We start from the raw sequence: 56,977 nt of genomic DNA, 5'->3' as shown, positions 1-56,977 counted from the left end.
TAATAAGGGAGCAGGTCAATACAATGCACACATATAAAATCTATCGACTGAGTGCTCTACGATAACGATGGCTGGTCGACAAATCACCCTCAGATGATTCGTTGAGAGCCCCGAGACAAAAATACATAGGTCTTTTATAGCCAAGATACACCCCTTTCAACCTACATGACGAACAACAGATGTATAGAATGGGTCACAAGGTTAAGATTTGTATGAAAAATAGGTTGAGATTTGTATGGTTGAGATTTCTGCTGTAAAAACAGTACTCTTTGTGTAGAGACCAAGGTCTGGCCCTGGGGTAATCTCTTCCTGGTACCATATAGAACTTAAACATTAAATCATGCTTTGGAATGCGGTCTCTTCAGGTTTTATCACCCAAAAGAAATCGTAAATCTCCTGTCATTGTTATCTCCCAGAGGCCCATCCTCAGTAGAACACACACACAGATGAGCGTTCTAACAACCCCTTATTCTGTTGCATAAAACAACCATTTGTGGAACTAATAGTATTATAACATAATCTAGTAATTTCCACCATAACCTGCAGGAACATCAGCACAGGTTGCAGAATTGGTGGCTTTGACAGAAGCATGCAAACAGGCTGAAGGAAAAACAGCTAATATCTACACAGACTCAAGGTATGCTTTCGGTGTTACCCATGATGGTAAACAAAATATGTACCAGACACATTAGGACCAAAATGGGAAGGTCCTTATCAAATTTAGCTCATAACGAGGTCAGCAGTAAAAGTCCAGGGAAAATCACGATGATAAATGTCACTCTTTGCAAGGTTGTCCATGTTGATGACAAAGCGGAGCCTGGAGAATAGAGAACTTATTGATTAGCAATCGGGGGCTAATCTCGGGTGAAGGAGCATAGTAAGAGGTTCTGATAAGCTTCTATGTTGTACACCTCAGTCATCATATTAGGGATATCCAGGTGAAATGTCAAACATTTTCCTGAAAATCGGGACATGCTTACTTAGAATACAACCTTACAGTGAAATGCTTACTTATGAGCCCCTAACCAATAGGGCAGTTAAAAAAAATAAGAATAAGAGATAAAAGTAACAAGTAATTAAAGAGCAGCAGTAAAAAATAGCAGTATATACAGGGGGGTGCAACTCAGACCCACTACTCAGCGTCTCACAAATACACATCGGTTGGAAACAAAAATCTCTCATTTGGATTCATCAGACCAAAGGACAGATTTACACTGGTCTAATGTCCCTTGCTCTTGTTTCTTGGCCCAATCAAGTCTCTTCTTATTATTTGGTGTCCTTTTGTAGTGGTTTCGTTGCAGCAATTCGACCATGATGGCCTGATTCACACAGTCTCCTCTCAACAGTTGATGTTGAGATGTGTCCGTTACTTGAACTCTGTGAAGCATTTATTTGGGCTGCAATCTGAGGTGCAGTTAACTCTAATGAACATATCCTCTGCAGCAGAGGTAACTCTGGGTCTTCCTTTCCTGTGCTGGTTCTCATGGGAGCCAGTTTCACCATAGCGCTTGATGTTTTTTGCGACTGCTCTTGAAGAAACTCTCAAAGTTCTTGAAATGTTCCTGGATTGCCTGACTATTTCATAGTGTTGATGTCTTCACTATTATTCTACAATGTTGAAAATAGTAAAAATAAAGAAACTCTGGAATGAACGGGCATGTTCAAACATTTAACTGTAAATGCATCTGTTGGTCAAAGATACCTTTTTTTTTTTTTTAAAATCGGCCTCACAATGGGCCTCAGGATCTCGTCGCGGTATTTCAAATTGCCATCGATAAAATGCAATTGCGTTTGTTGTAGCTTATGCCTGGCACATACCATAACCCCACCACCACCATGGGGCACTCTGTTAACAACATTGACATCAGCAAACCGCTTGCCCACACGACGCCATACACGTGATCTACGGTTGTGAGATAGGTTGGACATACTGACAAATTCTCTAAAATGATGTTGAAAGGCTGCTTATGGTAGAGAAATTAAAATGAAATTCTCTGGCAACAGCTCTGGTGAACATCCTGCAGTCAGCATGCCAATTGCATGCTCCCCCAACACTTGAGACATCTGTGGCATTGTGTTGTGTGACAAAACAGCACATTTTAGAGTGGCCTTTTATTGTCCCCAGCACAAGCTGCACCTGTGTAATATTAATGCTGTTTAATCAGCTTCTTGATATGCCACACCTGTCAGGTGGATGGATTATCTTGGCAAAGGAGAAATGCTGACCAACAGGGATATAAACACATTTGTGCCAATAATTTGAGAGAAATAAGCTTTTTGTGCATATGGAAACATTCTGTGATCTTTTATTTCAGCTCGTGGATTTTTTTTAAACATGTTTTATTTATTTAACTTTTATTTAACTAGGAAAGTCAGTTAAGAACAAATTCTTATTTACAATGACAGCCTACTGGGGGACAGTGGGTTAACTGCCTTGTTCAGGGGCAGAATGACATATTTTTACCTTGTCACCTGGGGGATTCGATCTAGCAATCTTTCGGTTACTGGCCCAACGCTCTAACTATTAGGCTACCTGCCGCCCCAAAACATGGGACCAACCCTTTACAAGTTGTGTTTATATCTTTGTTCAATGTAGATACCCTACTCTGTCTCTTTCCTCTCTCTCCCTCTGTTTGGCTGCAGCCTAAAGGCCTCAGTTAATTGCATAGGAACGGGATCACTCTACGCCTGCACCCTCAGCCTCTACTGTATATCGTTCCTCTTGACTGGCAGCCTAACTGAAACAATCTCCATCGCTTCCACTGAAGCAATCTCAATTTCATCCTGGTCATGCCCCCGGCTACAGAATTTAATTGCTCATGTGTATCATCTTTCTCTCTAGCGCATTTCCAACGCCAGGCCTCTTGTCTCTTGCTCCTCCTCAGTCTTTGCCTTCATTCAAGTCAAGCTTTCCCTGCCTCATTAGTAACCCTTCAATCTTCCATGATGAAGGCACATGCGTTGACTCTTGATGTGGCTGGAGTTATTGAGGTGTCGAGTCTAGCAGGTAAACCAGGCTTAAGGTCTTTCTGACAGGGAAACAAAGGACGGGGGTGTTTGATTCACATGTGAACTGCAGCGACTGTTATTCAACTCCTGTTAAACTATTTATGAAGACTTTAGCGCCAAGGGGAGGTCGCATGTGCCCACGAATGTGTGTGTGTCTGCATGTGTATGTGTAGAGAAGCATTTTGTGGGGTGCTCATTTTTCCTCTGATCGTGACAGGATGGGAGGATGAAGAGATTTGTAATAGAGGACTCAGGACTGTGTTATGTAAGAAAAAGCAATAAGATAACTTAAGAGGGGAGCTCAAAGGGAGCGATACATGAGGGCGCTTGACGGTGGGGGTGGTTCATGTTTAAAGGGGTGCAGACAGGTAGGGAAAGGTTCTGTGAAACAACAGGGAGATCGATAAAACTGTCATTTCTTCCTCCATGTGAAAGACAAGCAAGGACGGTGAGTTTTAAATCATGAGCACGGTTTGAAATACTCATACAGTAGTGGACAAGGTGTACGTAATAATCAATGTTTTATGTTATTCAGATTCATAGGGAGTTATGCTCTTTCATTTGAATTTAATTGGGAGATTGTATTTGTTTTATCAAAAGTATGTGGACACCTCATTCCAAAATCATGGGCATTAATATGGAGTTGGTCCCCACTTTGCTGCTATAACAGCCTCCACTCTTTTGAGAAGGCTTTCCACTAGATGAACACTGCTGCGGGGACTTGCTTTCATTCAGCCAGCCACAAGAGCACTAGTGAGGTCGGGCATTGATACGGGTGATTAGGCCTGGGTCGCAGTTGGCATTCCAATTCACTCGCTTTGTGCATGGGGTCATTGTCATGCTGAAATAGGAAAGTGTCTTCCCTAAACTATTGCCACAAAGTTAGGACAGAATCATCTAGAATGTCATTGCATGCTGTAGCGTTAAGATTTCCATTAACGCTAATCAACTGAAACTAAGGGGCTTAGCCCGAACCATGAAAAACAGCCCCAGACCATTACTCTCATCCACCAAACTTTACAGTTGGCACTATGCATTGGGGCAGGTAGCGTTCTCCTGGCATCCACCAAACCCAGATTTGTCCAATGGTGAAGCATGATTCATAATTCCAGAGAATGTGTTTACACTGTTCCAGAGTCTAATGGTGGCAAGTTTACACCACTCCAGCTGACGCTTGGCATTGAACATGGTGATCTTGGGCTTGTGTGCGGCTGCTCGGCCATGGAAACCCATTTCATGAAGCTCCCGACAGTTATTGCAGTTCTGGTGCTAACATTGCTTCCAGAGGCAGTTTGTAACTCGATAGAGAGTGTTGCAACCGAGGACAGACGATTTTGACTTTTATGCACTTCAACACTTGGCGGTTCCGTTCTGTGAGCTTGTGTGGCCTACCACTTCGCGACTGAGCCATTGTTGCTCCTAGTCGTTTCTACTCAAGCAGGGCCGAAATTAGACGAACAGACGAACAGACAAACTGTTGGAAAGGTGGCATCCTATGACGGTGCCACATGGAAAGTCACTGAACTCTTCAGTAAGGCCATTCTACTGCCAATGTTTGTTTACAGAGATTGCATGACTGTGCTCGATTTTATAAACCTCCCAGCAGCGGGTGTGGCTGAAATAGCCGCATCCACTAATTTGAAGGGGTGTCCACATACTTTTGTATATATAGTGTATGTGCGTAGCTTAGTCTGTTGTTTAATTGAGTCCATTCGAGTGCTCTTTTGTCACAGTTAGAGGTTTTCATATGTGTGCATTTTTATTCTAAGACTACTGCTAAGTACTTTTACTGTTTTGTGTAAATCAGTGCTTGACATGGGTAAGAGCTCACTGGAGCTGAGTACCGTCACCTCAAATGTTCTACTGCTTGAGCTCCTGTTCCTCTCATAGAACAGTAGTTCCCAAACTGTGGGGTGCACCTCCCCCCCACCATTTTTTATATTTTGTATTTTTAAAAATGAAGGAACTTGGTCCGGATTAGGTAGTGCATCATCAGTTCCTCTTGTCATGTTAGTCATTGCATATCTTTAGAGAGTTATTTATAACTCCAGATCATATAGCCCATGTCAGTTAACGTTTATTTATATCGTTTTTTTAGCCGTAGATAGTTGTAATGTTTTTATCACTCAAATATCACATGAATATATTAGACATGAAAAAAATGTATAGAATTACAAAAAAATATGCTTTAAAACTGCAAAATGCAGGATGTTCTCATATGCTGGAAGGGTCCCGAGTGAAAAAGTTTGGGAACCCCTGTTAAAGAATATTAGCTAAGTATTGTGGAGCTCCTACACCTAAATATAAACAGTACCGACACCTATTTCGGTCCATGTCAAGCACTGATGAAAACACAAACTAAACGTATTAACAGCTATGAACTTTCATATGAAATGTAGTCAAATTGTGTGATGTATAACCCACAAATATGCTCAAATAAACAATACTTGTCTTAAACGTGTATGCAAAATATTGAAAAGAGAAACACATTTAAGCATTATTAGGATTTTGGGAATACCTAGGGGTGCTCGTAAATACAAAGTGCTGTACTGGCCAGTTTTCTTTTTTTTGTTGTCTATTTCTTCTCCGTCAGAGCAACATTTTTGTATGAGTGTATGTATGTCTTCTTTGTTTATTCTCTGAGCAATACGTTAACAAGGGTACATGTACACCTCAGAGCCAGGGAGTGTGTTTGGTTAATTTTAGGCTGATAATGATATTTCCTCTCTCACAGGAGGACACGCTGGGCTGGGGCCCAATGTGGCGTTCACTTATGCTGCAAGTGACTCACTTTACAAGACTTAACTTGGATCTTTAATGAGATATCATATGATTTACATTGCAATTTCATGACAAGACATTATCTACCTGAGAAGACTTGAACTTACCTGGCAACTGATCTCGTAGATTGGAAGAAAAGTCATAGGAAAAGCAACTAAGTCTCTGTTGTCTTCATTTATCCTGTTCATCCAGGATCTGCAACACAAGCTTATGAGCATCTCTCAAGCTACTACTGAGCCTTACCTTGATCAGCCACATGGACCAGCACCAGCCAGCTCCTTCTCTGTCCATGCTGGAGGTGGACGTGGACCTGGGCTTTGCTCTCTTCTTTCTTGCCCTCCTCTGCTTCTTCCTGCTGCTGACAGTGGTGCGCTGCGCTCAGACCGTGGTGGACCCTTATGGTGCCATCTCAACCTCCACCTATCAAGAGGAACAGATCACCAATTAAGACGAGAGTACCACGCAAAAAAAGAGGCACTCACAAACCATGTGCTGGAGAGAGTTAACATTCTGCTACTCACCATGCTGAAGATATACAGCAGGGATCCCTAAGCTTTATGAAAAGATAGCCTAAATGAGGGATGTCATTTGACTTAGCAACAAACTTTGGTTTATTTGGGAGATGCAGCAGAAATAGCTTATACCGTAGGCTAAGCCTACGCAGGCCAATGTATAATTATCACCGGGGAAAGAATGCAAATCATTTCCACAATGGCAGCTGAGTTGCACTGTTCCTTTCTATCCTTTTGCAAATAAAGTTTTTGCATGACTTGTACTGTATCTATTTCTCTAGTCTGTACATTCCTTGATAAGTGATGAATGTTTAATGCATTTGTCACATTCTGACCTTAGTTCTTTTGTTATGTCTTTGTTTTAGTATGGTCAGGGCGTGAGTTGGGTGGGTTGTCTATGTTAGTTTTCCTATGATTTGCTATTTCTGTGTTTGGCCTGGTATGGTTCTCAATCAGAGGCAGCTGTCAATCGTTGTCCCTGATTGAGAACCATATTTAGGGAGCCTGTTTTCTATTGTGTTTCGTGGGTGATTATTTTCTGTCTTTGTGTATGTCACAAGACACAAAATTTTGTTTCGTATCATTCTCGTTGATATTTTTGTTTTAGTGTTCTGAGTTGAATAAATATCGTCATGAACACGTACCACGCTGCGCTTTGGTCCGATCCTTGCTACTCCTCGTCAGAAGAAGAGGACAAGCATGACAGAATCACCCACCACCAAAGGACCAAGCAGTGTGGTAAACGGGCAGCAGCAGCAGCAGCAGGCGATCTCAGGACTCCTGGACATGGGAGGAGATCCTGGACGCCAAACGACCCTGGGTACAGGCTGGGGAATATCGCCGCCCCAAGGCAGACCTGGAGGCAACGAAAGCTGAGAGGCTGTGGTATGAGGAGGCAGCATGGCAGCGCGGCTGGAAGCCCGAGAGGCAGCTCAAAATTGTATTGGGGGTGGCACACGGGGAGTGTGGCGAAGTCAGGTAGGAGACCTGCGCCAACTCCCCGTGCTTACCGTGGAGAGAGAGGGACCGGGCAGGCACTGTGTTATGCCGTGAGGTGCACGGTGTCCCCGGTGCGCAGGCATAGCCCGGTGCGGTACATAGCAGCGACTCGTATCGGCGGGGCTAGGTTGGGCATCGAGCCAGGTACCCATGAAGCCGGCTCAGCGCATCTGGTCTCCAGTGCCTCTCCTCGGGCCGGGGTACATGGCACCAGCCCTACGCATGGTGTCCCCGGTTCGCCAGCACAGCCCAGTGTGGGCTATTCCACCTCACCGCACTGGCATGGCTACGGGGAGCATTCAGCCAGGTAGGGTTTTGCAGGCTCGGTGCTCGAGACCTCCAGTCAGCCTTCACGGTCCGGTCTATCCGGTGCCACCTCCACGCACCAGCCCTCCGGTGGCAGCCCCCCGTAACAGGCTGTCTCTCCAGTCGCCCGTCTGTCAGGAGCCGCCGGAGCCGCTCGTCAGCCAGGAGCCGCCGGAGCCGTCCGTCAGCCAGGAGCTGCCGGAGTCGTCCTTCACTCCGGCACTGCTGGAGTCTCCCGCCTGTCCGGTGCTGCCAGAATCTCCTGTCCATTCGGGACCCATTGATAGGGTCCCCAGTCCGAGGTCGGCGGCGAGTGTCGCCGCTCGAAAGAGGCCACGGAGGCGGTTGAGGAGGCGGACAAAGACTATGGTGGAGTGGGGTCCACGTCCCACGCCAGAGCCGCCACCACGGACAGACACTCACCCAGACCCTCTCCTATAGATTCAGGTTTTGCGGCCGGAGTCCGCACCTTTGGGGGGGGGGGGGTACTGTCACGTTCTGACCTCAGTTATTTTGTTATGTCTTTGTTTTAGTATGGTCAGGGCGTGAGTTGGGTGGGTTGTCTATGTTAGTTTTTCTATGACCTTATTATTTATTTATTTTATGATTTGCTATTTCTGTGTTTGGCCTGGTATGGTTCTCAATCAGAGGCAGCTGTCAATCGTTGTCCCTGATTGAGAACCATATTTAGGGAGCCTGTTTTCAGTGTAAATGTGTAAATGAAGGGGAGGAGACAGGTTCAAGAAGGATTTTTGAAGCCTTTAAACATGGATTGGGTATACGTGCCATTCAAAGGGCAAACAGGCAAGACAAAAGTTTGAAGTGCCTTTGAACGGGGTATGGTAGTAGGTGCCAGGCGTACCGGTTTGAGTGGGTCAAGAACTGCAACGCTGCTGGGTTTTGCACACTCAACCGTTTCCCTGTGTGTATCAATAATGGTCCCCCACCCAAAGGACATCCAGCCAACTTGACACAACTGTGGGAAGCATCAGAGTCAATATTGGCCAACATCCCTGTGGAATGCTTTCTGACACCTTGTAGAGTTGATGCCCTGACGAATTGAAGAGGTTCTGCGGGTGAAATGGGGTGCAACTCAATATTAGGAAGGTGTCCCTAATGTTTTGTACACTCAGTGTAGAAACGTATTGAAAGGGGCATCTCCTCCTCATGGACTGCACCAGATTGTTCCATTCCTGTCTTGCAGGAAATCACGCACAGAACGAGCAGTATGGCTGATGGAATTGTCATGCTGGAGGGTCATGTCAAGATGAGCCTGCAGGAAGGGTACCACATGAGGGAGAAGGATGTCTTCCCTGTGACTCACAGCATGGAGATTGCCTGCAATGACAACAAGCTCAGTTTGATTGATGCTGTGACACACCGCCCCAGACCATGACGGACCCTCCACCTCCAAATCGATCCTGCTCCAGAGTACCTCGGTGAAACGCTCATTCCTTCAACGATAAACATGAATCCGACCATCGCCCCTGGTGAGACAAAACCGCGACTCGTCAGCAAATTGCACTTTTTGCCAGTCCTGTCTAAACCAGCGACGGTGGGTTTGTGCCCATAGGCGACATTGTTGCCGTTGATGTCTGGTGAGGACCTGCGTTACAACAGGCCAACAAGCCCTCAGTCCAACCTCTCTCAGCCTTTTGCGGACAGTCTGAGCACTGATGGAGGGATTGTGTGTTCCTGGTGTAACTCGGGCAGTTGTTGTTGCCATCCTGTACTTGTCCGGCAGGTGTGATTTTCAGATGTACCGATGCTGAGCAGGTGTTGTTACACATGGTCTGCCACTGAGAGGACGATCAGCTGTCCGTGATGTCTCCCTGTAGCTCTGTCTTAGGCATCTCATTAGTACGGACATTGCAATTTATTGCCCTGGCCACATCTGCAGTCCTCATGCCTCATTACAGCATGCCTAAGGCACGTTCACGCAGATGAGCAGGGACCCTGGGCATCTTTATTTTGGTGTTTTTCAGAGTCAGTAGAAAGGCCTCTTTTAGTGCCCTAAGTTTTCATAACTGTGACCTTAATTGCCAACCATCTGTAAGCTGTTAGTGTCTTAATGACCATTCCACAGGTGCATGTTCATGCATTTTTTTAATGGTTCATTGAACAACCATGGAAAACAGTGTTTTTTAAAAACCCTTTACAATGAAGATATGTGAAGTTATTTGGATTTTTACGAATTCTCTTTGAAAGACAGGATCCTGAAAAAGGGACGTTTATTTTTATGCTGAGTTTAGCATGATTATTAGATAGGTGTACCTTCAGCTCGGCCTGGGGACAATAAAATTACACTCTAAAATGTGCCGTTTTGTCACACAACACCATGCCACAGATGTCTCAAGTTTTGAGGGAGTGTGCAATTGTTATTTTTATTTTACCTTTTACTAGGCAAGTCAGTTGAGAACAAATTCTTATTTTCAATGACGGCCTAGGAACAGTGGGTTAACTGCCTTGTTCAGGGGCAGAACAACAATAGATTTTTACCTTGTCAGCTCGGGGATGGACCACAGAGTGAACAAAAAGCAGCCAATAAGTGCTCAGCATATGTGGGAACTCCTTCAAGGCCTGTTTCCATCTCACCTCAAAGATGCTCTTGAGTTTGGTCAGCAACAATGTTCAGATATGCTGCGGCATTCAATCGTTGCTCAATTGGTATCAAGGGACCTAACGTGTGCCAGGAAAACATTCCTCACACCAGTACACTATTGCCACCAGCCTGTACCGTTAACACCAGGCAGGATGGATGCATACTGCAACAGGAATCAGGATTTGTCCGACAAGGCGATGATTTTCCACTCCTCAGATGTCCAGTGTTGATCGTGTGCCCACTGGAGCCGCTTCTTGTTTTAAGCTGATTGGAGTGGAATCTGGTGTGGTCGTCTGCTGGATCGACGCGTTGTGGTTTCCGACACCACAACACCACTGTTGCACTGTTATTTGTCCGTTTGTGGCCGTCCTGTTAGCTTGCATGATACTTGCCATTCTCCTTCGACCTCTCATCAATGAGCAATGGAAGACCAAAAAGATCATCAAGGACAACCACCACCCGAGCCACTGCCTGTTCACATCACCACTGTTCACCCCACTATTATCCAGAAGGCGAGGTCAGTACAGATGCTTCAAAGCTGGGACAGAGAGACTGGAAAAACAGCTTATATCTCAAGACCATCAGACTGTTAAATAGCCATCACTGGCACACTGGCTACTTTAATGTTTACATATTTGCATTACTCATCTCATATGTACAGGTATATACTCTATTCTATTTTACTATATCTTAGTCTATGCGGATCCGACATTGCTCGTCCAAATATTTATATATTCTTAATTCCATTCCTTTACTTTGTATTTGTGTGGATTGTTGTGAAATTGTTAGATACAGTGCCTTGCGAAAGTATTCGGCCCCCTTGAACTTTACGACTTTTTGCCACATTTCAGGCTTCAAACATAAAGATATAAAACTGTATTTTTGTGAAGAATCAACAATAAGTGGGACACAATCATGAAGTGGAACGACATTTATTGGATATTTCAAACTTTTTTAACAAATCAAAAACTGAAAAATTGGGCGTGCAAAATTATTCAGCCCCTTTACTTTCAGTGCAGCAAACTCTCTCCAGAAGTTCAGTGAGGATCTCTGAATGATTCAATGTTGACCTAAATGACTAATGATGATAAATACAATCCACCTGTGTGAAATCAAGTCTCCGTATAAATGCACCTGCACTGTGATAGTCTCAGAGGTCCGTTAAAAGCGCAGAGAGCATCATGAAGAACAAGGAACACACCAGGCAGGTCCGAGATACTGTTGTGAAGAAGTTTAAAGCCGGATTTGGATACAAAAAGATTTCACAAGCTTTAAACATCCCAAGGAGCACTGTGCAAGCGATAATATTGAAATGGAAGGAGTATCAGACCACTGCAAATCTACCAAGACCTGGCCGTCCCGCTAAACATTCAGCTCATACAAGGAGAAGACTGATCAGAGATGCAGCCAAGAGGCCCATGATCACTCTGGATGAACTGCAGAGATCTACAGCTGAGGTGGGAGACTCTGTCCATAGGACAACAATCAGTCATATATTGCCTTTATGGAAGAGTGGCAAGAAGAAAGCCATTTCTTAAAGATATCCATAAAAAGTGTCGTTTAACGTTTGCCACAAGCCACCTGGGAGACACACCAAACATGTGGAAGAAGGTGCTCTGGTCAGATGAAACCAAAATTGAACTTTTTGGCAACAATACAAAACATTATGTTTGGCGTAAAAGTAACACAGCTCATCACCCTGAACACACCATCCCCACTGTCAAACATGGTGGTGGCAGCATCATGGTTTGGGCCTGCTTTTCTTCAGCAGGGACAGGGAAGATGGTTAAAATTGATGGGAAGATGGATGGAGCCAAATACAGGACCATTCTGGAAGAAAACCTGATGGAGTCTGCAAAAGACCTGAGACTGGGACAGAGATTTGTCTTCCAACAAGACAATGATCCAAAACATAAAGCAAAATCTACAATGGAATGGTTCAATGATTCAAAAATAAACATATCCAGGTGTTAGAATGGCCAAGTCAAAGTCCAGACCTGAATCCAATCGAGAATCTGTGGAAAGAACTGAAAACTGCTGTTCACAAATGCTCTCCATCCAACCTCACTGAGCTCGAGCTGTTTTGCACGGAGGAATGGGAAAAAAATTCAGTCTCTCGATGTGCAAAACTGATAGAGACATACCCCAAGCGACTTACAGCTATCATCGCAGCAAAAGGTGGCGCTACAAAGTATTAACTTAAGGGGGCTGAATAATTTTTGCACGCCCAATTTTTCAGTTTTTGATTAGTTCAAAAAGTTTGAAATATCCAATAAATGTCGTTCCACTTCATGATTGTGTCCCACTTGTTGTTGATTCTTCACAAAAAAAATACAGTTTTATATCTTTATGTTTGAAGCCTGAAATGTGGCAAAAGGTCGCAAAGTTCAAGGGGGCCGAATACTTTCGCAAGGCACTGTATTAATGCACTGTGGAGCTAAAAACACAAGCATTTAGCTACACCCGCAATAACATCTGCTAAACACGTATGTGACCAATAAAATTTGATTTGGTAGGCTGTTTTTGCCCCTCAGAACTTCGCTGACTGGATGTTTTTTGTTTGTCGCACCATTCTCTGTAAACCCAAGACACTGTTGTCATGACGTGGCCCACTAGCGAGTACCCTCCCCCGCTCTGTCACCACCTCTCTCTTCCCCCTACACCCAGGTTCTGTTGTCTTAGGTCATAAATTCCATAAGGAGACTCTCCTCAGGGCCAGGCAGTATAGAGAGAGGGTTTCACAGAAGAACAAAGGAACTTCTTCTACATCACACAACTTGAGAACTGAACAATATCCGTATTTTGGAGAATGTGTAAACGGTCGGTGGAGAAACCAGCTATGACCGGTCCGTTTTGTTTTATGATTGTGACCTCAGGAAAGACGATACAGCCACATTACCATAACTCTGTTTATACAGGAGCCTCCATTATGAGGCTTGCATCTAATTATTGTATAAAATGAATGAGTAAATATTAAACTATTTGTGAAATTGTGCCATGTGATTTTAAACCGTTAATGTGAGAGAATTGTATCCCCTATAAATGTTAGTCATTGGCCCTTCCCATGAGCACAGGCATTGATCTGGCGTCATGGGACAGCCCTTTTCTACTGTTACGAATATAAACCCCATCTGAAGGAATTCCCTTTTGACCATGCCTACCTCAGTCAGTTGAAGGAGCTAAGGTTGAGTAGAGACCACACGAATCTCAGTATAAGCTAAGGTTGTAAATGGTTGTTGTTAACTCTGAGACTATCGATTCCGACAGAATAAGAGCAACTCTTCGATACTAATTACTAGTCTGCAGCTAGGAATTATGTACCATTGAATGTGAAGACGGACAACCGCCGAAACATGTATTCTATAAGAACATTTCTGAATGGGACTCTGAATTATCCATTCTAACCACATTAAGACTCCTTGGAAGCAGATGGAGAGACAAGCGGATGAACTTTCCAACAGAAAGACGTACGATTCCAATAGAGCTCACGACGACACACTTAGCGTAAATATATATTGATTGCAATTATTCCCAAATGAGTGAGCGTTCATGTGAAAAGGATTAGCATTTCAATCAATATAATTATAAACTGTGTAGTGACTCTTGTCTTTCGCGCCCTTCTCAGTCCACACCCACTTCCCTTTGTCTACCAAGTCGCCATATCGGCTTAGCCCACTAGGGAACATCCCCTATTATTTCCTTGTAACCATATCTACTGTTTGGTGATGCATTTCTGTGCTTAGTTAGTTAGTAAATAAATGATTAAGATTTTTATTGAAGGCTGGGTTCGTGCAGATAACCAACAATTTACGACGTTTGGAATGAGACTAACGTGAGGTAAAGAATAATTCATTAATTAGAAGACTAATTGATCAGACATTCAAATAATCTGAAGAGTTATATTAGGAAAATTATAACTTTGTCATCTGAAGATTTTCCTTGGGGCCCAGACTTCCAAGTTAACTACATTTACATGATTAGTTTAATCACGTAATTTTAATTACAGGGAATTGATTTGATAAGATAAGTCTTCAAATTTAATGATGCCAAAGACACAACACTATCGTGTGTGAAAAGCCCAGGAGGGTGGCCGTTTCTGATATACTGTATCCGGCGCACCTGGCAACAACAACCATGCCACGCTCAGTAGCTTGGGTCACTCGTTTTGCCCATTCTACTGTTCAATAAATAAGTAACTGAATGCCTGTCTGCCTGCTTTAGATAGTGAGTAACGTGGCTGGCTGTCTGCAGGAGTTGATTTTAGAGCAAAAATATTTGAGCGACAGGCTCTTTTAAAACTCTGCACCTGCAATTTACCTGCAAATGTTTTATCTTTACACAAAAATGAATGTGACCCCCTCCAAAAGCCAGACGGAGATTTGTAAATTAGACACGCATTCGGTCCTTTATATAACTGTAGCAGTGGAGGCTGCCTCTTAATGTCTGGAGTGAATGGAATGGTATCAAACACAAGGAAATGTGTTTGATGTATTTGATACCATTCCACTGATTCTGCTACAGCCACTACCAAGAGCCCGTCCTCTCCAATTAAGGTGCCACCAGCCTCCTGTGAACTACAGCATAGGCTAGCCTATGTAGGCCTACCTGTCACAAGACAAATCTTGCCATGATAAGATGTTGCATGCATTGTGAACTGCACTCCGTACTGAGATGCGCTGTCTGTCCCCACCCTGAGCATTGATGATTGATCATGCAGGTATTTTTTTATTTCTTATTTTACCTTTATTTAACTAGGCAAGTCAGTTAAGAACAAATTCTTATTTTCAATGACGGCCTAGGAAAAATGGGTTAACTGCCTGTTCAGGGGCAGAATGATAGATTTGTACCTTGTCAGCTCGGGGGTTTAACTTGCAACCTTCCGGTTACTAGTCAAACGCTCTAACCACTAGGCTACCCTGCCGCCCGGTAATAGAAAAGTCGTAGAGACGCCAGGTTTAAACATCGCATATCATTTAACAGTTCCATTTCATGTCATGCTGTTCACATAAATAATTGACTCATTACTCAGTTATTTATCCTGGGAAAAGGCAGTGGGTTTGGCCGGTAAACCTCGTTAACCTGGCTCCCACTATTCAACCCTGCAAGGCAGGGTTTCCCAAACTCTATCCTGGGGCCTCCCGAGCACTCGAGCAAAGCTGGCACAGCTTCCCCACCAAAATCACAAGAGCCCAGCAAGAGTGACAAATCTGCTCCCAAACTACAAGAGGCCAGCAAAAGTGGTTCCACTGCCCCATCAAAACCACAAGAGGCCAGAAAAGTTGAGTTATGCTTTGCATTAATGGACTGGCCTTGTTTTACATTGATCTTCTCTAAATTGCTTTCTACCTAATGTCAATGATATCGTTAATGACGATCTTTAGTGCTCATGGTGGTCTTCTCGCTCCCTGATTTAGAAACAGCCACTCTGTTTGTGGTGACCAGCGTGTCGCAAGCTCTGACCCATGCGCCCAACCCTGCGACTCAGCCACCCCCTTGTCCTCATAGAGGAGGAGATCAAGATTGACACGATGGTCCTGGCCAGGAGGAGGACCAAGACCTGGCACCACGGCAGGATTACAGAAATCAAACCAACAGGTAAGAACACACCCAACCACCGGTCAGTCCTGTTCCTGTATACCATTAGATGTCCTTTATAGATTTCTTAGTTTTCTCCATGCTCTCTATATCTCAACCATTGATGCTCCACAGAAAATGGAGGTGGACTTTAGCGAGAAGGGGAGGAGCATACTGTCAGGGACACCACATAGCCTTTGACCACACCGCTCCGCTGGAGCAGCTGTACGTGGGCGTGCGAGTGGTGGCCAAGTTCAAGGATGTCCACCAGTCCTTGTTCTGCTCTGGCATTCTGGCTGAACTCCCCAACCAAAAGAACTGCATGAGGTATGAGCGTAAAGACAGTGTGTGACTGTGTGTGCAGGGCCGCCTGCTCATTAGGCAGGATTAGGCGACCGCCCATTATGGTAGATTGACGAGGGCAGCATTTTCTGAGCTAAACTGACCAAGACGCACCTCTCAACAACACATGATTCTGTCCAAAAACAACAACAATTTCTCTCGGGCTTTTTAGGTGAGCGCTGATGCCGCCCTTTGACAAGCAGTGCCCACTTAGGCAGGGACACAATATCGAACTTGTCCGTTCGCAGCGCGCCTCTCCAGGGTGCTCTTGGAGAAACGCATCGCTACAGTGCTCCACCAACATTCTGTGAAAAAACATATTGTGTATCCGGTTGTAGCATGTGATATATAGCATGTGATAAGAGTATTTGACCTTTTTCTGTAGCCTACGGGCTGGGCTGTCACACATTTGATCTCCAATGTAATGAGACGGAAACTTTTTACATCATGCATGTTTCCCCGATCAAATAGCCTCACCTAAATGACACCAAAGCGAATAGAACATGTGCTGACATGTTAACAAACATATCCTTGAAAACAGGACATGTGAAAGTAAAATGGACAATAAGGTTTCATCCCATGGGCTAAATTGTCATGATCAGTGGTTTCAAGTTTGTATCCATGAGCTGGTCATAGCAAATAATTAAATACTTCTGCATTTCCCGCTGTGTAAACACATTGCAAATAGGCTCAGGATAACTCCTGATCAAGTTGGGTTGCTGATATTTAGAGCTAAAATAGCCAAATTGATTCATCATGGGATTCAGGACTAATTAAAGCCAATACAACGGCCTGTTTTTGTCAAACGCTGAGCCCAGGGTCATTGCCAGGATTTTGGGGCTGTTTGGAAAGGCTGTTCAACCTGTCTCGGCACATGGTAGATCTTAGATCTACAATGTAGAAATTGGCCAGGTCGCAGTTGTAAATGAGAACTTACTCTCAACTAGCCTACCTGGTTAAATAAAGGTCAAACAAAAAAGTTAAAAGTCTTGGTTCTTTAAGTTTCAGTTTACTGAAGGCACGTTCGCCTCCAGCAACTGTTACAGGCATTGTACAGAAGATTTGCAGTGCAATGCACACCTCTCCAAAAACACCCTGTAGCTGCATCTTGTGGGTGGCATTTAGGAACTCTACAGGAGGAAGACCATCTGACTTCTGTTCCTTTGCTATGTCATCTTCGGTCTCATCGGGGAAATGTTTTCTTTTTTTTTCTTTTCTGGCGGCTCCTCTGTTCACTGTGAAACTGAGTATTTACACCCATTTTATTTGCCACCGTGGAGGCGTCTGCCAGAAGAGCGTCACCATTGTTTACGCTGAGCCTGTATTTCTTCCTGTAGCCCCTTAATGTGAGCTGCCTCAGTGTCCGGAGGAATATTTCCTGATGGAAGAATTAGGCTTCTATTCTCAATACACTGCAAAAATTTTACCCAGAAAGTGAGCAGGACGATTGCCTTGAAAGAGCTTTTGCCTCTGATTTGGCTTCGTTTGTCAGGCTGCAGGTAGCAAGAAGCATGTCTAGGGCCTTGATGACAGATGGTAAATGAGTTGCCGCTGGTCGGACCGCAGCAATACGTGCACTCCATCAAAGAGTGTCTGTCTGAAAGGCGGTTAAGACAGCAGCCAGTCTTTTCCTTGAATAGCCCATCGCTCTGGGCTGGCACTGAACAGATGTTTCACACAGCCCCCCAAAAAGTTGATACTTCTGGGCACGGCTGAGCTGCATGTACACCCACAAGATTAGGAGTATGGTAGGCACAAGGTATGTGGCCAGTGGATTCTTTTGCAGTATGTGTGCTTGCACTCAATCATTTTAGAAATGCTCTGGTAGTTTGTCATACAGTCTCCTCCATTTCATTGATGATATCTTACAGCCATCCGTACTATTCAGAGAACTGGGTGATGGTTTACTTTGCTCATGAGAAAAAAGAACACATGGAATGCAATATAATGCCTTTACACTCTTACTATAAATAAGCTAGTCCCTCTGCACCTTTTCTCTTCCGTTTGCGGACTTACTGTACTGTAAATAGTTGGGGAATGGCTTGCCTTCTGAGTCTAGGGGCATGATTTTAGACAGTTCTGTCTCCTTACCACACCTGTTGGCTAGTCTGCGAACAATAGCTTCTTTTTCATGGTCTTGTACTTTCTCTGGCCACAGTGCTGGGTCATCTAAAACCTCATCTTCCTCACTTCAAATCTGTCCATACTCTTCATTCACTCCTTCACTGGCCCTTCTGCTACTCTTTAACTCCTCTTCCTCCTCCCTGCTCTCCTCTGCATCAGTCTGTCTGACAGCTTTCTGCTGAGATTGTGCCAACCTGGGGCTCTCTGGGCACTAGGAGGTGAGTAAACAAAGGGAATGTTAGGGTTAATGTTCGCTCCTACAAAGGTTACCATACAAAAACAAATCTACTACTGAAAGTAAAAATGTTTTCATTATAGTATACATATCAAATAGAATACGTATTTAAGTGTGTCTAAGTCATCATGTGCCTAACTTTACAATTTAAAAAATGGTCTAGTTATGCTGCTGCTGCTACAAAACAACTTCCTCACCTCCAAGGTCCTTTATACGTTATGTATGGTTATATGTTTTAATTTATCCCCCAAAAAAATTTTTGTCTAACATTTTTTAAATGATAAACAAATAATTTTCTAAACATTTAGGGGCCCCTAACAGGATAGGGCCCCATGAATCATGTTTACCCCCCTTAATGGCCTCCCGCATAGATGGACATTCCTAAAATTCAAATTCAGGCGACACTGTAGGATATACCTCAGTAAGGATGGACCGACGCTGATGCCCTTTGGGTGTCTTTTTTTTGATGTTCACGGACAATTCATTTTTTCCGGTTTGGAACAGCCTTGATTTGGACCATACATAGACGTCTCTAAATGACGTCTTTTCAACTTTCATTCAGAACCCGAAAATGATTTCAAAGTCTGGAAAAATAAGTCTTTTAAGTTGTCTTTTTAGCGTCATTTTTTTTTTTTGGTCTCGCTGAGGCCGGCAGAACGGCAAGGACCTGCCCTGTGTTTGTTTGTGTGTGATTTAGCTATTGTGGGTGTGGTTGGATGATGATATATGGAAACATAATTCTAAATATGATTCATCATTGCCTTAGTAAAGCTCTGTTGCGCTTCCCCTTGTGTTTCAGGTTCCTGATCTTTTTTGATGACGGCACACCTTCCTATGTAGGCTTGCCGGATCTTCACATTGTTTTTGCAGACCATGTAAGAACAGCCTCGGACAATTGTTTTCTATCTTTAACGTATACTCAATACTTCTTGGCTCAATTCTGTTTGTTCCTCCAACAAAATGTAAGATGTCTAATTCAGGTCCATGTCACGAACCTTGCCGAAGATGATGCCTCTTCCTGTTCGGGCGGTCGTCGTCGCCGGCCTATTAGCTACCATCGATTCCCTTTCCGTTTGTTTTGGATAATTGGGTACACCTGTTTTGTATTAGGGTTTGTTTGTAGGGTATTTAAGGGCACTAGGCCCGCTGGGTATTTGTGCAGGCTTATTTGTGTTACTCTGTGTTTGGTGGTGTGAGTTATTCGTATATTTATTCTCTGGACTATTTTGTCCTGTTGTTTGGACTGGCAACTTATATACGCCCTGTGTGTTGGCGTGACTGTTTTGTTGCGCTGGGGAATACATTTGAAAGAAAGACTGAACCCTGCTCTCTGCGCCTGATTCCACCCACCACATCTAGTTGATTGTAACAGTCCAACTGTTCTCTTCTAGTTGTTAACTCCACCTGTGTGACAATACATGTATATTCCAATGTAATACTCTTTTGAGTTATATACATTTTTCAATTCGTTGGCTTGTATGGAGCAACAAAACTTATACTGTGGCTGTTGTCATACAACAAGTTTAATCTGCAAATGTAGGTGTTGGTGAGACCCTTGCAGGGAAACACACATACATACCCACACAAACTAAGCCTACTGTTTCTCTCTATCGTCTTAAGTGCCGGAGGTTGTGGGAGGACATAGAGGATGAGGCCAGCAGGGAGTTCATCAAGGATTACATCAAGGTGTACCCCCAACCCGCCCATGGCCCGGTACAGGCCAGCCCATCAACGTGGGGTTTGAGGGGGGTCCGGAGGAGGGTCGAGGTAGAGCAGATCGACTGCAGCTTGTTGTGCATCGTCTACAAGGTGAGAATCTGCAACCGCTTACGCTGTAACCATTTAGTGAACCATTTAGTGAAGTGATAGTGATTGACTTGCAGTATATTGTGCTTGGTATTTTGGTATGCTTACCTAACTAAAGTCTAGTTCTTCACTGACGCACATAATGCCAATCCCTTTTTCCTGTGTGTGTGTGTTCTCAGGATGACGAACATAAGGAATGGTTGTACCGAGGCTCTTTGCGCCTGGAGCATAAGGCCAACATGAAGAAACGTGTTGATGAGTCAAAGGATAAACCAACAGTGACACGGCCCAACGCTGGTAAATATCTATCAGTCTCTCTTTATCCCGCTGTCTCTGTTAGTGTGTTCTGTGGATAAACATGAACACGTCTACAGCCTTGTCTGTCTGACTGGAATGGGCATCGAAGTCAGCCGTCTGTTCCCTTACATGGTGTGCACGGTACTTTCAATCATTCCTATATTTGGATTCGTATAGTGGACAACGTGTTTATTTCTCTTTGTCCACCGCCCAGGGGGGACCAGTTTCGACTGCTAATACTATCCGCACGGCCGCTGCCAGCAAACCTCACGTCACCGCCTCAGCACCCTTAGGGTGAGTACAATGTATGTCTCTGTGTTTATACTGTGTTGCCGTACTATTTTCAAAAGAGAGTCTTGCACAAATTTCATGAATATGTATTTCCTGCATGCATTTATAATGAGGTTTTATTAGGGCTGTCAGGTGGCCTAGCGATTAGAGCATTGGGCCAGTAGCCGAAAGGTTGCTAGTTTGAATATGTGAAGATTCGGGGATTCTAGGGAGTTTTTCCAAAACCACCGTGCTTCTACACCCGCATTGCTTGCTGTTTTAGGCTGGGTTTCTGTACAGCACTTTGACATCAGCTGATGTAAGAAGTGCTTTATAAATACATTTGATTGACAGCACTTAACCATAATGGCTCCTGGGTCACCGTCAATAATGGCTGATCCTGCTCTGGGGGGGGTGTGCAGAAAACAAATTCCCATTTCACACCACACGCTTGTATAGGTTACACACTTGTACATGTGTGAAACAGGACAAATATAAGCACCCCCTATTTGACCTTTAGTCCTTTAGTCCATCCTTGTTTCAGAACAGCAACATTTCCTAGTTCGTTCATTCTCCCTCAAACCCATGTCATCTTCTCCCTGATCACGTCAGGAGGCCCTATGGCCAGAACCGTTCAACCGACGAGTCGTCTGTTATCACAGCTAAAGGTTCAGTCACCTTCACCCTCCACCGTTGCTGCCCAGCCTGCCTGGAATGCATCCGGTCAAAGGTTGAGGCCAAGCACCGTGGACTCAACCCGCTGCTCATCCCCCTGCTCTGCGAGTTCCACCAAATGAAGGGCCGCCGCCGGGTCAATAACAAGGTGGGGGTGGGGTGAAGTTTCCCTAGATGTTGATCTTAGGTCAGTTTAGCATTTTCCTCTATAACAGTTAAGGTTAGCATGGGGGGAGGGGGGGGGGCTGATCCAAGATCTGTGCCTAGGGGTAAACTTCTCCCCAGGTCAATTGACTGGTCTACCTGGAATGTCATACTTCATGATATAGAACTCTGCCATTACCTATAGCGCTGCTGCTACTGGTGCTGCATCGTGCCGGACACTGCTATTTTTAACTGGAGAGTTGGGAGCAGAGCAAATGACACATTTCCAATGTAACAGATGGAAAATGATGTATTATTCTGTTGTCATCCTATAGTCATACTCCTTGTAGTTATTAAAAACTCTGGTGTGGTTATGTTCTTTGTGTTTTCTCACCTTCCTCCGGGCCCTCCGTCTTTCTCAGACGTATTTCCACATCTTCTACCAGTCGCCGTGTGGCCTCAGCCTGAGCAACATGACTGCGGTGCTGGACTACCTTCAACAGACCCGCTGTGACTTCCTCTTCCTGGACATATTCTGTCTGGACCCCTTTGTGTCTGTGACCACAACCCACTAACCCCCGGCCATACAAGATCAACATCCTAGACCTGATGCTTGGCAGGGAGAACCAGCCGCTGTCCTGCATCAACGTACTCTGCAACATCCGGCTAATCTCAGTCATCTACAACAAGCAGCGCGTGGCGGCCAGCGGGGTCTCCCTCAACACCAGCTCAGACTTTCTGGTGGGCAGCAACTGCACCGACGTCTGCAGGAACGTGTGTGTGTGTGTGTGTGTCACAAGGGTTAAAGTTCTGTTACTGCAATGTATTTCCTTAAATGTATTTAAAGGACGTACTGTTTAATACATTTAGCAAAGGATCCTCTTTCCCTAAAAGCATAAACGGTCATGACTTTTTTGACATGGTATGTGGAGGTTGTCTTGACGTGTATTTATGGACATGTATATTGTGTTGCTGTAGGTCGTCATGCTCCTGTCACCAGCTGACTATCCAGGCCACAGCCGTGTCACCGGGTGGCCCTGAGGACGTCAACGTTGGCAACGAACACAAGAGGCATGGAGAAACGGCTCTCCACAGGGTGAGGCTTGTCCATGTGTCTTCATGAACATCTTTCAATTATCCATCAGTCGAAACATCGCTTTGACTGTTGGTCTTTGGTATTTTTTTGGTCAGTCTTTGGCTTTTACTGGTCATCACCTCAATGTTCTCCTCTAGCTCTCAGCTCTTTCTATGCATTTGTGTCATCTGTGACATGCTTTGAGAGCAATGTCTGAAAAGCTCTTGCAGATAGTATTATTATATCAACCCTCTCCACCGCCCTCTGTCTGCAGTATATATATATATGAGTGTAACGCACTGTGACGCTGTAACCCACGGGTGTGACCCACCGGGTGGTGCAGCACGGCCTTCAGCTGCGGCTACAGCTCTTCATGACCGTGGGGAAGAGCTGGGGAATTCGCTACCTGGATGACTTTGCCAAGGGCACCTTCATCTGCACTTATACTGGTGAGCCGGAGCTAGGAACCCAACCTAACCAGACAGACTGCTGTTAAGTATGACTTCTGTTGATTACATACACTACTAGTCTTTTGTCTGTTGGGCATCCTTTTAGTGCTCAATGCCCAAGACCTCTTCTAGTGTTACACTCTTCCATTCTCTCCTTCTACTATTGCAATGTCTTTCTTCCGGTTGTACTGCACACAATGCTCACAACTTTTCCCTTTGCCATCTCTCCCCTTAGGGATAATCATGAGCAAGAAGAGTTTGGGGACAGAGGGCAACATGTACGTGGTCAACTTGAACCACATAGTGGGAGCTGAGCGCAAGGAGAGTTACGAGAGTGAGACGCGCTGCTCCGACAATGAGTCGGGTACAGACACGCAGAGAGCCTGGACTCACCTGCAACTATAGGATAGATTTGATGTTAACTATGTATTATCTTTTTTTGAATGCAAAAAAATAAATTGCCTTTCCATTTCGATTCATGAGTTGTAAATGCACATACCCAGTGGACACACAGGGAGTGCAAAGAGAAGCAACAGAACTGACCATCTCTAATGGTGCGGCCTCTGTTCCCCATCAGGTTCAGAAGAGTCCATAGAAGACGTCAACAGTGAGCATGATGACTGTGACGAGGGCAAGGATGAGGAAGAGGGAAACCCAGAGAAAGAGCAGCGACGTATGATGATGAACTTTGATGACGAAGAACTCTGATGACGAAGCTGAAGAAGAACCCGATGATGATGATGAAAATTATGAGGACAAGGACTATGATGTCAGTGAAGATGATGACGACTCTGACTTCAGGCACAATGTCTCCTCTATGGAGAAGAGCAACGTCACACGCAGGCATGCCAAAATACTAAGAGGGTAAGAGGAAACTACAGTATATACAGAGAAGTATACGGAGTGAAAAACAAACATTGAGGGCAACAAAAAAGGTTACTGAGGTTTAGTAGAGTATTCATTCTTATTTGGTTTGATAAATGTTGGTTTCTCAAAATACTGTCGGAAGGTAGAAAAATAAAGCACACACAAATATAGACGGAAACGTGTTCATGAACTCTCCACTTTTATTTCTGGATTTTTAAAATAAGTTATAGAACTTTGGTTCCCAGACTCATCAAATGACTCACAAAATGACTCTAGACCCAGCGAAGAAATCGGGCTCTGACGCAAAGTCTTCTGACCTGCAGGACGGTACAGCAGAGGGAAATGACAAGCAGGCCTCAAACGCCACAAGGCGTTTCTTTGATGGCGAAGAGTCATGCTACATCATCGACGCAAATCTGTAGGGGAATGTGGGTCGCTACCTCAATGTGAGTCATGAGGAGGAATAATCAGAGAGTATCGTGTTGGATAGTATGCCGACTGTATGATTTGCCCTATATACCCGTACTTCTCAGAGATCCGTCAACTTAGCATCTTACCCAGGTTACAATAAAGGGCAGGACTAAACAACAAATTTCATCCTCCTAATGGGAATAAAAATTGTCATGACGCTCACATCCACTGTGTCTCTCTCCCTACAGCATAGCTGCCACCCAAACCGGTTTGCACAGAATGTTTTTGTGGACACACATGACCTTCGATTCCCCTGGGTGGCCTTCTTCACCAGCAAGAGTGACCTTCTGTTATGACTCATGGGATATTATATATTGCTTGTGCTAATGGTTGGTGTTTTGAGAAGCGAAGCCAGGATTAATACGGGTTCTGCTCATGTCTGTGGCTCTATAACAAATGCCCAGGGGGACTAAAGCATGTGCATTCTAATATGCACTTCTGTATATTGAGCATAATATTGTCTCTGTGTTTTTCAGGCACATCAAAACTGCCGTGGGATTATAAATGTGAGCTTGGTGTGAAAAGGTCATCAAAAATCCTAAATTGTCGCTGTGATCGAGTGTAGGGAAAAGTTATGAATGCCCTTACATCTTCTTCCAGCTTCACCCCTGAAGTAAATTTAGGAATATACTGTAGGAGATGGTCTAGTTGTTGTATTTTAAACCATGCAAGAGGTTTTTGTTCATATTACGATTCTTAAATTGTGCTTAAATAAATGAATTCTGAAGTATTGTCTCCTCGTAAAAATAAAAAAATATTAATGTCATTTTCAGAATTTCTAATTTATTCTGCCCAAAATAATATTTCGTTAAACTATATTCTCACATCTTCCTTAAATGTTTCCAAAGAAAATGCTTTGTAAATGTATTAAACCATCAAGCAGTTGTGGAGGTCTGAACAAAGACAGTTGTGAGAGCGAAATTACGTATTTACCTGATTTGTTTGATATTAATAGTTAACGATTTATATACTTAACAAATAGTAAGACATTTCTGTTCTGTTAATGCTGTGTTTCTGTAAAGGGATGGTTTCCACTCTAGCTTCCTCCAGTTAGTCTGGGCGTATTGTCAAGAAATGGGTTTTGCGAGAGATCGCTTTAGCTGACAGTGACTTGGTGATAACTTACAGCTGGCATTCCATAGACAATATGTGGTGTGTGTGACCCGAGATGGAGATATCCTGGAAGTGTTTAGAACCATCCCTCATTGTCTCATCTTCATCCTTGCATCTGGGAAACTAAGCCGGGTTGGGAGTAAAACAACATCCCATGCAGATAACCAGGAGATGAACCCAAGGTGGCTTGTGGTGCCCCCCATCCGATCAGTATGGGAGGGATGGAACCAGCCATGACTAAGCAATTTTAGTGTCAGCTATATAAGAACTCTGCATTCTGTAAAGGTTAAGCTCTCGGCAACACACCTTCGTGTGCGGTCGACTGCCTCATTATTGCAATAATTAATAGATATTAAATAAAGATGATTGTTTGAAGAAATGACAATGTGTCTCTCCGTATACATGAATTTGGTCTGGCTGCGGCTGAAAGAGTGGGGTTGTTTCAGTAGCTATGTTTCCATTGACTTGTCCATTTATTTTGTTGAAGACATTTAGAAAGTTTGCATAGAAAATAGACAACTGCCTGGTAGGATGCGTTTCCAACACAGTAGTGGTAAAAATACTGCAGTCCAGACGGATCAAAGTAATAGGGCTGACTGTAAAAATGTGCAGTGATGAGAAGTTCCCACTGATGGTTTAGAAATTGAATAATTAAATGTTATTGCATGATTTAAAATGTTTAAAGAATATAAATTATGTTTATTGGAATTTAGCTACCTTGGGAACTGACATTTTAAATCTGCACAGCCTGTATTACTTATGGGGAGCAGCTTCCTTTTAAGGTGTGAGGTAACTGAGCTCTCTATCACGGAGATTGAGCATATTGATCTTAATGAGAAGGGTAAATTGAATGCTTTTACAGCAGCGGTTCCCAAACTTTATAGTCCTGTACCTCTTCAAACATTCAACCTCCAGCTGCGTACCCTATCTAGCACCAGGATCAACACACTCTCAAATGTTGTTTTTGACGTTATTGTAAGCTTGCCACACATACTATACGATACATTTATTAAACATAAGTGTGAGCTTTTGTCACAACCTGGCTCATGGGAAGTGACAAAGAACTCGTATAGGACCAGAGCACAAATAATAATAATCAATAATGTTGCTCTTTATTTAGCCATCTCTCATATAAAACCTTATTTGTTCATCAAAAATTGTTAACTCACCACAGGTTAATGATAAAGGTGTGTTTGCAAGATACCAATAACTCTGCAATGTTGGGTTGTATTGGAGAGAGTCTGTCTTAAATCATTTTCCACACAGTCTGTGCCTGTATTTAGTTTTCATGCTAGTGAGGGTTGAGAATCCACTCTCACATAGGTACAGTGGGGCAAAAAAGTATTTAGTCAGCCACCAATTGTGCATGTTCTCCCACTTAAAAAGATGAGAGAGGCCTGTAATTTTCATCATAGGTACACTTCAACTATGACCGACAAAATGGAGAAAATCCAGAAAATCACATTGTAGGATTTTTAATGAATTTATTTGGAAATTATGGTGGAAAATAAGTATTTGGTCAAAAACAAAAGTTTATCTCAATACTTTGTTATATACCCTTTGTTGGCAATGACAGAGGTCAAACGTTTTCTGTAAGTCTTCACAAGGTTTTCACTCACTGTTGCTGGTATTTTGGTCCATTCCTCCATGCAGATCTCCTCTAGAGCAGTGCTGTTTCGGGGCTGTTGCTGGGCAACACGGACTTTCAACTCCCTCCAAAGATTTTCTACAGGGTTGAGATCTGGAGAATGGCTAGGCCACTCCAGGACCTTGAAATGCTTCTTACGAAGCCACTCCTTCGTTGCCCGGGCGGTGTGTTTGGGATCATTGTCATGCTGAAAGACCCAGCCACGTTTCATCTTCAATGCCCTTGCTGATGGAAGGAGGTTTTCACTCAAAATCTCACGATACATGGCCCCATTCATTCTTTCCTTTACACAGATCAGTCGTCCTGGTCCCTTTGCAGAAAAACAGCCCCAAAGCATGATGTTTCCACCCCCATGCTTCACAGTCGGTATGGTGTTCTTTGGATGCAACTCAGCATTCTTTGTCCTCCAAACATGACGAGTTGAGTTTTTACCAAAAAGTTATATTTTGGTTTCATCTGATCATATGGCATTCTCCCAATCTTCTTCTGGATCATTCAAATGCTCTCTAGCAAACTTCAGACGGGCCTGGACATGTACTGGCTTAAGCAGGGGGACACGTCTGGCACTGCAGGATTTGAGTCCCTGGAGGCATAGTGTGTTACTGATGGTAGGCTTTGTTACTTTGGTCCCAGCGCTCTGCAGGTCATTCAATAGGTCCCCCCGTGTGGTTCTGGGATTTTTGCTCACCGTTCTTGTGATCATTTTGACCCCACGGGGTGAGATCTTGCGTGGAGCCCCAGATCGAGGGAGATTATCAGTGGTCTTGTATGTCTTCCATTTCCTAATATTTGCTCCCACAGTTGATTTCTTCAAACCAGGCTGCTTACTTATTGCAGATTCAGTCTTCCCAGCCTTGTGCAGGTCTACAATTTTGTTTCTGGTGTCCTTTGACAGCTCTTTGGTCTTGGCCATAGTGGAGTTTGGAGTGTGACTGTTTGAGGTTGTGGACAGGTGTCTTTTATGCTGATAACAAGTTCAAACAGGTGCCATTAATACAGGTAACAAGTGGAGGACAGAGGAGCCTCTTAAAGAAGGAGTTACAGGTCTGTGAGAGCCAGAAATCTTGCTTGTTTGTAGGTGACCAAATACTTATTTTCCACCATAATTTGCAAATAAATTCATAAAAAATCCTACAATGTGATTTTCTGGATTTTTTTTCCTCATTTTGTCTGTCATAGTTGAAGTGTACCTATGATGAAAATTACAGGCCTCTCATCTTTTTAAGAGGGAGAACTTGCACAATTGGTGGCTGACTAAATAATTTTTTGCCCCACTGTATGTGGTTGCAAAGGGCATCAGTGTCTTAACAGCGCGATTTGCCAAGGCAAGAAACTCTGGGCACAGCCCTATCCAGAAATCTGGCAGTGGCTTCTGATTAAGTGGACTGGAGGCAGGGCATGAAAGGGATAACGAATCCAGTTGTTTGTGTGGTCTGTTTTGGGAAAGAACCTGCGTAATTGCGTACCCAGGTCACCCAGGTGCTTCGCTATATCACATTTGTCTGTAAACTTGAGTTAATTTGCACACAAAAAAATCATACAATGATGGAAAGACCTGTGTGCTCTCCTTGTTAATGCAGACAGAAAAGAGCTCCAACTTCTTAATCATAGCCTAATTTTGGTCCTGCACATTGAATATAGTTGCGGAGAGTCAATCCTCGATTCAGATCATTCAGGCAAGAAAAAATATCACCCAGATAGGCCAGTCGTGTGAGAAACTCGTCCTCATGCAAGCTGTCAGACAAGTGAAAATTATGGACAGTAGAGAACTTTAAGCTCGTCTCTCAATTCCAAAAAATGTGTCAATACCTTGCCCTTTGATAACCAGCGCACTTCTGTATGTTGTAAAAGCATTACATGGTCGCTGCCCATATCATTGCATAATGCAGAAAATACACGAGAGTTCAGGGGCCTTGCTTTAACAAAGTTAACCATTTTCACTGTAGTGTCCAAAACGTCTTTCAAGCTGTCAGGCATTCCCTTCGCAGCAAGAGCCTCTTGGTGGATGCTGCAGTGTACCCAAGTGGCGTCGGGAGCAACTGCTTGCACGTGAGTTACCACTCCACTATGTCTGCCTGTCATGGCTCTGAGCCATCAGTACAGATATCAACACCAAAGTCTGTTTGATGTCACAAAGCTGTCCCGTACTTAAAAAATATCCTCTCATGTTGTCCTTGTTTCCAGAAGAGGATGTCTTCCTTAATTGACCCCCCATAAACTTAACGGACATACAGTTGAAGTCGGAAGTTTACATACACTTAGGTTGGAGTCATTAAAACTAGAGGTCGACCGATTATGATTTTTCAACGCCGATACCAATACCGATTATTGGAGGACCAAAACAAAGCCGATTTTTTAAAATGTATTTGTAATAATGACAATTACAACAATACTGAATGAACACTTATTTTAACTTAATATAAAACATCAATAAAATCAATTTAGCCTCAAATAAATAATGAAACATGTTCAATTTGGTTTAAATAATGCAAAAACAAAGTGTTGGAAAATAAAGTAAAATTGCAATATGTGCCATGTAAGAAAGCTAATGTTTAAGTTCCTTGCTCAGAACATGAGAACATATTTTTCTACAACTTGGAGTACACCTGTGGTTTATTCAATTGATTGGACATGATTTGGAAAGGCAAGCACCTGTCTATATAAAGGTCCCACAGTTGATGGTGCATACCAGACAGAAGCCACTCCTCCTTTACCTAAAGGCACCTGAAGGACTCTCAGAACACGAAAACCAAATTATTTCGTGTGAACTTTTTGGCCTGAATGCCAAGCATCATATCTGGCACCATCCCTACATAAAGCATGGTGGTGGCAGCATCATGCTGTGGGGATGTTTTTCAGCAGCAGGGACTGGGAGACTAGTCAGGATCGAGGGAAAGATGAACGGAACAAAGTACAGAGAGATCCTTGACGTAAACCTGCTCCCAACCTCACACTGAAGGTTCACCTTCCAACAGGACAATGACCCTAAGCACACAGTCAAGACAACGCAGGAGTGGCTTCGGGATAAGTCTCTGAATGTCCTTGAATGGCCCAGCCAGAGCCCGGACTTGAAAAGGCACATGACAGCCCACTTGGAGTTTGCAAAATTTCTTTATTGCCACAAATTATGATTGCCGAATACTTTAAAACTATAAGCTCAACTCTACATTTAATTGTAAATGCCTACTGCTTGCAACATTTAAATGTAAATGTTTAAATGTGAATTCCAGAAATGTCCCATACGCATATCAAGAAGCTGATAAAACAAAAACAGCATGATCATTAAACAGGTGCACCTTGTGCTGGGGACAATAAAAGGTCACTCAAAAATGTGCAGTTTTGTCACACAACGCAATGCCACAGATGTCTCAAGTTTTGAGGGAGCGTGCATTTGGCATGCAGACTGCAGGAATGTCCACCAGAGCTGTTGCGAAATAATTTAATGTTAATTTCTCTACCATAAGCCGCCTCCCACGTAGTTTTAGAGAATTTGGCAGTATGTCTAACCGGCATCACAACTGCAGACCACATGTAACCACGCCAACCCAGGACCTCCACATCCGGCTACTTCACCTGCAGAAAACGTGTATGGTGTCGTGTAGGGGAGTGGTTTGCTGATAACAACTATGTGAACAGAGTCCTCCATGGTGGGGGTGGGGTTATGGTATGGGCAGGGATAAGTTACAGACAACAAACACAATTGCATTTTATCTATGGCAATTAGAATGCACAGAGATAACATGACGAGATCCTGAGGCCCATTTTCGTGGCAGTCCACTGCTGCCATCACATCATGTTTCAATATGATAATGCACGGCCCCATGTCACAATGATCTGTACACAAGTCCTGGAAGCTGATAATGTCCCAGTTCTTCCATCGCCTGCATACTCACCAGATATGTCACTTATTGAGCATGTTTGGGAGGCTCTGGGTCGAAGTGTATGATAGCATGTTACAGTTCCCGCCAATATCCAGCAACTTCGCACAGCCATTGAAGAGCAGTGGGACAACATTGCACAATCAACAGCCTGATCATCTCTATGTGATGAAGAAGTGTCACGCTACATGAGGCAAATAATGGTCACAACAGATACTGACTGGTTTTCTGATCCATGCCCCTACCATTTTGTTGAAGGTATCTGTAACCAGTCATGTAAAATACATAGATTATGCCCTCATTAATTTATTTAAATCGACTGATTTCCTTATATGAACTGTAACTCAGTAACTCAAATGTTGCGTTTATATTGTTGTTCAGTGTAGATAAGAAATTTAACAATCGTTTCTAAAGGGATATTTACTACAGGAAATCAATTCCTTCTGCCATATTTAGTTGGGCTTCGTGGTTTGACGTGAACTGGCGTCATGCTTGTCTCACTCCACAGAAATGTACGGTGACCAACAAAGTAAAGGAGATCTCCTTCAAGATTATCCATAGATTCTATCCGTGTAATAGCTTGATTTCTAAATATATTCCTGATGTTACAGTGAATGCAGTTTTTGTGAACTAGAAACAATCTACTGAACACTTATTTCATAATTGTTTGTGTTGTGAGCTGTTCTGGACAGACGTGATGCTATATCTTGGAAGCAAAATGCATACAACCATTGAAATATCTAAGTTTGACATATTATTTTACACTGACTGAACAATTGAATGTCAGTATGTCATTCATCTTTTTTTTATTAGGAAAAGAATGTCATACACACCTAAATTTATGAAGAAAAAGCCTTCATTTTTACAGATTTTGAAAAATTATTTATGTATTCGCTAAATGTCTGTATTTGATTTTATATAATGTGGACATGTTTTGATTTAATTATCCTCTTTGTAATGTCTATGTAACCTGCTTGGCTGTTCTGTCTTTTGTGTTTTGTATGTTACTGTTTAATTTAAAATGTTTCCCTTACCCATTTAGAGGCAAATTTCGCAATTTGCGGTCCTGTAGATCTGATATGAAAAAAATATTGTCCTGTAAAGAAACATTATTTTTTACCCGACATGTTTTTAAAAGTATCAAGGCAGAGGATGAGCGCTCGTAGCGTTTTTACTAACCATCATGATCTCGCGAACTTACGTTCTGTCGGAAAACAGACGTAAGCTCGCGAGACCGTGATGATTCGTATGAGGCTACATCGCTAGCAACAGATATAGATAGGATTCCAATAGTGAGAAGGGAAGCCAAAACGAGCAATTGCCAACACGGATTTCCTGTGGGATAAACACACAGGCCTGGCTGCTAAAACGGTAAACAATGCATTGTAAATACACGTGTGCATGTAATTGTATTCGGGTTTCAATGACAAGGTAATCCATGCGAGTCAAAGTACAGTCAGTTAGAATCAAAGCTAACAAGTAGCTAGTAAGATGGCGGTCAAAATTAGCTAGCATTAGGGAGCTAGGTAGCTATTAGCTAACGTTAGCGGCATATTTTCAGAAATAGCCAAACAGTTATTTATTTCGACAAAAATGACAATTTATGCCATTCTTCGCGAAAGCAGTTCGTGTGAAATGGGAGCATTTCTGCGAAATATCAGGTCATCGTTTAGTAGCGAATTTAGCGTAGCGTTCGTTATGCAGCCAACTCGACTGAATTCTGACGTCGTAGTTAGCTATATTTGTTCTGAGTCAACACATTGCCATTTGTTGTCATGATGGCTAGCGAACTGACTTGGTTGTCAAACTACACATTTGTCATTCCATGTCTTTTTTTGGTTATCATATTTAGTTAAACTCTGATTAACCCACGTCATTAAGTTACTTATCTAACATTTGCATTTAGCCAGGTAACATTAACCAGGTACGTCAGCTAACGTTTTTCTTAGCTACTGTTGTTATTCTAAGGCCATCCCAACCTAGCTACGTTTTTGTTATTGAGTGCAGTAGGCTAACGTTACTGTACTCTTGACATTTGACTGGCTTAACACTTGTGATCGTGAATACTGCCTAACCACCAGTATTTTTATTTAACATTTGTTTAACTAGGCAAGCCAGTTAAGAACAAATTCTTATTTACAATGACTGTCTAGGAACAGTGTGTTAACTGCCTTGTTCAGAGGCAGAACGACAGATTTATACCTTGTCAGCTCGGGGATTTGATCTAGAAGCATTTCGGTTACTGGCCCAACGCTACCTGCCGCCACAGTATAGAGTTTGTTTCAAAGCCTTCAAATGTACAAATGCAAGTCCTGTTTAATTGTATACCTCCCCACCACCTGTTTCTCACCAGGTTTTTCCCCACAATGCAGCTGTTTATGTATCCCACCCTCCTTTCTGAGTGTAATCCAACCCCTCACCAACTGCAATGAGAATACCAAGTAACACCTCTTGTCTTGTCACAGATGCCACACTCAAGACGGTACCCGTCCTCAGAACTGGCCAGCCGGAGCAGCTATCAAGACCGAGACAGAGGACGCAAGCAGAGGCACCGCAGATCGCCCTCTTTTTCCTCTAGCAGTGACCGGGAAAGGGACAAAGACCGAAGGGGGCGGGGAAACAGACAGGAGGGGAGCTATGCTCGCTCTAGGAGGTGTGTTTTCTATGGTTGTATTATATTTGTTCACTTGCATACTTAATGATTTGGTATGATAGCTTTTGTACTGTATGATACTTTATCAAGTAGAAATGTTTTTCATAGTCTTGAAATCTCAGTAGATTAATCTACCTGTATGGCATTCATTTAATAATGTGTAACTGGAGTTTAAGCAATGTGTCTTCTTAAATGGTCAGACAGCATTGCTCTAACCCATTGTGTTGGCCCGCTTTTGCAGCTACAATAATCGCTCGGCAGACCGCAGGCCGTACGACCGACGCTACTGTGAGGGCTATCGGCGCCTGGACCAGAGCCGCGAACGAGACAGAGATCGCGGAAACAGGGAAAGGGAACATGGAGGAGCAGCATGCGATAGTTACTACGCACCTGACCTGTCACCGAGCATGTACGACTACCGGCGGGGTCGTGAAAGGGAACAGGAGGAGTCATACCGAAGGAAGAGCAGCAGGCGTAAGCACAAACGAAGGCGGCGTAGAACCAGGTCCTATAGCCCATCCTCGTCGGTGAGTACAGCCCGGCCCGAGCTTGTCCTTTAACCCTCCTACTCTTTCTCTTCTCTCTCTCCCTCATGTCTTTCTCTCTTCTTTCTCTCCCTCATGTCTTTCTCTCTACTTCTCTTTAACCTTCTCTTGTCCACAGCTCCTGGACTTGGTAAGTAGTACAATCTTTTTTGTTTTGTTTTTGTGAGCAGGATTTTAGTTTTTTTTTTGGTTTTAGTAATTAAATCCAAATGTACTTTCTACAGTCTTTTCATAAAATGAGTTATGTAGTGAGACATTGTGGATAAAGCATCAGCCACATTTGATCCTTCTGCATTAAGTAGACATGCGAGGTGACCATAGGTTGGGATGTATCACTGATTTTAATCTCAAACTATTTCTGCTTCATTTTCTTAAAATTCTCAGTTTATTTGTTTTCTGGGAAGTACTCTGCTTAAAATTAAGTGAGCAATATTTATAATTTGTAGATATTTTTGCTCTTTTATGAATTGGCTTTTTATTCATGAATGGATATGCAGGTTGCTTCCTTATTTGTAAGCAGCACGAGTTAAAAGGTAGAGGGGGAGAGAAGCAGAGGACGAAATGTGATCTTTGACTTGTTCCCTTGCACTATATCCCTATCGTTATATATTTCCTCACGTGGTGTCATACGAATCGCCCAATGACCACCACAACCACTACGTCAACTACAACACCACCCTCCTCCTCCCTCCTCTACCTGTGCCGCCTTCCATCGCCGTGGCTACGGCTGCCCCTGAAAACCCCCTGTCCCCCTGTCGGTCGTGTCGTGACCTGCTGATGCCGTGGGGGCTGCAAACAGCGGAGCGACAGCCGGACGCGGGCACTGAGTGTGAGGGACGACGAGGAAGGGCACCTGATCTGTCGGAGTGGGGACGTCCTGCAAGAGAGATGTACTCACTGCCACTACTCTATCGTAACCCTTCTCCATATGAGTATTTAAAACCATAGAGCATTCACTGACAGGGGAGTGCCTGATGATGATGCCATGGTAGAATGTTGCTCGCTCTAGCTCAAAAAGCAGGGTGGATTGCACACAATGTTGAGGATAGTGGTTTTAGATAAATATTGCTCCTTGTGTTGAAGATATCTAGCTGTGGTGTGTTTTTATATCGGAGATATTCAACAAACAAAAAAATATCTTCCCCTACCACCGCATTTCCTAAAGTTCTTAATCATCTCTTGCGCTTTAGTTTAAATTCAAGTCCAGATCTACAATTTATTTTTTAATGCATTTAATTAGGCAAAGCAATTATGAACGTTTTTAAATATTTTTTTCCAATCCCTCATATCTAGCCCTTTCCCTCAACTAGCATGTGTATCTAGTAAACATTCATTGGGCCTCTACAACTTAAGTTGTCTGCAGTGTTGCAATTTTTTCCTTTGACAGTTGCATCTTTCTAATGCTACACTTCATAGTAAATTTAAGAGCATGATAAAAAACAGTTATCATGATCTCATAACACCCACACAATTAACATAGTTTTACCACTTTCTAGCTCATATCCCTTGCATAACTTGTACGTTATCTTCAGTGATTCCTGTTTGGAACCACTCCCCCCCCCCACTAAGTCTACACATTCACACTTATATCAGGAAAAGATTAGCTTGAGTGTGTCTTTTTAATTACATAGGTTAACCAGTAAAACAAAATGCAGTCCTCACACTCCCTTGCCCTAAAATAGGCACACCACCACATCTGTAGGGAATATACTTTTGTTTTCCTTCCTATAAGCTGCTGGGGGGCACTCAAATTTACTCCCTCATCTTTTTCCCCCCCTGTTAGTATGTGGAGCCCAATTATCATAGGTTATCTAGGACTGTGGAAAAGTAAAAACATTTTTTTATAGACATCCCATTTATCCACAACCTGAAAAGGGGAATGGGTGCTAGCATTGAAACGCCTAACTTTTTTGCCTTGGTTTCCCTGCTCCTGTCCACATGTCTAATTCTTCTCTTCCCTTCTTTCCCGCTTTCTCCCTCTCTCTCTGTCTTCCAGATGAGATTGTCAGCACTCTGGGGGAAGGCACCTTTGGGAGGGTGATGCAATGTATTGACCATCGCCGGTATGTATCTGCATTAAAAATAACTGCTAGAGATATAGACCTCTGTGTAAACTCTGAGTGTGTCCCAAATGGCAGCCTATTAGCTAATCTAGTGTACTACTTTTGATCATAGCCCTGTGGCACCTGGTCAAAAGTAGTGCACCATAAAGGAAATTGGGTGCCATTTGGGACACAGACTCTGCCTATATCACCCTCTCATGTATTTATGGATGAGTGGTGTGGCTCTGTGAGTTTAGCTGGCTGGGCAATTATACCCCATGCAAATGTGTGTCATGCTAATGTCCCTGCCTGGACTCCCTGAAGCATGATGTGAGTTTGAACTTAAATGTGATTTAAAAAAACAAAAGTCAGTATGGGAACATAAGATGTTGCATAATCAACATGAAAAGACAAGAATTTACACATCACAAGTGTTTTCTTCTATGAAATAAGGTGGACTTTCATAGTTATAGAATTGGACAAATTTATCATGTTTAGAGATTGAAAAAGCAGGTTTCAAAAGCAATCTTAAGTGTATCCATCAGTCTTATTTTAGCTACCAAAACTGTGACACCGGGTTTCCAAGCAACAGCACTCTTGGTTAATGTAGATTAACCTCTAACAAGACTCACTTCAGCCAATAAGAGCTTTGTGCCATAAGGTATTTCCTAATGTATTGTGTGTTAGGACTGCACCTAAATTGTGACATTGACATCTGCAATACTTTTGATTTATTGCTCAGTTGACTGTGTTCTCTCTCTCCTTCTTGCCGCCTCTCAATCCCCCACACACATGTAGTCCCGCCCCCTGTCACTCAAGCAGGCAGTTCCTAGTGCTAGAGATTCACTCTGCGTGCATTGACCAAAGAACAGCATGCAGTCAACAGATTTTTCCAAACCCTAGCTTTCCACTTTGTTTCTTAATATAAGTGCAAGTTTTTGATATTCTATTCGCTTGTGTAACTTGCTCTGTGCAACATGTGGGTCTTCGCAAGCTGTCAATGTGCCTAAAACATTTGTTAGGCTAGCCTTTATTACTAATCGCTAGCTAAATCCACTGAGGTAGGGTATATCTTCAGACTTTTGCTCTAATATAGGGTGGTACCAGTGGTGGAGTATATATCTGAGGAAAAGCCTGAAGAATATTCAAAAATCTTTGTCTGACTGTACCTAAGGTCATTGCTATGAGGGATCCTTGGGACGTCCATACCTGTAGCCTTACCTTAACCGTTTATCTTTCTCATTCATTGTGTTTTACAGGGGAGGAGCCACTGTTGCTCTGAAGATCATAAAAAATGTGGAGAAATACAAGGAAGCAGCTCGTCTGGAGATCAATGTGCTGGAGAGAATCAATGAGAAAGACCCGGAAAACAAACAGTGAGTATACCTACTACTTTGACCACTGGTGTATTGTTCATTACCAGTGAAGGGAAATATATATTCAACAATTTAAGATTTTACTGAGAACCAGTTCATATAAGAAATGGGTAAATGTACATTTCATTAGGCCCTCAAATATCGATTTCACATTACTAGGAAAACAGATATGCATCTGGTAAGGGAAAAAAGTAGAGGTGTGGATCAGAAGACCAGTCGGTATCTGGTGTGACCATCATTTGCCTCATGCAGCGCGATACATCTCCTTCACATAGAGTTGATCTTGGCTATTGATTGTGGCCTGTGGAATGTTGTCCCACTCCTCTTCAATGGCTACGTGAACTTGTTGGATATTGGCAGGAACTGGAACATGCGATCGATCCAGAGCATCCCAAACATGCTCAAGCCCTTAATTAACCAACAATGCTGTTTTCAGAAAAATACCTAAACACCATAGGGCCCTCTTTGACATATAACGTATGTCAAAGATAACGGACCTATATATTTTTAAGTAATGTCATCTTTGACCACCAACAATCACCAAAATAAAAGCTAGCCAGTTGGGGAGAATTAAATTCCCAAATCAATGAATTTAGCAGGTGTGAGCAAAAGATCAAAGCATTAGCCATGGCAAAATGCTTTGAATTGCAGGAAATTTGCTTTAAAATGGCAACATTTTCTTGTCTTGGCTCCATGGAGAAGTTTGTAAAATTGCAGGAAATTGGCTTACCAATGTAAAACATTGGGGGGGCCTCTAAAATGTTCTCAAATCAAGCGGTGCTGAACGTGCCCATTTCCACACCCACCGTCTAAGCCCTTTTTTTTATCCGAAAAAATGCCCTGTCTCGATCCTGTATCATTTCGTTGTTGTTCGATTAGCTTTTAGTGTTATTTAATATGAAACTCCTCTTTACTCCCAGCCTGTGTGTGCAGATGTATGACTGGTTCGACTACCACGGACACATGTGTATCTCCTTTGAGTTGCTGGCCCTCAGCACCTTTGACTTCCTCAAGGAGAACAACTACCTGCCTTACTCCATCGCCCAGGTCCGACACATGGCCTACCAGCTATGCCTGTCTGTCAAGTGTAAGTTTTTATATATATATATATATATATATTTTTTTTTATTGCCTTTTATTTAACCCGCTAAGTCGTTGAGGTCATGCTCTCTTTCACATTACCGGCCTGACATAAGTACACTCAGATGCAATGATACTACCAGTCATCTATTCATAATTCTTATTAAAACAGCCTGGCTGTCAAGTGTACGTGCACTACAATATTACGCTACTGTCTTGTTTGTTTGGCCTTTTATTTAACCAAATGACTTATCAAGAACACATTCACTTCAGCAATTTCAACATGACCTACCGTCAACTGGTCATACAGTGGATTTGCAAAGTATTCAGACCCCATTTACTTTTCCACATTTTGCATTTTACAGCCTTATTCTAAAGTTTTCCCCCCTCAATCTACACACAATACCACATAATGACAAAGCACAACAGGTTTTTAGAAATGTTTGCAAATAAATTACACTTTTTAGTAAACTATTACATTTGCATAAGTATTCAGACCCTTTTACTCAGTACTTTGTTGAAGCACCTTTGGCTGCGATTTCAGTCTCGTCTTCTTGGGTATGACGCTACAAGCTTGACACACCTGTATTTGGGGAGCTTCTCCCATTTTCTCTGCAGATCCTCTCAAGCTCTGTCAGGTTGGGTGGGGAGCATCACTGCACAGCTATTTTCAGGTTGCACCAGAGATGTTTGATCGGGTTCCATTCCGGGCTCTAGCTGGGCCACTCAAGGACATTGAGACTTGTCCCGAAGCCATGCCTGCATTGTCTTGGCTGTGTGCTTGGGGCTGTTGTCCTGTTGGAAGGTGAACCTTCGCCCCGGTCTGAGCGCTCTGGAGCAGGTTTTCATCAAGGATCTCGCTGTACTTTACTCTGTTCATTTTTCCCTAGATCCTGACTAGTCTCCCAGTCTCTACCACTGAAAAACATCCCTACAACATGATGCTGCCCCACCATAGGGATGGTGCCAGGTTTCATCCAGACGTGATGCTTGGCATTCAAGCCAGAGTTAAATCTTGGTTTCATCAGACCAGAGAAACTTGTTGGCTCTCGTGCCTTTTACTGAGGAGTGGCTTCTGTCTGGCCGCTTTACCATAAAGGCCCGATTGGTGGAGTACTGCACAGATGGTTGACCTTCTGGAAGGTTCGAACATCTCCACAGAGGAATGCTGTAGCTCCTTCAGTGACCATTGGATTCTTGGTCACCTCCCTGAGCAAGACCCTTCTCCCCTGATTCCTCTGTTTGGCTGGGCAGCCAGCTGAGTTCTAGGAAGAGTATTGGTGGGTCCAAACTTCTTCCATTTAAGAATGATTGAGGCCACTGTGTTCTTGGTGTCCTAAATGCTGCAGACATTTTTTTGCCACGTTTTCTTTGGCAACCTCAGATTTGTGCCTCGACACAATCCTGTCTCGTAGCTCTGTGGACAATTCCTTCGACCTCATGGCTTGGTTTTTGCTCTGTCAACTGTGGGACCTTATCTAGACAGGTGTGTGGACTCCAATCAAGTTGTAGAAACGTCTCAAGGATGATCAATGGAAACAGGATGCACTTGAGCTCAATTACGAGTCTCATAGCAAAGGGGAGGAATAGTTACAGTACCACTCAAAAGTTTGGACACATACTCATTCAAGGATTTTCTACATTGTAGAATAATAGTGACGTCAGCTATGAAATGACACATGGAATCATGTAGTAACCAAAAAAGTTTTGGGCTTAGTGGGACAATCATGTGTTTTTCAACAGGACAATGACCCCATGTCGTGTAAATTTCCTCTATTTACCTAATCATGAGAGCAGACCACACACAAGTCAGTTAGTTATCAAAGTCCATCTTTAATTATATGAGCTCAATCACAACCCTGTGACTCTCAGATCAATTCAGTGTCTATCAATGAATTCTCTGAGAGTCCCTTACACATTGCAGCTGAGATCCTTTAATAGCAAAAGATACACATAGTCAGACAGCATAGACATAATAAATCGTTCAGCTTTGTCTCCTTTCTCAAACTCAGAACCATAAACAAATCCTCCATATCAACAGGCATATATCAAATCCATCCAATCTTGACAAGATCACAGAGACACATTGACTGGCACACAGACATTGTGGAGCCAAGAGATACACGCTTGACCTCTCTCCGGCCCAAGCAACTTAGTCTTGACATAGAACAGATACTGCAACCCCGCCACAGTATTATACAAAAACAACCTTCTGATGAGAAGTAACTTACAAACATATGATGAATATAAAACATCTTACCTATGTTGCCAACCAATTCTGATTATTCCCCAACACACCTCCCAGTTAGTTTAAGGGCTATTTGACCAAGGAGAGTGATGGCATGCTGCATCAGATCTGGCCTCCACAAATTGAGATAGTTTGGGATGAGTTGGACCACAGAGTGAAGGAAAAGCGGCCAACAAGTGCTCAGCATATGTGGGAACTCCTTCGAGACTGTGGGAAAAAGCATTCCAGGTGAAGCTGGTTGAGCGAATGCCAAGAGTACAAAGCTGTCATCAGGGCAAAGGGTGGCTACTTTGAAGAATCTCAAATATAAAATCGATTTTGATAACTTTTCTTTTTGGTTATGACATAACATGTTCATAGTTTTGATGTCTTCACTATTTTTCTACAATGTCGAATAGTACATTTAAAGAAAAGCCATGGAATGAGTAGGTGTCAACTTTTGATTGGTACTGTATGTAGAGAAGGTATTAATTTTTTAAATGCAAAATGTGTAACCTGTGTTCACTTTGAAATGTTTTATTTAATACATTTTAGAATTAGGCTGTGGAAAACGGATGAGGTCTGTATACTTTCCGAATGCACTGTAAGTCTCACTCCAAAAACCCCTATATAGATCTCTCTTTGAGACTGAGCAGTTGGAATAGAAGGCCACCGTTGTTTACAATAAGAAGCCTTTAGCCACATGAGGGCATTGTTGGTTCAAACACCTGTCAGAAGAGTAGTGCTCTTTTCATTCACCACCATCGAATGTGGATGTCTCGTTTGTTAGGATATTAACTGGGATTTTCTCCTCACAGTTCTTCATGATACCAAGCTGACACACACAGACCTGAAGCCAGAAAACATCCTGTTTGTCAATTCCGACTTCACCATGACCTATAATGTAGAGAAGGTGAGACGAGAAGTCATGCCTCAGGATAATGGGCTTTCTTCAGAGCCTGTTTTGCGTTCACCAAGGCTGCATCCCAAATGGCACCCTATTTCCTAATAGTGCACTACTTTTAACCAGTGCCTGGTCAAAAGTAGTCTACTTTATAGGTTAAAGTGTACCATTTGGGATGCATCCTGAGTATCATAGCAGGCCTTAAGTGCAGATGATGAATTGGCCTAAATGTACCAGAGCAAAACAAATGAAGTTTGGATACAGGTATGGTTAATGTCAAGGTTACTAGATATCAGAAATGGAGTAATCAAGGCATCACTCACTGGCCCTTTCTAAAAGTTGACCTTTTACTTGTTTCATGAGGTTTGAAATTAGTTCAGTGATAGTGTGAACTTTTATTTATTTATAGGATGTTTTCTGTTTTTAAACCATGTCCTTTTTCACCTTCCTCCCTACAGAAGCGCGAAGAGCGGACCGTGAAGAGCACGGATGTACGGGTGGTGGACTTTGGCAGTGCCACGTTTGACCACGAGCACCACAGCACCATAGTCTCCACACGGCACTACCGTGCCCCAGAAGTCATACTAGGTGAGTGACTTCCCACTTCAGACTCCATTCCTTCAGGCCAGTTGGCTGATCAATTGGATGAGGACTAGGGCTGTTACAGTGACCGTATTACGGCCACACCAGTGGTCACGATTCACTACGGCAGTCAAATTACACATTACCATTTAGTCACGATATTTAGGCTTCTCCAAGCTCTGATGCTGCCGAAGTTAGGCTACTAATGACCAAACTTGCTAACTGCCTGGTACTCAGCACTCTATTGTCCCTCTAATCACTCTGACATCAATGCGAAATGTTTTCAAAAATGTAATCAAACACTTCATGAGAGCCCATGAGCTCATGTTGTGCAACATTTTTATAGGCTATGTGATGGCCTCTTAAGAAGAGGGTCCCATCAGCTTTCTAGGCAAGGCTTACTATATTTATTATTCAACTTTCCTAATATTAAGCACATCGTAAAGAGAAGCAACAGGAGTATAGCCTACCAGGCTGGCATGAAAATGAACCACGGAAAAAGTTTGCTCAATTCGCTAATTAAGTGCATAGATGACATATTTCTTCGAGACCGATCCATGATAATGGGTCATTCTAAATCGAAACAAATTTCACACATACAGTGCATTCAGAAAGTATTCCGGCCACTTCACCTTTTCCACAAAATGTGGAAAGTGAAGGGATCTGAATACTTTCTGAATGCACTGTATATTATTTAGTGTATGTAAAGAAAATATTAAATTAAGAAAAGGCTAATATTCACCCATCACATCATAATGATGATGATGATTAAATGTCATGGTCAAAACATATTGATGCAGTAGTAGCTAAGATGGGGAGAAGTCTGTCTATAGTAATGTGATGCTCTGCCTTAACACTATCAACAAGGCAGGTCCTACAGGCCCAAGTTGTCACACCTTGACTACTGTTCAGTCGTGTGGTCAGGTGCCACAAAAAAGGACTTTTTGCAGTTGGCTCAGAACAGGGCAGTACGGCTGGCCATTGGATGTACACAGAGCTAATATTAATAATATGTATGTCAATCTCTCCTGGCTCAAAGTGTAGGAGGGATCGACTTCATCACTACTTGTATTTATGAGAGGTATTGACATGTTGAATGCACTGAGCTGTCTGTCTAAATTACTGGCACACAGCTCGGACACCCATGCATACCCCGCAGACATGCCACGAGGTCTCTTCAGTCCCAAAGTCCAGAACAGACTATGGGAGGCGCACAGTACTACATAGAGCCATGACTACATGGAACTCTATTCCACATGCAGTAAAATTAGATAAAAAAAAACAGATTAAAAAAATACCTTATGGAACAGCGGGGACTGTGAAGCAACGCAAACATTGGCACAGACACATGCATACACACACGATTACATACGCACTATAAATACACATGGATTTAGTACTGAATATATGTGGTGGAGTAGGGTCCTGAGGGCACACGGAGTGTTGTGAAATCTGTGAATGTAATGTTTTAAAGGTATTATCAAGTGCTTGTCACATTGTGAATGAGAGACTGATGAAGTGTGTACAGCCTGCGCAATAAACAAAGCCGAGCTAGTGCCTTTGACTTTTTTCAAATAATTATTCTCATGCAGCTTTAGTGTATTAAAAATCTAAACATATAGCCCAATATTTTGTCACAACTAAAGTTACATGGATAACTCTAAATTAAGCATATAGGAGTACCTATTTCTTTGTTAAACGCTTAACATAGAATAGCCGCATGTGTGCACTCAAATTGTTTAGAGAAAATATATTTAATTCCATTATGTTCAATTGTATTCTTCGTATTATAAAATAATGCCATGGAATTTTAATCAAATCATGTCTGCTAAATGAACTAGTGTAGCCCACAGCCATATGGCATAACCAGATCCGGGCTTAACATGGACAACTAAGAGTATGCTATTCTGTTCTTCTGAAATCTACATTTTCTTCATATCATGCTTCTTTAGACCGGTCTAAAAAAAAATTGGATTTATTGGGAAGGTGTAGGCTATATTACTTGGATTTATTAGACTGTTTAATGTAGATGTTCTAAAGGTCAGCATCAGTGGCTTGTAGACGATGTTTGGAAGCCAAGAGATGCCAAATGTGTTTTGTTAATTAATGGTCAAATTACTGTGACTGACAGTTATTTGCTTGACAATTTCATGACCGCCACAGCCCAAATGAGGACTATTCTAAACTAAGGCTGGTGTAGCCACTACGTTGGCATTGAACTGCTGTAGTCTGTCTGGTTGGGTGAGGAGGGCTAGTCTGAAACAGAGGGGGGGTGTTCTTTGGCAGTCGCGTTGAACTGCCATACCCTGCCAGTTCTGTTCCAGTCAGGTAGACACTGAACTACTCAGTCAGACACTAAGTGCAGTTGATCGGCTTAACCTCGCTCAGTAGTGCATGAGAATTAGTTGAGTGTGCTTTGAGCGGGGTTGATGTTGTCTTTTCACGTCATTTTAAAAGCTCATGGTGTACGCTTACTCTTGGCCATGTTATGTGGCTTGGGTAAGGCCTCCCTTGTTCTATCTAAAGAAACTCAAAAGCTGCACACTCACCCTCTTGATCCGAAGTGCTAGTTGTGAAGTGACGGACAATGTTTAGGCAGAAAGCTGCTGTGTTGTAATTTGAGTTGTTGCTTTTGATAAATCAAAGTACTGGCGCAAGAGTGAGGCTAATGTCTTAAATTGAGCTTTTCCTGCTGTTTTTATTAGGTTCCACCAGCCTACACCAATTCAATATGTGTTGAATAATAAGGGGCCATTTCCTGGACACAGATTTAAGCCTAGTCTAAAAGACTAGCTAAATGGAGAATCTCAATTTAAATACTTTTAAATCCAGCATTAGGCTTAATCTGTCTCCGGGAAACCACCCCGAGAAATGTTACTTTCCACCCATTATGTGTTTTGTCCTGCAGAGCTGGGCTGGAGCCAGCCATGTGACGTGTGGAGCATCGGTTGCATCCTGTTCGAGTACTACCTAGGCTTCACCCTGTTCCAGGTAAAACCCCACTTCACTTCCCAACCCATTTCTGTCTATGGCGACAGCTGCCTTCCTAGATTGGTCGATTCAGGTTGACAGGAAGGACTGAACAAAGCCCAGAATAGCTTGCTGCCTGGTCACTCGGATTGGTCAGCCCGGAGTCGGACCAGTATCACACCAACATGTGTACCCACAAATACATTTGCACACGTGCAAGAAAACACGCACGTGTTGAGTCGGAGAGAGCAGCAGGGAGAGACAGCTGCTAATCCTATTGAGGATCAACCCTTGGTTGAGGTTGTCCTCTGTTCTGAGTTTTGCTTGGCTGTGCTTCTAACACCATAGATGCTAGCTCACACATTCTATTCAAAGCTCTCAACTTCAGCCACACTTTACTCAGCGTTTATTAAAATTGTTTCAAGATAGGTGAGCACTCTGATAATGGTCTGTTTGCATCGCTGATATCCACAATCTACTTTTATGGCTATTTTATACATTGAAATTAAGATTCACCATGGCTATCTTGTTTGTTCATCCCTCCCTCAGACTCATGATAACAGGGAGCATCTGGCTATGATGGAGAGAATACTGGGGCCAGTGCCCTCCAGGATGATACGCAAGACAAGGTCAGAGCTCACACACACACACGACCAGGTGCATCTGTGTAGTTAGTTGCAGGTCAAAAAGCAATCCAACACACACCCCTATAGCGTCTAGTTGTTGACGCAGAGCATCAAAGTGAAGTTTGGTCCATGCCACATTTTAAAGGGCCTTTTTGTTAGCGATGTTTGTCATTGTCTTGCGTCGAACCCCGTGGCAACTCTTTCCAGGGTGCTGCCCCTGCATGCACGTGCAGACACAAACTGTTCTTCAGAGGATTTTTATTTCTGTATGCCACGCCTCAATCTTTGACAATTTCTCAACTCAGGAAGCAGAAATATTTTTACCGCGGCCGTCTGGACTGGGACGAGAGCTCGTCAGCTGGGAGATACGTGAGGGAGAACTGCAAACCCTTACGGGTAAGAGAGCAGCTACTTTTCCCTCCTTGTGTAGCACCCCACTACTTTATATTCCTTGACCTCTACCTCTCATTCACCCTCTCATATCGGATTAACTAGGAATTTCTAAAATCATCCTCTCTTTAGACAAATTAACCCTAACCCCGACTCTAGTATCAACGGTTCCTGATTTTCATTGTTATACTAATCACATCTCTGTATACCCTCTCTCTTTCTGTCTCTCTCTCTCAGAGATACCTGTTGTCGGAGGCTGAGGAGCACCATCAGCTGTTTGACCTGATTGAGAGCATGCTGGAGTACGAGCCCACTAAGCGCCTGGTTCTGGCCAACTCCCTCAGACACCCGTTCTTCGAATCAGGGACAGCAGGCGATGCAGTGGGGGGGAAGAGCTGGGAGGGCAACCGCGACATCAGCCGGTGACCCAGGGCCTCCATACTCTTAAGGATAGAGGGATTTAAGGTGGAGCAGACAGATATGACCGCTTAAGGTGGTGTATCACAGCATGAACCTGTTCCCTCCTGCTTACTATACTGCCCCACCTCCACAGCCAGGAGAGGGGCTCATGCTGGCAGCTAGAAGAACTTCAGAAAAGGACAGTCCTCTTAGTCCTCTCGGCTTCTACTCCCAACAGAAGACATGACGAGATTATTTTTTTTGTGTGTGTGTTTTTTGCCCAACCTTAAACTACCCAGCTCCAGTCTTCCGTATGTAAAGAAAAGGACCGTTCTGGTCTAGGTCCGTTTAAGTGGAACACTAGTGCGAGCAAGAGGGACCCTCGCTACGTAATCAAATATTGTGACCCTTTCGTTTGATGTCAGACAATTGGCGAAGAGGGGCATTGTAACGTGGTTAGTTCTTCCATTTAAAGAGCACTATTTATTTGGAAACCATCGATCTGGACTAATATTAGCCAACTGGATGACATCTTTTGTCACATTGTTTATATAGGCCTCTCCTATTGCTATATTTATTTCTGTTACATAATGCTTTCTAGGAGGGGGATTATGCTGCCATATTAATGTAATAATAGTACTCACCCCTAGACGTGCTTTCGCAGCTGGTGGTCTTGTCTGGGGAACTGACCCACACACACAACGCAAACTGCCTTTTTATACTTTGTGATAGGCTCGGGCTTGTGGTCTGAGAGCGCACGTACCCACAGGGTCATAGTAGTCATGTGTGGCATCCCAATGCCACATGCACACAGCAGCACAGTTTACAGTATTTATTATGAGACGCTGCTGCTGGTCATCTCCCTGTACAGTACTTTTTGTATGATATTTAAATGTGTAAGACTGTATATATGTATGATTGTTTAGAATTAAAGTTAAGTCCTCCTTTGCCAGGGCTTATAGTGCTTTTAATGTCAGCTTTGGCCTCTGGCACAGTTATGCGAAGGCTTTTTGTCTTCGATGCTTGACTGTGTCTTTGTATCCCTGATTTATCTTGTGACTGTAGCCCTTAGGAGGACTTGTGTGTGTGTCTGGCAAAACTAGTGTTGTCATAAGATATAGCAGGCTGTCAGAAAACCCCTTAATAACCCTGGCCTATTGCTCTATTTCATAGTATTTTATTACCAACTCTACTACTACTAACCAAATTAGTCTAGTGGTACAATCTTCATTTTCCTTCATTCTAATCTTCTCCCCACCTCAACCCTATTAGAGGAGGTCCAAGATGTTCTCCGCCAATGTGTTTTGAGACGGAATAGGTAGAATGCAAGGAAAGATTGAGGTTCACTCTTGGAATCTCTTCTGAAGTCTGCCTTCCAGATCTGACAGAGCAGGCTCACCCACCGGAAGGGCCAAGGACAAGAGGATCCGCTGTGGCAGCCGCCTGGCAGGTGTACTTAACGTCATGGGTACTCCTCCGTCTGTCACTAACTCGTCATCTCTCTACTACCTTAGTCTCTTTACCTCTGTCCCTGGCCTGCTTTCCCTCGCTCCATCTGTTTCTCCCATCTGCTACCATAAAAGTTAGAGCAAAGCTTAGCAAAGCAAGAATCTGTAGATATATGCTGGTAAACTAAGGCAGACAAAGTTCATTCAGACCCCTTGACCTTTTTTACAGTACATCCTTATTCTAAAATGTAACCCCCGTCCCCTTCCTTATCAATCTACACACAATACCCCAAAATGATAAAGCAAGATATTTTGCAAATGTATTTAAAAAAGAAAGAAGCCTGATTTGGTGGATTGCTGCAGAGATGTTTGTCCTCCTGGACGGTTCTCCCATCTCCACAGAGGAACTCTGACAGAGTGACCATCGGGTTCTTGGTCACCTCCCTGACCAAGGCCCTTCTCCCCTGATTGCTCAGTTTGGCTGGGCAGCCAGCTGAGTTCTAGGAAGAGTCTTGGTGGTTCCAAACCTCTTCCATTTAAGAATGATGGAGGCCTCTGTTCTTGGGGACCTTCAATTATGCAGAAATTTGTTGATACCCTTCCCCAGATCTGTGCCTCCTGTCTCGGAGCTCTACGGACAATTCCTTCAACCTCATGGCTTGGTTTTTGCTTTGACATTCACTGTCAACTGTGGGACCTTATCTATAGACAGGTGTGTGCCTTTCCAAATCATGTCCAATCAATTGAATTTACCACAGGTGGACTCCAAGTTACAGAAACAGCTCAAGGATGATCAATGGAAACAGGATGCGCCTGAGTCTCATAGCAACGGGACTGAGTACTCATTTACATAAGGCATTTGTTTAAAAAATATATATTTATCTTTGCTAAAAAAAATCTCAACTTCTTTCGGTTGGTCATTATTTAGTATTGTGTGTAGATTGAGGGGGAAAATGTAATACATTTTAGAATAAGTCTGTAATGTAACAAAATGTGGAAAAGGGGAAGGGGTCTGAATACTTTCCGAATGCACTGTATATGTAGCAACCAAGGCAGACATTAGGGTGAGAGTTAAGTTCACTGGATGAACAAAACTATTAACCTTTTAAACGTCTAGCTATAGAAATAAATAAAAAATAACCCAAACAACCAAGTTTTATAATTGAGATTGTATTTTTTTTGTATTACCAACAGTATATTTCCATCAGTCAATGTATAGACATGATCAGGTACAAAGTGGTGAAAGGCTGATGGATCATGGTTAGACGTTTCCACATAGGATCTTGACCTGTTATTGCATCAATGAATCGGTTTACTTCAATTGGCAGCTATTCTAAAGAAAATGCCCCCCCCCCCCCCCACCACCACCACTCTAATATTGAAAATAAACTGAACTAACCAAATTTAAGAAATGGGAACCGGTCATTCCAAGTAATCATTGAAATCGGCATGACATGCTTGTTTCTTTCCTACACTGGTTTGTTTGCGACCCTATAGGTTCTAATTAAATAAGTAGCGCTTACGTCTTCAGCTAATCTGCCTGAGAAGCTAGGAGGGTCATCTGTTAAGTCCCCATAAGAGGGACTAGTGCGCATTTGTCTGGTAAAGTGGCTAGTCTCAATCTCAAACAATGCTGTCACTGTGAGGAATTATTTGGAGTACTTGACTTTATTGGATACTGCAAATAGACAATATTTACAGGTATGCGCAATTAGAAAAGGATGCACATCACACTTGAAATTGCCTTGCATAGATTTTAGTTTTGATAATGTATTTGTAATTATTTATCCGTATGTGTTGGCTGTATTCTAAATAATGTAGTTGACATTGGTTCTATTGTCGTTGATAATGCCCCCTTTTTTAAGACTGTTCAACTTGCAATCAGAGACACTGCATACATTTAGTTTTGTGTCGTTTCCCTCCTTTTGAACTCCCGACTCAATCATTATCCTGTCTTTGCTGTTGACAGGTCTGAAGAACAGCTCATCAGTCAATTTCCTCCAGTCAGTCAGCTGAGAGATACTGAAACGCTACTGTAGTGCTCAAAGCAGCACACACACACACACAACTAGATGGATCTTATGGTGGATCTTAAGTCCCTGGGTGATCCCATCAAGCAGTTCAGCGACTATGTGTCAGGGACGGGGACCAAACCGGACAACAAAATAGGCACCAAAAAGAGCACAGGGGCCAGACGGAAGAGTGTAGTCGTGAGCACAGGGGCCAGACGGAAGAGCGTAGTTGTAGTCCGGAGGCACAGCATAGTCAGGAGGAAGAGTGTCCCTTGCGCCAAAACTTGCACCAAGCAGAGAGCCGTACCAGACTCCTGGCTCAGTGCATACCAGGCTGACATTCAGAGAGAACGGTAGGGATGGTTGGCCATTGTTTTTAGTAGATATAAAACCATTAAAGGCCAGTTTCCTGGAAGGAAATTAAGCCTAATCCTGGACTAAAGAGCACTTTCAATGGAGATTCATAATTGAACATGCTTTTTAGTCCAGGACTAGGCTAAATCTGTGTCTGGGAAACCGACCCGTAGAGCTTACAGAGATAAGTATCAAACTTTTAGGTATATCTGCTTGGGAGACTAACAAAATGCCACTGAAGCATCTCTAATGTTCACGTGTTGTGCTACTGTAGGAAACTGAGAGAGAAGAAGATTGCAGAAAGGTCCATCAGAAGGAGGAGTCAGCATTTCAGGAGCCAGCACTGCCTCCCAAAGGTATTTGAGTCTGTGTTCATGTCATGTGTGACTGGTCAGAATAACAGAAGGTCACTCATTCAGTAGGCATCTGATCCGAGAGTATATAAATTTAATTTTGAAAGAGTAATGGGTGAAACTTGAAATACAAGAGACCTATTCTAATTGAACTGACCTATGTCTCTCGTTTATATGAAGGGATTACAAGTGTACTGTTGGCCAGGATTTTAGACTTACAAAAGGCATAATTGAACCTTTCTTTTTTTCTATCTTCATGTAGAGTAAGACTAATGCCAGGAGGAACCAGAAATCTGTGAAGGATGATTCGCTGTTTGGTGCCTTCCAGGGGCTCAGTCTGAACGTGACGGGAGGTGCCCAGAGCTCGATGGCCTCAGGCGGGGACCAGTGTAAAATAATGTGAGGCAAAAGACTTGACTCATATAACCTGGCCTAGGCTTCCAGGGCTGAGGCAACATATCACCTAACACTTTAATCTCGTTCACCAGCAGGCTCTCTGTTGACATGTGTATGGGATAACAATTGAGACTGGGGACGAGGTTACCTACACTTTCCCTTGAGACATTCTGAGAAGACTGAACTACAGGGAAAAACAACAGGTCTTGTGTTGATGAGAAATCACAATGAAGTCAAAGTTTTAAAGGTAGACTCAACAATATGATGTAGATGCTGAAAGTAAACAGAATATTGGGTCAATTTACGCAACAACTGGGCTCCTGAGTGGCGCAGCGGTATAAGGCACTGAATCTCAGTGCTAGAGGCATCACTACAGACCCTGGTTCGATTCCGGGTTGTATCACAACCGGCCGTGATTGGGAGTCCCAAAGGGTGGCGCACATTTGGCCCAGCGTTGTCCGGATTAGGATTTGGCCGTCATTGTAAATAAGCAATTTGTTCTTAACTGACTTTGCCTAGTTAAATAAAACCTCTTTATTTTTTAATATGGTATTTGACAGTATCAAAATTGTCTATGAAAAAATAATTCAGGCATTTTTATCAATTTAGGGTTAGGCATAAGGTTAGCAGTTAGGTTAAAAATCACTTTTTAAGAAGAGAAATTGTACAAAAAGGTGGAGTTTATGACGTTGTTGTGGTAACTAGTTTACGACTCTCTAACAGCTTGACGCAAACCTGTGCGCATGTGCAAATACTGTGTGAGAGTGTCATCTTGCATCCCCCTATATCCCAATATCTGCGGTGCTGCTCGTGGCAATGTCATTTTGCTGAGTCTACCTTTTCAGTTGGTTTATTAAAGATGAAGGGGGTAAGTGCACTAGCATATCAGACAACACAAGCTCTGGGGGAGGGCCATGCGCCTGTCATCAATGTCTATTTTTATTTGGTTTAATAAATCATTTTTACAGTAACCCTGAAGTCAATCAAACGTTTTCAATGTCCATATGTATTAAGAAGCTAAGTGTTTGTTTTTTGGGCTTCAGAAATGTGACTGAAAAAAGTGCCTCAGGCCTTGTACCAACTGTAATGACTGCCAATAATGTACTAGCTGCTAATGTAATAACTTTTGCATTCATAATGTAATAAATGCCGATAATGTAATAAATATGATGAACGCATAACAAGTTTTTTGCGCACAATGTAATAATTATTACATTGGTTAAAGTTACACTATTCACAATGTAATATTCACTCTATTTTTATTTTTGTGCTTCAGTAATAGCTGACTACACACCAAACCACATTTCTGAATCCTAGATCTAAACCTGACTTTAGCAGTAATATCAATACACACCCACAGCCCCAGTCAGTCAGTGAATCTGTCTGTGTAAATGAGGGAGTGAGTGAGCGTGTGCGCACGCAAATGTTTTCTTTGGGGGGGGGGGACTACTAAAATCTCAACTAATATGCAATGTTTTTTTAATAGATATATATATATATCCCTGAAATGAGTCAGGTGCTGTCCCCGGAACAAACTAAGTACGGGACAAAAACGTGGGACCATGACATAACGTCCTGACCACTTTAGGCAACCATTTTGTGATGTTCCGGGGACATCCTAATGACACATTTTTGTTAGCAGGGACGTTCCCTTGAGAACATCCTAATGACAAGTAAAATGAAAGTCCTGAGAACGTCCTAAAAAGGTTAGTGATATCTTGGTAACTAAATATTGTTCTGGAGGCAGCTGGTCAATGTGAGAAAAGGGTCAATATCAGGGGATAACTTTATCTATACAATGAGTATAGAAATCATTAACACCTGCTCTTGGCTCCCAAGTGGTGCAGTGGTCTAAGGCACTGCATCTCAGTGCTAGAGGGGTCACTACAGACCTTGGTTTGTTTCCAGGCTGTATCACAACCGGCCATGATTGGGAGTCCCACAGGGCGGCGTACAATGGGCCCAGCGTCATCCAGGTTAGAGTTAGGCCGGGTAGGCCATCATTGGAAATAAGAATTTGAGACATGGATTTGTACAGTGTGTGCCAGTCAGAGTGTGAATGGGCAAGACATTTTAAGTGCCTTTGAACAGGGTTTGATAGTAGGTGCCAGATGCACTGGTTTGTGTCAAGAACTGCTACGGTGCTGGGTTTTTCACCCTCAACAGTTTCCTGTGTGTATCAAGAATGGTCCTCCACCCAAAGAGCGGACATCCAGTCAACTTGATACAACTGTGGGAAGCATTGGAGTCAACATGGGTCAGCATCCCTGTGGAACGCTTTTGACAGAGTCCATGCCATGACGAATTGAGGCTGTTCGAAAGGGCAAATGGGTTCTATGGAAATAATGAATGCCTTGGAAGATGTGTTCCACGACACGTGTTGCTAGAGGAGAGGAACTGACATTCCACAGTGTAGCACTATTTTCCAGAGAACGCATGGAGCCCGGAGTTGATTATCCCTTTTATACCGATGGCTATAATTTAACCACTCAAAATGTTAATTTGCTGATAGAAATGTGTTCAACATCCACTGAAGTAGAAAGCAACAGTAGAAAGCTACAGTAGTTGGTTGCTGTGGTAACAAACAGACTTGCTAGTTTAGCTAACCAAACCATCAGTTCTAGTTTGCCTTAATGAAAATCAAGTTCACCAATACCAATACTGTTTTCAATTTGACCTTTTTCTTTCAAAAGCAGCTCAAACAAAACATGTAAAAATTAACTAGCCAATGAATTCTACCCTGGCAATATACAATGAGTGGGTCTAATCCTGGATGCTGATTGGTTAAAACCACATTCCAGCCAGTGTCTTTTCCACAAGTTACCACCAGCTAAAGCTATGAAGTTGAAATGCCTATTTACTCTGTTCCATCTCCACAATCCACTGTCTCATCAGCCCAGCCAGGCAATTTATGAAATTGATCTCCACTATAAAAAGCATGTAGACATTAACTCCCATTTCCTTTTCGACTAGCATTTGGTTTTCAACAGTAGATATTTGTATAAACCTAGCTGTCTGTCTCTCCAACATTTGCAATATTGTTTCAATATTGAAATTCGATCTCCAGCTGTCCCATAGCAATGAACATGTCAGGATGAGACAGGCAGCTTTTCTCAGCCAGTCGAAATCATGAATCAGCTGGCATCATTTTTATGGATATATATACAAAGAAATGTCAATAGAAAACAGGTCAAACTAATCTAAATGCAGCTAGTTTGCAGTCTTTCCAGCTTCCGTTTGAAGTGATTGTGTTGGCTGTGTTGTTGGCTAGCTCCTCTGAACAAGTGTCCTGACGAGAGAGCACATGTTATATGCCATGCAAAATTGCGCATCATTAGCTCATTGTTATGGATCTATCCATATAAATGTCACTGGAAAACCGGTCAAACAAACGCAAATGCAGATACTTTGCTTTTATTCTGGCGGGACTGTTTGACATGACTGTAAATTAGCTGTGGTTGGCTAGCTAGTAAGCAAGTGATTAGGAACGTTGCCAGCCAGTATCGCAATGGAACATTTTAGAACGAATGACTGGAGCGATCGCGTCCATAGATGCAGAACAAAAACACTTAACGAGCGGGTCGCGTCTCTGGCAACCGAACCGATAGAACGAATGCTTGGGTAGCAAGCAACCTTAGATTTGTGTCGGGACAAAATCTCGTGGAAGTATGAATACATTCATCAGTCATTATTTGAACGTTGGTAACCCACTGTAAAAAAGTGACTTCGTCTCAAACAACACCCATGCCACTATATCCTCCAAACACTGGCTTCTCGGGCATGATCGCTTAAGTAGTGCACGCTCTTGAACGCCCTTAAAGCCAGTCAGTACTCAACAATGCCATGGTATAAAATGTAAAAGTCGATGCATAATGTAATAATTATATAGTTCAACTTCATGTGCAAAAACGTTATGTTATGCGTTCAGCATATTTATTACATGATTGGCAAGTTATTACATTATGAATGCCAAAGTTATTACATTATTGGCAGTTATTACATGATCAAATGCAAAAGTTATTACATTATGAGCAGCTATTACATGATCAGCTTCTACAAATTCAACTGACTGAAAGTACATGGGGATATCGTGAACAAATGCCGTGGTCAATGCTACTGTAACCGGTGCTATACTGCATCGCTGTAACTCTGCGTTGTGTGTGGTTGATTGAGACGATAAAACGTGGACTTTGGATATCAGGTAGTTTTAATCAAACAGAACTCACTCTCTGCATCCTGCATCCAAAAGGAAATAAAACATTTGTAGAGCACATATGTTCTGAGAATCGTCGCCTCTTTCTCTCTCAGTGCATCAAAATGATTTTCGAATACAAAAATTAATACAGTGTCCTTATTATACATAACATATTTTACATAGATAAAACCACATACCTGCATCAAAAAGGAAATAAAACATTTGTAGAGCACATATGTTCTGAGAATCGTCGCCTCATTCTACAACAGATGCACAGACTAATACTACAACAGATGGAACAATGGATAGAGCACGTCGCCTGGATTCTGGCCGATTCAATCATCTTTAACTGACAACATTTCTTGAGGGTTTGAACAAAAAAAGGGTTCGAGATTTCGTTCCTACTGGTAAACTAATGTCTTGAGGATGGACACTCAGCTTTCTATCCAAGCTAGGAGAGAGCGCAATACTGCTAAGCGATTAGTGCTTTTTTGAAGTCTTGTTTGATTATTTTTTTTAAATCATGGTTTTCAATGTAATTTTCGACAATTGTTTAAAAACAAATGCACCATGTATTATGTGGGTTGAATGCTGTAACACAGAATAAAACAATTATTAAAAGTCCAATGATGATAGTGCCCATTACTGCTTATCACATAGCAATAATTTATTAACAATATTTCAACTATGTAGATTACATTTGATGCCTATGCTGTCTGACAAAATCACAATTTTGTAGTTCTTCAAATACATAAGGCATACTTTTATGACTGCTGAATATACCAACTATTAACCACTTAGATCATGTATTTTCAGGTAGAGATACCTTGTGAAGCAACAGCTGCTCTCTATATGATCTCACCATCGGCATTCTCTCTTCAGTAGCAGGCGTAAAAGAAAAAGATCGGACAAGTAGATGCGCAATGAATTATGATCATTGTGGTTAATTACTACGTTTAAGCCCTAAACTATGTAGAATATTGGCCTGTTGGTGACGACATCACACAGTTCAGGCTGGATCTGATTTGTCTGTGGAGAAACTGAGCTATGTGCGCATTGAGCTCACAGAAAAAAACCTGAACGAAATGGCATTCAAATTATTTAACCGACATTGGTCAATTAGTTGTTTAAAAAACAAAAATAACTTGAATGTTGGTTAATCGCTCAGCACTACAGTTCAAGTACAGCTCGTGATGCAGGTTCACCTAGCCTATACAGGAAAGTTGTAAATTCTAAAACATTATTGGT

General features: G+C 42.8%; 2 protein-coding genes across 3 annotated transcripts; both read left to right on the top strand.

Moving 5' to 3' along the window:
• Nucleotides 1–18,920: 18,920 nt before the first annotated feature.
• setdb1a (SET domain bifurcated histone lysine methyltransferase 1a) lies at nt 18,921–23,055 on the top strand. Its single transcript, XM_046364040.1, is given in 10 exon segments — nt 18,921–19,359; nt 20,105–20,293; nt 20,470–20,587; nt 20,631–20,719; nt 20,802–20,881; nt 21,470–21,680; nt 22,099–22,253; nt 22,255–22,417; nt 22,655–22,772; nt 23,026–23,055. Coding segments are annotated over 9 exon segments (1,227 nt in total). The 5' UTR covers nt 18,921–19,200; the 3' UTR covers nt 22,718–22,772; nt 23,026–23,055.
• Nucleotides 23,056–32,415: 9,360 nt separating this feature from the next.
• clk2a (CDC-like kinase 2a) lies at nt 32,416–47,919 on the top strand. 2 transcript variants are annotated; one of them, XM_046362496.1, is made up of 13 exons: nt 32,416–32,548; nt 33,643–33,830; nt 34,072–34,357; nt 35,175–35,265; nt 36,372–36,438; nt 37,677–37,793; nt 38,714–38,880; nt 41,919–42,013; nt 42,463–42,592; nt 45,495–45,577; nt 46,106–46,185; nt 46,488–46,578; nt 46,810–47,919. In XM_046362496.1, the coding sequence occupies exons 2-13, from the start codon at nt 33,643–33,645 to the stop codon at nt 46,996–46,998; spliced, it is 1,584 nt and encodes a 527-aa protein (XP_046218452.1). In that variant the 5' UTR covers nt 32,416–32,548; the 3' UTR covers nt 46,999–47,919. The 2 variants fall into 2 exon arrangements, with proteins under 2 accessions (XP_046218452.1, XP_046218453.1); XM_046362497.1 differs by lacking the exons at nt 32,416–32,548; nt 33,643–33,830; nt 35,175–35,265 and having other exon boundaries at nt 34,225–34,357.
• Nucleotides 47,920–56,977: the final 9,058 nt, after the last annotated feature.

This window comes from Oncorhynchus gorbuscha, linkage group LG09 (assembly GCF_021184085.1).
Source record: "Oncorhynchus gorbuscha isolate QuinsamMale2020 ecotype Even-year linkage group LG09, OgorEven_v1.0, whole genome shotgun sequence".
Classification (NCBI taxonomy): domain Eukaryota; kingdom Metazoa; phylum Chordata; class Actinopteri; order Salmoniformes; family Salmonidae; genus Oncorhynchus; species Oncorhynchus gorbuscha.
This window is presented reverse-complemented; position numbering and strand designations above follow the sequence as displayed.

What these genes read in the sequence shown, in the direction of transcription:
- clk2a (XM_046362496.1), top strand. Translation starts at nt 33,643, where the DNA reads ATGCCACACTCAAGACGGTACCCGTCCTCAGAACTGGCCAGCCGGAGC. An exon ending in GGACGTCCTGCAAGAGAGAT is followed by an intron (nt 35,266 to 36,371) that starts GTACTCACTGCC and finishes TCTGTCTTCCAG; the next exon opens with ATGAGATTGTCAGCACTCTG. An exon ending in TAGGCTTCACCCTGTTCCAG is followed by an intron (nt 45,578 to 46,105) that starts GTAAAACCCCAC and finishes TCCCTCCCTCAG; the next exon opens with ACTCATGATAACAGGGAGCA.